We start from the raw sequence: 70,422 nt of genomic DNA on the forward strand, positions 1-70,422 counted from the left end.
ACAGATGAGTCTCAGTAAGCGGCAGCCAGAGCTCCCATCAGCACCAGTACCCACCATCATCGTCATCAATGAGAGATAATATTCCTTGGGTCCTGTCAATCCCTTGCCTGCCTGTGGCAGAGAGGACCCAAATGTTAACAGCACACACGCAGTGGGCCCTACTTAAGAAAACTCAGCTCTAAAAATTCCAACAGCCAAAACTTACAGGTAGAGGCCATGGGCTCACCCCCTGAGGAGGTCTCCCCTAATAGCTGAGTACTGAAGGAACATGGCACCCCTGCCTAGGGGTGGGCCAAACTCTAAAGGGAGGCCTGTCTGTCAGTCAGTCCCAAAATGCCCTGAGGTCACCACTGCAAGTTCACTTTCCACCTGGAGCGACTTCCATCTGGGCTGCCCCCAGCAAGGGTGCTTCAGGCAACACTAAGGTGGTGGGGGCTCCAAGGCCTCTCAAATGCACGGGCCTAGTCCTCAGACACTCGTCCATCTTGCCATTCTGAGGAGGAGGGGCAAGGCAGGGCCTCCCAGGGCTCAAAGCCTGTTAGCATCCTTAGCTGTTGGCAAGGACACGGAGTCCATGCCCAGCTAAAGAGAAAGATTCCTGGGTGATGAACTGGAGCACTTGGCTGGCAGGACAGTTGGTTCTTGTGCCCTTGCCAGGCCTGCAAGTGAAGCCCCAGGAGAGAGTGTGAAGGCCTGGATGAGGCCCAGGAGACCCAGCCCTGCAGCCAGACCTAAGGCATCATCCTGGGGAAAGAGAACATCCACGAGCAGTGAGGCACTGATTCAGCCTGCGAGCGCCTGACCTCTTCCTCCACTGGTGGCCAAGGGCAAGGGTCAACTGTGTGACCCTGACTGAGGGCAACTCAAGTCTTGGATGACACCTGCTGCTGGGGAGATGGGTGAGGAAGGCACAGGCCCCTGCAACCTGGCTGGGCAGCAGGCCCCTTCTAAGAACAGTAGTGGGGGATGGGAGGTGAGGGGTGCGGTGTGAAGCAGGGTGGAGCCAGGACCTGGCCTGACCCTTGACCCACGTCAGGCTGATGAGGTTGTCTCTGAAAGGAAACAAAACCGTAAGGAGTCAGAGATGGGGTCTCCCAAGGCGGTGCCTTCCCTTCCTGGACCCATGTCTTCCCTTCCTGTAGGTCCTGACTCCTGGGGCACATTCCTCTCTGCGCTTCAGCGGCTGTGGATGATCGCCGCTCCACCTCACATGCTGACCCAGGGCAAACGTTCTGCCCAGGGCTTTTACTTTGCTTCCAAGGGCACTGTCTGTTATCATTAGAGCATCTTGCAGAACAGGGCATGGGCCAGCCCTTTGGGATAAGTTGAGGGCAGCCAAGGCATGCCTCCCGCCATCTACTGTGGTAGGCAGATGTGGCCTTAAGAGAAGCCAAGGCCACCCCTTGGGGACCTCGGGGGGAGCAGGAGGCTTCCCGGCCACTCTCCCAGCTCAGCCATCTGTACGCAGCCACCAGGGCAATCTCCTGAAAGCAAACAGCAGACCTGCCACCCTGCTGAAGGCTCCTGTAGCTTCCAGTGCAATCCACCTGGCCCCACCCACTCTCTGGCTTCAGTCCAGCCAAGCTGCTCCAGAACACAGGGGTGCCTCCCCTCCTCACGGCCTCTGCACTTGCTGGTCCCCCCAGTGGAGTCTGAATGCCATCCCCGCCCCCTGGCCTCACTCACCCATCTCACCATTCGGGTGGGCTCATCCCTGTAATTGCTGCCCTTCTCCCACATGCTGTCTGTCCCAGTCCATGCCCCCCTCACAGCCCACACCAGAACCAACGCCACCTGCTTCTGGACCTCTCGGTCTCCCCTGCCAGGCTGCATGTTCCTTGGGAGCTGAGAACTTGAGCCTTTCACTCAGGCTGTCTCCAGTCCCTGGTGCAGCACAGGCAATCAGGGAGTCTGCGTGAATGAAGGCCCTCTAAAGGCTATTACTGGCCACCCGAGCCCTTGGCTCCTTCCAGGCCCTAACACCTCAGGGCTCAGGGAAGCCACAGTCCAGTGGCTGGGGCCACAAGGGAAGCAGACCCGAGGGTGGAAGCCTGGGGGCCGAGCCAGCCCCTGCTCAGCCTGGTGAGCAGGGCATGGCCTCACCTGCCCCAGTGGCCTGTGCCCCTCTGGCAGGCAGCTTTGAGAAGGCTGCTGGTGCCTGGAATCAGCTGCAGAAATCCTCTCCTGTCCAAAGGAACGCTGTCCTGGTGCTTCTACTCCCTGTTTACCAGGCAAGAGAGGTTCTCAGGGAGTGGGGCAGTGCCCAGGAGACTGGTGGCTGGGGCTGGGCACTCCCTGCCTGGGAACCAACTCTGGGTGAAGGGACAGAACTGCCTGGCCTGGCCTTCCAAGCTGACCCAGCTTTAGTAAGTTGCCCTGCACCCTGAATCTGCCCTGAGCCCTCTGTCCAGGCAGAACCGCCTGAACCAGTTTGTGAGGCTCAGGGAAGCACTTCTGACCCTTCCTACCTGGTCCCTCTGTCTTGCGGGTCAGACCATAGGCAGGCCCTGGGTGCCTCACACTTTGCCTTTCCCGCTCTCCCTCATGGTGGCGACTCCAGTCTAGAGCTGGCTGGAGTGTTGCCGCCCCTGGCAGCAGGCCTGGCCTGCTGAATCAGAGTTAGCACTCGAAGGAGATCCTCAGGGTTCTGTCTGCAAGCGAAGGACTAAGAACTGGGCCGGGAGGACAGCTGCTCACCCGGGGACTGGAGCCAATGGTGGGCTTCCAGGCACTGCACCGTGTGGTCTAGGGGAGCTTTCCTGGCCCCAAAGTCACCTAGCTGACAGTGAGCCCCTCTCTGCCACAGTGGCTAAGGTCAGCCAGGCTATGGGGGGAAGGACTGATACAGGAGACTGTCTTGAAGGACCACAACTCCATGGCTGGGTGTGGGCCAGGCATCAGGAGGCTGCCATTCAAGCCCTAGCCCCAGCACACATTTGCTGAGCAAGGCAGCTTGCTGCACTTGGAACTTCCCCACTCAATAGCACCATACCCAGGGGCAGGCCTGGGCCGGAGACCACACGGGAGAGCTTGAAACCTGGAAGGCTCATACAGAGCTGGCTCCTTTTCCTTACTTGCTGTCTGTCTGTTTAGATAACTCACACCAGCTGAACAGGCCTGCAGGTGCTAGGCCACAGTCACAGTGCCTGGATGGCCGGGGCTCCGTCCCTGGGAACCAGCCATGGTGAGGTGCTAACATCTGAGCCCACAGGAACTGCACGCGTTCTCAGGGATGCCCAGCGTGGTGGACAGTTGTTGACATTGGCCACTTAGCATGGTTTCAGTCCTTGATCACAGAGTTGCATCTGAAGTAAGAATACTCCTGGACTTTTCAACCACATGAGTGAATAAACCTTTTTATTATTAAGTCAGTCTGGACAGGGTTTCTGTCACTTGCAATAAGAGTCCTAACAGAAAACACTGCTTTCCCCAGCAGAGGGAGGGATGAAGACAGGACTGAGGGGCATCAGACACCTAGACGGAGCTCAGACTGGACCAGAGGGCTTGGCAGGCCGCCCTGGACCACGGGGAGCTCAGACTGCAGTCCCTGAGGCTGGCAGGCACCCACAGCATGGCAGTCTCCTGCCTTGCTCTGGGTGAGCTCACATGTCTGGCCTGAGGAGGCCCAGCCAGCCAGACAGGTAGGCATCAGCAAGGTGGGTGGGTCGGTGCTGCTTTCCTGGAAGCCTCTCTGGACCCACAGTCTTTTCTGCAAGGGGGCAGGGCCAGGTGTGGTGGCTGAAGGCCTCAGAAAAGAGGGGACCTCACTCCAGTCCTACCTTCTCTCTTGTCCCTAAAGGTGCCTGGGATTGTCTAATTCTGGAGCTACAGCTCAAAGGGCTGAGAAAGGACATTTGTTCCCAAGAGGCCTAGGTATCTGGGGCTTGCTAAATGGAAAGGTAATTACCTTAAGTGGAACTAGAAGGATGCCAATATCCAAGAAGAGGCACTGGGGGTTCGGAGAAAAGGAGCCACTTCCATTGTGCCCACTACCCATGGGGTAGGGTCCTGTGGGGTAGGGAGGGCCCTGCGGGGGGCTGGGCAGTTTGGGGAACTCTGCCCTCCCAGGGGTCCGGGCAGAGGCATCTGCTTGGACCGAAGTGACCAGGGAAGCCCTCCCTCACGTCTGCAGACCTGGGGTCAGCTGTGGAAGGATGACCAGGACACACCCGAGGCGTAGAACTCCACGCGGCTGGGCCAGTCTGCATCCCCACTGCCCTCCCTGTCCTCGTCTGAGTCATCGTCGTCTCCACTGGACGCCCCGCAGACGGCCCCCGCCAGGTAGGCCGACGGCCCGGGGGACCCGAGGCCCTGCTCCTCCACGTCCTCCTTCCGCTTCTGGGCGGCCAGCTCGCGGAAGCAGAGGCTGCAGACGCGCAGGGGCTTGGGCGAGAGGCGCGGCAGGAGGAAGCGCTCGCGGGAGCACTCAGCACAGACCACGAAGCCGCATTTGCGGCAGTGGTGCCGCCGAGTGAGCGCCGAGAAGCGCGTCTGCGTGCAGCGCATGCAGATGTCCGTGGCCTTGTCGGGGATCCAGGGCGCCGCGTGCTCCGTGCTGGGCTGCAGGCCCGTGGCCAGCAGCTGCCGCCGCACGCACTCCTCGATGTGGCTGATCCACTCCTGGCGCTCCGTGGCGGAGGCAGCGGACACCACGAAGGACTTCTTGGCCGTCTTGATCATCCAGCGGTTCTTGGCCTGCAGAGTCTCCGGCAGCGTCTCCAGGGTCACCTCCTCCAGAGGAATGATGTGCTGGCTACGGTACTTGCGCTTGTTCAGCACGATGCTGCCATACACCAGGATGTCGTTGAAGAGGAAGAAGATGCGCGGTTTGGCCTTCTTGCGGCACTCCTTGGTCAGCACGCCTTCACCCAGCAGTACTCGGCCCGGCAGGGCCAGTGGCTGCCCTGATGCCCCGAAGCAGCTCTCGACAGCCGCGATGCGCTGGCTGTTGATCTCCGTGTTTGCCAGGTAGTCCACCATCTTCGGCCACTCGGCTGTGGGAGGAGCGGCAGAGGAGGCCGTCAGCTTGCTCTGACACAGCTGGGGGTCAAGACCACCCCCAACCCCCAGTTGCCCAACCCATAGGTCAGACAACCCACTAATTACCCCGACTGCAACCCAGGAGGCCCAGATGTGCCACTCAACCAAGGAAACTGGCTGCTCCAGAAGCCACCCCTTAGACATGGAGTTACTGGGAGGTGAGGGGCTTGTGGAAGCCAGTCCGGGATGGGAAGGCAGTAGTAAAGATGTGTGACTGAGCGCGGGGCAGGGGGGCTCAACCCTCGGGGAGCTTTGGAAGACAGGGTAGAACAGGTCTCAACACCATCCACTGCCCAAGAGACAAGGACACTGAGCCCCAACTCCCATCAGGGGCTTCCAGGAGCACTAACTACCCCGTGCTTTGGGCCTGCCCCAGGCAGAAGGGTGCAAAAGCCTGTACCAGCTGGGGAAAGCCAGATAATGGAGTGCTGCAACCCCAAAGGTCACTGACTCCTCCATCTACCAAGCCAAAACATCACAGACCCTGCAACCCACTCACTCAGCCCGTGGGCCCATTCACTAGCCACTCAGGAAGCGCCTACTGTGTGCTCAGCACCATTCCATGCACGGGGGATACAGTGAATAAGAAAAGGCTCCTGTTCTGATGGAACGCCACCAGGCACCACTGCAGAGGGCTTCCTCCATGTCAATCATGACCATCTCAACTTGTCCTCACACCAACCCGAGCTGGTAGAATTACCACTGACAGAAGGAAACTGAGGCTCTGTTAGGAATCAGGCAGCCCAGGGCCTGCACCACTGGAGACCACACTGCTCAGAGCCGTTCCCCATGGAGGAGAGGCCTCTGTCCTCCTCTGCCGAGCACTCCACGTGGTAGCCCCAGATCTCACCTGGGCCTCCTCTGCTCTGCCCACATCCACTCCCTTTGACTCACCAGACTCACGGCATTGAAGACACCCAAACACTGCTGACCCAGGCCAAGCCAGCAGTCCCAGCTCTCCCCTGAGCTGCCCCCGTGACCTCCCACCAGATCCTCTTCTTTTCAGAAACAAACCACCATTCACCTAGTTGTGGAAGCCCAAAATCTAGGACTCATCCTTGAACCTCCTCTTTCCTGTACTCCCAACATTCAGCCAGTGAGCAAGCTCCATCATTTTTCTCTCTCACACTTGGCCCTGGTTTGCCCACTTCTCACCACACAACTCCAGCAAGGCTATCTCCCTTTCTGAAAGTCTCTCTGACAACCCCAGCTCAGGCAGCTTCTCCCGCAACCCAGGAAAGGGTTGGCAAATCATGGCCTGAGGGTCAAATCTGGCCCACAGCCTGATTTTGTGGCTGTGCCATTGGAACAGAGCCGTGCCATTCATTTACAGTGGCCTGTGCTGCTTTCCTGATGCAATAACAGAGCTGAGAGCTGTGACAGAGACCACATGGTCACAGAACCTAAAATTTATGGTCTTTACAGAGAAAGTTTGCCAACCCCTTCTGTAGGATGTTACCCTATTTTGCTTTTTCTTCACAGGATTTATCAGGGCCTGATATTTTCTTGCCTATCGATTGTTTGCTTGCGTGTTTTCTATTTCCCTCACCCACTTCAAAATTCCATCAGAACAGGGTTTTTTCTTATTCACTGTATCCCCAATACGTGGAACAGTGCTAAGCACACAGTAGGTGCTTCCTGAGTGACTAGTGAATGAATGAACCAAAGCTCTCTCAGGCCCACTGTGGGAGGAATGAGCCTCCACCTCCTGTCTCTAGAGGAAGCAGAAGAGAGCTGACCCACAGCTGCCGCCGCCGCCGCCACCACCACGTGCACACAAGCACAGAGCGCGCCCCTGACCAAACCGATCACACTCATAGAGTTTCTAGGTCACCACACTGCAGTTCCGTAAGTCTGGCCACCTGTGGGAGGCTGAAGTGGGGCCAGTGCGGGGGCTGGATGCATTACACAACAGGGGTGCTCAGCCCCGAGGCACGTATCACTTGCCCCTTTCAGACCACAAGCCGTCCTGAGAAGTGCTGTCCACACCACTTTATGTAAGAACCACTATTTTTAGGCTGCTGAACTGGGCTGCATGTTGCAAACCCAGCTGGTTATCAGTGATAGCCCTGGGCCATTCTGTTAGGACCAGTCACCACGTCCCTGTTGTGGACAGTTTGGCAACATGCCAGAGGCCACCCCCAGGACCCCTAGGATGGAGTGGATGAGGGTTCCGCTGGAGAAGCTCAGAGCATAGCAGCAGGAGAGGCACCAAGAGCAGTGACTTTGGGACCTGTGGCAGCAACAACAGAGATTCTTGGCAGAGGGGAAAGGGCAGAACAAAGGGTGAGCTGGGTGCATTCACACAAAGGGCTACTGTCAGCACCCAATCCACGTGGGTCAACATGGAGTGACAATAGACACCAAATGCTGAGTGGAAAAAGCACCCTGCAGAATGATCTGACCCTGTGTATGCAGAAATTATGCATTTAAGAAGTGTTCATGAACTATATCTGTAAATAAAAATGGACAGGATGGAGCCTTGCACCCATGAGGATGGCTGCTATTAAAAAAAAACAAAAACAGGAAATAAGTGTTGGCAGGGGGATGTGGAAAAGTTAGAACCTTTCATGCACTGTGGGTGGGAATGTAAATTGGTGCAGTCACTGGGGAAAAAAGTATGGAGGCCCCTCTAAAAATTAAAAATAGAACTACCATATGATTCAGCAATCCCCTTCTGATTATTTATCCAAAGAATTGAAAGCAGGATCTCCAAATGGTATTTGCACACCCATGATCATAGCAGCATTATTCACAACGGTCAAGCAGTGGAAGCAACCCAAGTGTCCACTGATGGATGCATGGATAAACAAAATGTGCTATGGACATACAATGGAATATTATTCAGCCTTAAAAAGATATCCCATCACTTGCTACAATATGGATGGATCTTGAAGACATTACGCCAACTAAAATAAGCCAGTCACAAAAAGACAAATACCACATGATACCACTAATATGATACATCTATAGTAGTTAAATTCATAGAAACAGAAAGTAGCAAGGTGGTTACTAGGGCTAGGGCTGGAGAAGGAGGAAGAGCAGGGGAGGAGGGGTGAAAGTTAGAGGAGAGTTGTTATTTAATGGGTTTAGCATTTCAGTTTTGCAAGGTGGAAAGAATTCTGGAGATATTTCACACCAATAGGAATATACTTAATACTACTGAACTGTAAGCTTAAAAATGGTTAAGATGGTTTACAAAAACAGATGGACACAAAGCAAGATCAGGAGACAAATGGCCTGGGGGAGGACACCTGAATGTCATTAGGCATGTTAGATCAAAGATTCCAGATTTATCTACAATATTTTATTTCTTTCACTTAAAAAAAAAAAAAAAAGGCAGCAGCATGTGTGATAAAGTCCCAGTACCAATCAATTCCGGGAAGGGGGAACATGAACTTTTCCTTCTTTCTAAATATAAGGTCCTCAAAAAGAAAAGAAGTATAGTATAAGGTCTGGGTCAACAGCTGTAGGCTCTACTAGCCTCACAGTGGGTGACCTGGCTGGGCCTCCCCTGAGTACACAGCAGCAGGGCCCAGGCTGCAGGACATGCTAGGATGAACATCTCAGGATGGAACACCAGTTGTTCCCTCCAAAACTCCTGGGTGTCACCACCTGGCAGAAGTGGGTGAAACCCCAATCTTACAGCCACACTCCGAGGCCAAGCATGTTCAGCACCGAGGCAGACGGAACTTAGGTGGAGTGAAGAGCAGGCGCCCCTCCTATTGCTCCCCCTCCCGCCACAACCCTGGCCTGGTGGGGCTGGGTGAGCTCTGGAGGCAGACTTGCTCAGAATCCACCTCTGACTAGATGCTACCCAGGTGGGCTGCATGGAGGAAGTGAGGGGCAGTGCCCATGGAGGGGAGAGCTTTGGGCAGGGGAGGGCCTGTAACACTGTCTCCCTGTGCCTTGTAGGAGGCCCCAGGATGCCCCACACTGCTGGGTCCCTCATCAGTGGTTTACAGACCCCGTCCAGGCCCTGGTAGACCCCATTCAGCTGTTGGCAGCAAAACATGGTCCAGGAAGAATGGGGAGTCCCTGGTGACCATGAAAGGGGTCTGGGCTCTGAGCTGAGCCCACACACAGACGGGATAGTGGGAAGGCTTTCGTGCCTCCTCCCCCGTGGGCCTGCAGTGAGTAGCTGGGGTGAGGGGCCAGCAGATAGCATCCTCCTGGGGAGCTCCCCGACATCCGCCCACCACAGCTGCTACCACAACCAGAAATTCACTTCACACCTGGTTTAACATAGCCTGGAGATTTTTTTTCTCGGCCATGTCAACAGCTTATTTCCCTGATGAGGGATCCAACCTGCACCCCCCCTGTAGTGGAAGTGTGGAGTCTTAGCCACTGGACCCCCAGGGAAAGCCCCAGGAGATTTTCCTGGTAAATGTGGCAGCAACCCCACCTCCCCATCCCCCACCCCTCCCAGCAGATGAGAAATCCTCTTTTTATTTTTCTCACTAAAGAAGTGAACTACCCTCCCTTAGGACAGGGCGGAGGGAGAGCTGAGCCTGTGCCCATTCTTTTTGTGGCTGCCTGCCTCAGGACAGCCTGTGCTGACCCCTGTGTGGTACCCCAAGTGCTGACAGAAGGTGGACACTCATGAAGGGCCAGTGTCTGGGAGCAAAGAAGGAAACAGGCCAGCTCTTTCTTGCATGTTTTGGAAGTGGGGCAGGCTCCAGGGCTGGCCTTCCTAAACACCAGTGATCCCACCATCTGAATTAGGCCAACGGCTCTCTCAGTGAGTAAGCCATGCTCCAGGTGGCACTGGGTGGCCAGGGTTCTATGCCTGACAGTTGAGGTGTCACATGTGATCTACACCAGGGGGAGCAAATCTACACCAGGCCCGAACCACTGCCAGCTTTTCAAATACAATTTATTGGAACATAGCCACATGTAATAGAGATGGGCCTGCAAAGCCTAGAATATTTACCATTTGGCCCTTCACGGAAAAAGTTGGCAGACCCCTAATCTATGCCACCACACACTTGCAAATGCATAATGTGCCTGCTCCAGGGACGCACCTGACATGGAGCCACGTCCTGATGGAGCCAGTCTCCTCCACTTGGACACAGCCTTTGGGATTCGAAGAGCTGTCTGGGGTCCCAACCTGGGAACCCTGTACAGTAGGACCTGGGAGGGGCACTCAGGTCCATCCTTCCATTAAGAGTTACAGTTGCGGAAGCTGCTTATCAGAGAGAGAGTTACCTGGCCAAGGTCACAGAGAGAGTCAGGGTGTTGGCCCTTTGGACTATCCCTTGGCTTCCCCAGATTAGGGCAGGGCTGATTTATCACCTGACCCTCATTCCCTCCAGTACCAACCCGGCCCACACTGTCTTCATGCCTACCTGACTTCACCTTCTAAATATTTACTAAAGCCCTACTATGTGCCTGGCACAGTTCTACTAGGCAGGACTGGGACCAGGTTACAGCCAGGAGCTGGGGACCAGACCCTTCAGTATCAGACAGCCTCGTGCGACAGCCAGACTAGAAAGTATCAATAAATCAACAAGGTGATTTCTGATTGTGAATGCCACAAAGAAAAGGGCTGATGTGCTGAGCAAGGCTAGGGTGAGGATGGCAGTCAGGAAAGGCCTGGTGAGGAAGTGACCTTGCACCAACCTGAATGTGAAGGATCTTAGCCATGCAAAGGCCTGAGGGAAAAAAGTTCTGGGCTGAGGGAACAGCTCAAAGACCTGACTATGGAGGCAGGAGGAGTAACAGGTAAGGTTAAAGGTGCTGTAGGAGCCAGTCTTGCAGGTCCACAGGCCAAAATGAGGATCTGAGTTTTTCTCCAAGTACAATCCAAGTGTCCTTTCCTTCCAGAGGGGCCACCCCTCAGGCTTGTCCAGTTCTATGCTTTCTGGAAAGCCCTCCTCCATGAAAAGAATAGTAATAAGGAAAATAAACCAGGGGTGCCATTAACTAAGAGCTTACAGCTCACCAGGCACAACAGTAAGCACATTGCAAGCATTATCATGCCAACTCTTCACAAAAGCCCCATTGGGGAAGGTGCCACCTCCATCATCAAAGCAACTGCCCAAGGTCCTAGCTCCAAGACAACCATGAGCTGCTGAAGACAGAATCAGAAATCTTCAAGTTCAGAGGGCAGGGCCCCTCTCCCAATGCCTGATCTCCAACCCCCAACCCTCTCCACCCAGGTCAAGGGGTGGCCTGGGCAGGTCCATTAGCTTGGCTGAGCTGCCCAGCCCTTTCCTTCCTTGTAGTGGGCTGGGTTGCACAAGTCCCTGAGCTCAGCTGGGCTGCCTCAATTGCCCATCCTGGCAGCCCTGGGGGTTGATGTGTGCAGGGACACAGGCTGAAGTCAGAGACAACCCCAGTGGAAATGGCATGCCCAGGAACATGCCAGCATGAAGTGGAAATTTGCCAGCAATCATCCTCCCCTCTTCCCTGGCTTCTGACCTACCTCGTGGTGAGGTAACAATGCCGTTCAAATTCCAAACGAATATATCCCTGATCAAGTTACAAAGTGACTCAGGGCATCCACTTTCCTATCTGGTAAGGGGGCTGGATGACAACTCTCCCGGACACAGCTCTTCAGGTGTTCAGGGAGAGAGAAAGGGAAGGAGATTCCGGGTGATTCCAGGCTGGGAAGGAACTGCCACCTCTCTCTGGGTCAGCCTCAGTACTTCCTCTGTAAAATTGGAGATTAAGCCTGGCCCTGTTTCTTTCGACAACTCCCACCCAAAGTCACAAACTCAGACGCTTCAGGGGCCAGCAAGCACCCAGGCCACTCGGAAAGCCCTACCACCCTGCCTCTCCTCCCCGCTTCCCTGGGCCAACACACCCTGCAGACTGGGACCAAGAGTGGCGGCCCCACGAGTCAGGAATCCCCGAACCCTCCCCAGACAGCAGGAGCGCTGAGATCCTTGCTGTCCCGGGCCTCAACGCCTGCAGGCGTCTCCAGATCGTTTCTGCTCTCACTTCGTGCGTTCCCCCCGGGCACCTTGCCTCGACATCGGAGACCCCCTTACCTGTTTTCAACCCGCTGTCCTTGGAGCTCCTGGTAGCCCCCGCCCCGCCTCCAGCCCCACCAGCCAGCAATAAGCGCCCTGGTCCGCGCCTTTGCTCTGGGCCCGAGTCCGAGATGGCACCGGCTGCGCGACCGCCCCGCCCGAGTCCAGGGGCCACCTAGACGAGGAACCCGGGGGAGCTGGGAGGCGGTCGGCCGCAAGACTGCTCCCGGCGCCGCGGCCTGGCTAGTGACCCTTACCTCCTCAGCCGGGGCCCCTCGAGTCTCGCGCCCCACCAGGCAGCCGGCCAGACAGACCGCACTGGGCTGCCGCGTTCCGCTTGCCGGAGGGGGCCAACCCCCGCCGCCCAAGCCGCTGAGTTCCAACTCTCCTCGACACGCCCCCTCCCGGCGGCTCCGCCAATCGGAGCCTGGGCGCGAGGCGGGGGCGGAGCCTGGACGCCAACTCTCGGAGTCCGAGTTCCAGAGAATGTGCGCGTGCAGAGCGGCCAGACTTCGAGTGCGTTTGGGTGTGTTGGCGCTTTAGGCGCTGCGGGCGTGGGGCTTCCTTGTCGCTCTCTCCCGGGACTGGGAACCCAGATTCAAGCCCCCCCAGTCTCCCTTTCCGCCACCGCGCTCTGCACTATTGCCCCGCTGGAGACTTCGAACTCACCCAACTGGGACCTTCGGGCCAGGGAAGGGGTTGGGGAGGGAGGCGGTGGCATTACTGTGCCTTCCGCTGCCGCTGGTGGGACTCCCTGCTGCTGGCTGGCATAGTCCTCTCTCAACAATCGAGAGATTGATAATCATAATATTAAAAGTCTTCAGCATTTTATGCTTTATATTTTAAACTTGTATGGTGGAAACTTTCAAACATACACTGAAGGAAAGAGACTAATGGACTCCATGTATCCATCACCTAGCTCCAACATTATCAACCGGTTTTGTCCTTTTTCTCCACCCTCCCCCACCCACCCCGCAACACTGAACTGAAATGAAAGTCCAAGCCTCAGCTTCATCACTCCTGGAGGGTTGTCTTAACCTCCTTCTGGCCTCCTCTCAACACTTCGTTTCACACTAGCTTCTTCTTCCTGTTCCTCAAAACCCCAAGGTTGTTCTCACCTCTGGGCCTTTGCACTTCCTTTTTGCCGCCAGATCTTCTCATGGCTGCATTTTTGGCATTGAGATCCAACTCAAACTGTCACCTCCTCAGAGGCTTCTCTGGCCTCTGAGGTCACCCTCATCTGCCTCACTGCCGTTTTGTTATTTTGTAAACCACATCTCTCAACCTGAAGTCATCCGATTAGGTCTCTTGTTTACATGTTCATGGCTGGTCTGCCCCACCTAGACTGTGAGCCCTGTGGGCTGGACTGTACCCATCTTGTTCAATTCTTTCCCCCATGCTGAGAGCTGAGTTCAGCCTTTAGTAAACATCTGTGGCACAGGTGAGTTTGCCTTGCCAAACAGGGCAAGGCTGGGTAACTGCAAAGAGGGGCTGGCTCAGGCCAGGGCAGTGCACGCTGGACCAGGACCAACGCAGGAGGAACCCAGGTGCCTGGGTCCAGACCTCGGACTCTGCCCAGGGCTGGGGCCTGGAGGGCTGGTGCTGGGAGGCATGAACTGAGCAGAGGGGTGACCTGCTCTCCTGGGTGGTGTGGGCAGAGGCTGTGAGGTGGGGCCTGGTGCTGGCGATCTGCCTTTCCCAGCCGGAGTGGAGTGAGGCCAGGACATGGGCACATTCCCATAGGGGAAGGGGTTGGGGTGAGGGAGGAGAGAGCAGGGAGAGGCTAAGAGAAAGAGGAGGAGTGGAGGCAATCAGTGGGCAAGTAAGAGGGCCACCACCTGTGACCTTGAAAAGTCCACGTATCCCACCAGAGCATCCCCAACTCCACCACCTTCCCAGCTATTACCCTCACCCAGTGAAGCCACAGCCTCACGAAAATACTTCAACACTTATAAAATGTATTGCCAGCACTTCATCTTGACAGATTACGCAGAAATATCAGGATTTTCAGCTCCTCTTAAATCAGGATTTGAAAGAGCTGGTACCCTATCTCCACTTTAAATGGGGCATGTGTTCTCCCACTCACCTCAGCCTCCACCATTCTCCATGGCTTCCCTCTCACCCCACTTTACCCGCTTATGTACCTGCAACTGAGTAGCATTTGAGTTTATGACTTCTGGTGGTAAAGTCCAGCCTCTGCATCAGACAGAGGAGGGAGAGACAAGGCCCCAAGATCCCAGAAACTGAGTTATAACCAGGAAGGTCAGTTGGGACATGAGACACTGGGAAATGCCATACTAAGTGTACACATGCTTGTCACCCCGGGCGGCAGGGATGGGGGGACCTGGAGGTTAGCTTTCAAGGCCGTGTTGGTGACTTCCTCAGTGCTAGATCCACCACCTCCCTAACTAGGGGGGCTTCTGCAGGAAGGTGGGCCCTGCCTGGGGTGGGGGGGCTGTAGGAATGGAGCCAGAAAGCCCTGTGAACAGCCAGCTCTCTGGCATCCGACTGTGAGCTTGGCACAGAGCAGGAGGTATCCAGGAAAGGGAGGCCTTTACATGATTCTGGAAAGCCGGAGAGAATACGTGGAGCTGTTGGTCCTGGAGTCAGGAGACCCCCAACTAGCTTTTCTCACTGCTGGTCCGGGGCCCACTGGGGCCTCAGTCTCCTCTTCTGTCCTTCTTTCCAGTGCTGACATTCTATAGAATGGGGAGGGGGAGCTCCGGGAAACCCTGGGAGGCAGCATGAACTCTGACCCTCTAGCTGTCTACTGCTTCTCACCAGGGACGGGCTGTGGGTGGAGAAGACCTGGGTGGAGGGCCGACTCCTCCAAATAAGAGGAAAAACTCGTGACTCAGGGAAAGGCAGAGGCTGAGTCAGCCAAGCCACAGGCTGTGGAAAAAATGAAGTCTCCCTGAAGCTTTTTCTGCACCTCGGGTAAGAAGCCCTTTCTCAGGGAAGGCTGGCTTCCAGACTTTAGGAACTAGGCTTTCAGGAGAGCCCCAGGCTCAGATTAGAGGTTCTAGTAATCACTTCTGTGGAAAATGCCAGGAATTTTTTTATTGGAGCAGTTCTTAAGTTCTATGTAAGTGTCAAGGAGTGTGTGTTAAACACTTCACATCCTATTTCTCCCCAGGCTGGACCTGTCATTCCCAGCTTTGGGCTAGAGAAAGTGAGACAGAGGCCAAAGCTAGGAAGGGTGAATTATTGAGAGGAAGGTGCAAATGTCTCAGCAAGAGGGAGAGAAAACAGAAGGGGCAAATAGTAACAACTGATGACCTTAGGTCAGAGGTCAGTGAAGGGTCAAAAGGTAAATGTTCTGAGCTTTGGGAGCCAGGATCCCTGTGGCAACTACTCACCTCTGCCTTTGTCCAAAGGACAGGACACAGTGCACAAGCCCTCGGTAGACTTCACTTGTCTGACTGTCATGTCATTTTCACACATCTTGAAAGTTTCTTCTGAGTTTTTTCCAACCACCTAAAGATATAAAACAAGCGACAGGCTAGAGTTTCCGGAGCCCTGACTTACAGCTGTTCATCATACTTTACCTGCAGCTCTTCCGTTGGTTTGAAACTATTCAAAACAGAAAGTGGGGGAAAACAAAGAAAAAAGGGAAACAGAGGCCATCCTACTTACAATGTGCAGATTTGGAATTAGTCAAGTTTTCATGATTCTCCTTGCTGCCTTAGTCAGTTACACAGCTGAGACTGAGTCTCAAGGCTACGGAAATGTGGGACTTTGGGGGGAAATATCTATTCAAATGGTTATGAAGATTGGTTCTAAAGAAGGACACCTGAGATATTAGGAAACTGATTTCAAAGGAAAATCTTTCAAAATGTTTGGAGTTTGGATTGCTGAATTATTGGATCTGAAACCACGACCACATCTATACTCTGCTAAACCAGGGAACTGGAACTGCTGTGGTTTCCTCTCCCCTCCCCCTCTCTCTGCCATGTCAATATTTATTCTGTTCTGTGCGTAAATTTGCCCTGTGTTTGTCATTCCCAACCTGCGCATCCTTTTCATGTTTGTGGGCATTTTTGTTCCTGTTTCTCATCACGGGTGTCTCCAAGAGGCTCTGACCGGGCCAAACGGGAAAACAAGAGAGACGAAAAGAAACAGTGCCCTTTGAAAAATGCTTCAGGTGATGGAAATAAACGCGTTCACCTAAATATATTCTTCACAGTGATGTAGACACACCTAGCTTCTCAAATGGAAGAAAGCTAAGAGGCCTCTGCCAGTACCGGTTTAACAAGGCTCTGTCTGCATCATCCATTCATTCAACAGTTATTGGACACTCTTTCTGTCACCCCAAGCAGCAGATGCCATGATGAATGAGGCACTGTTTCTGCCCTTGAGGCACTCACAGTGGAGCAGGGACAGACCTGTGAACACAGGCTTATCCTTGAGGAGTGAGAAGTGCTTGCCCCGAGCAGAGGGCAGAGGTCATCTCTGGTGAGAATGGTCTTGGTTGGATAACACATCTTGGAGCATTATTTTGGCATTAAAAAGTCAGCTTTAGGGGACTGGCTGGCAAAGAATTCTTCATCAGAAGCATTTGAGGCAAGAAGAGGAATTTTGGGGATAGGGAGCAAGAAAGCTAGAGAGAGAAAAAGGCCCAGCTTAAGGTGCAAGAGAGGGCCAGGGGAAGCCCTCTGAGAAGTGCGACCAGAGAAAGTTTCAAATGGCAAGGAAGGGTGATACTCCATCTTCTTTCCTTCACTTTGTTTTTTCTTTTTCTTTTTCAACTTTTTATTTTATATTGGAGTGCAGCCAATTAACAATGTTGTGATAGTTTCAGGTGAACAGTGAAGGGACTCAGTCATACATATACATGTATCCATTCTCCCCAAAAGTCCCCTCCCATCCAGGCTACCACATAACATTGAGCAGAGTTCCCTGTGCTATACAGTAGGTTCCTGTTGATTATCCATTTTAAATAAAGCAGTGTGTACATGTCCACCCCAAGTTCCCTAACCTTCCTTTCCCTGCATCCATCACCTCCCCACTCCCCAGCAACCAGAAGTTTATTCTCTAAGTCTGTGAGTCTCTTTCTGATTTGCAAGTAAGTTCATTTGTATCATTTCTTTTTAGATTCCACATGATATTGCATTTTAATTACTTTCTGAGCTGCCCAAGAGGTTCCACATTTTGGGCCATTACCCCTCAGTGCTTCATAAAATCCACATTTTTGCTGGTGGGAAGGTTAGTTGTTCTATCCAGCCTCCATGGACAGCAATGCAGCAGCAGCTACCACACTGAAAGACGTCAGGACCCTTCTGTCCAGCTAGTCCAGTCTAGACATGTATGTCTAATAAATTCTAGATATTTATTCTAGTGCAGAAGGACTTGTGCTCATTTATCCATTGCAGCTTTGATTTCAGTGGAGAAGCAGTGAGAACAACCCAGATGATAACCAACAGGAGAATGGTTAAATAAATTACGCATGCCATAGAATGGCTTATCACACTTAAAGGGAAAGAGGCAGGTCATTATGTCCGGATGTGGAAGGATTTCCAAGATACGTTGAGTGAAAAAAGTAAGGTGCAAGAAGAAGTGTGATTTCCTATGTGAGTATGTATGAAAAATATTGCTGGCAGAATTCACAAAAAACTGGTCTCAGTGGTTGACTGTGGAAGAGAAAATTAGTGACTCAAACCCATGAGAGGGAGACTCACATTTTATACCCTTGTGATGTTCACAGTCCACATTGGATGGCATGAACCTATGTAGCCTGTGTAACCAATAGGAAATGACAGTGTGTGACTTCTCCAAAATATGTCATAAAAGTCATGGCGTCTTCTGCCGTGCTGTCTCGGATCACTGGCTCCGGAGAAAGGCAGCTGCTTAGTCATGAGGATGGTGAGCAGCCCTGTGCAAGGGCCCTGTGGTGAGAAACAAGAGCCCTCCTGCTGACCACCAGCACCAGCCTGCAAGTGTGTGAGCAAGCCAGCCTGGAAGGAGAGCATCCAGCCCCAAGGAAGCCCTGAGGTGGCTGCACCCCAGGCTCTTATCTTAGCTGCAACCTCCTGAGAGACCTTGAGGCAGGACCTTTCAGCTGAGCCACTTCCTAATTCCTGACCCACAGAAATCATGTGGTATAATAAACGTTTACTGTTTCAAGCCAATGAATTTTGAGATAATTTGTTATGTAGTACTAGATAACTAATAGGTCTTTGGAAATCTGTACCTTTTACATTTGTGCATGTCCAAATAATGGTGGTGGTGATGATGATAATAATCATAATCATATTAATAACCTAATATACACCATGGACTTTGTGGGCAATAATTCAAGGATTATTGCTGTTGGGTAGATTTGGGGTGGAGAGGTGGGAACCACTGCATGGGCAATGATCCCTGGGCTATGAAGGGACTCCACCTGGATGCTCGGAGAACCTGGCTTCCAGGTGTGTGTAAGAGGTGGGGCACCTCTGCAGGCAATGGAGAGCTCTTTGGGGCAGAGGTTTCATACTAGCTGCCTGCAGGCTCACAGACCCTTTATGCTTGGCTAGCACATTGGATTTTGTCTTTTTAAATTAAAAAACAATTATTTATTTTTGGCTGCACTAGGTCTTCGTTGCTGTGTGTAGGCTTTCTCTAGTTGTGGTGAGTAGGGCCTACTCTCTACCATTAGAGAAATGGCAGAAAGTGAAGAGGAACTAGCGAACCTCTTGATGAGAGTGAAAGAAGAGAGTGAAAAAGCTGGCTTGAAACTCAACATTAAAAAAACTAAGATCATGGTATCTGGTCCCATCACTTCATGACAAGTAGGAAGGGAAAAAGTGGAAGCAATGACAGATTTTATTTTCTTGGGCTCCAAAGTTACTGCAGACAGTGACTGCAACCATGAAATTAAAAGACGCTTGCTCTTTGGAAGGAAAGCTATAACAAAACCTAGACAGCGTATTCAAAAGCAGAGACATCACTTTGCCAACAAAGGGACAAATGTCCATATAATCAAAGCTATGATTTTTCCAGTAGTCATGTATGGATATTAGAGTTGGACCATAAAGAAGGCCGAGTGCTGAAGAATTGATGCATTCGAATTGTGGTGCAGAAGACTTTTGAGAGTCCTTTGGATTGCAAAGAAATCAAACCTATCTATCCTAAAGGAAATTAACCCTGAATATTCCTTGAAAGGACTGTTGATGAACCTGAAGCTCCAATACTTTGGCCACCTGATGCAAAGAGCTGACTCACTGGAAAAGACCTAGATGCTGAGAAAGATTGAAGGCAAAAACAGAAGGGGGTGGCAGAGGATGAGATGGTTAGATAGCATCACTGACCCAATGGACCTGAATTTGAGCAAACTCTGGGAGATCGTGAAGGATAGAGGAGCCTGGTGTGCTATAGTGCATGGGGCCGCGAAGAGTCAGACACGACTTTGCAACTGACTGAACAACAGCAAGGGTTTATTCTCTAGTTTGCGGTGCTCTGGATTCTCATTGCAGTGACTTGTTGCAGAGCACAGGCTCAGTAGTTGTGGCTTGCAGGATCAGGGGAGTCTGCATGCCATGGAGCAAGTAATCCCTTGTGCCAAACCTTGTGCCCTAGAGCCCATGCTCCACAACAAGAGAAGCCACCACAATAATCCTCACACTGCAATGAAGAGTAGCCCCACTCACTACAGCTAGAGAAAACATGCATGCAGCAGTGAAGACCCAGCACAGCCCAAAATAAAGCAATAAATAATTGATTGATTAAAAGAAAGAATTGTCAACTTAAAAAAAAAGTGCACAATGTGAGAGTTGTGAATGACATTTTTATTTGGCCCAAAATGAGGACTGCATCCCAGGAGACAGCACCTCAGGTAGCTCTGAGAAACTCCTCCAAAGAGGCAAGGGGGAAAATTCAGTATATACGTGATTTTGGTGAAGGAGGAATGCATGCAACCAAGCACATATTTTTCCAAAAGCTTTCTACTAGTCTCGTGAAGCTTTTGCCAGTCAAGAGGAATAATCGTCACCATAAAGGAATTTAGTGCTTTTCTAGATATGGGAGATACAAGAATTGGGCTCATAAAATCTGCTCCTGAAAATATCTAACTATCTGAACACTTGTCTTGCCTTTTTTTTTTTTTTTCCCCCAAGCCTCATTTCTGCTCTCCACCTGGAAGGTGTTAAAGGTCAGCAGCTGCGGCAGCACATGATTTAATCCTTGGAGAGGTAGATGGCAAGTGCCAACTTGTGGTTGACAAAATGTTATAAGAACATTATTCATAATAGCTCCATAATGAATACAACTCATATCCACCAACAATAAATGGGTAATAGACAGTGGTGTATTCATATAATTGGATACTCCTCAACAGTAAGAAGAATGTGTGTGTGTGTGTGTGTTAGTTGTTCAGTCATGTCTGAATCTTTGAGACTCCATGGACTGTAGCCTGCCAGACTCCTCTATCCATGGAATTCTCCAGGTAAGAATACTGGAGTAGGTTGCCATGTCCTCCTCCAGGAAACAAAAATATTGCTATACAAAAGAAAATATGTATCTCATAGGGATGAATCTCCCAGACACTATCTGGATTTTGGTGATGATCCCACATGTGTACACACACATAAGGGGCTTCCCTGGTGGCTCAGATGATAAAGAATCTGCCTGCAAGGCAGAAGACCTGGGTTCAATCCCTGGGTCAGGAAGATCCCCTGAAGAAGGGAATGGCAACCCACTCCAATACTCTTGCCTGGAGAATTCCATGGAGAGAGGAACCTGGAGGGCTGTAGTCCATGAGGTTGCAAAGAGTCAGACATGACTGAGTGACTAACACACGCAAACACACATGCATATGTGAACATTTATAAAACAATTCACTCATTTGAACATAAATCTTAAGATTTTTCTCTGTATTGTATGTATGTTATACCTCAATAAAGTAAAATAGATGTAGCTTTAAAAAATCTGCTCTGAGTGCTATTTGAGGGCATGCATCCCACAGTCCAGCTCCTTCCCAGTGTTTGGACTCTGAAGACTGAGCGTGGTTCTCGCAGGACGTGCCGTCGGCTGGTGTTTCCTGGTGCCTCTCCCGGAGCAGCATGGAGCCTGTGTGGGGCAGCCAGCTAGGGACAGAAGAGAGCAAACAATCTATCTGGGATTTTCTCCCCTACACTGTGCCCAGACAGTGAAGGCTGAGTGAAAATGCATGTGACATGTGATATTGTGATTTATAAAAATTATATATTTGGTCAGTCCCCCGTTTCTGGTACAGAGCTCCTAAAACTCTTGGTGTTTCCTAAGTGTCCAGAGCTATAAAAATGTCTCTGGTTATGTTAATGAGGTGACCTTTGGGATGCACCTAGGTGTGGGGGCAGGTTGCTAAGAGAACCAACTGCTTTCACTTAACGCCTCTGGCAACCACTGTACTCTGTATTTATGAGATTTTTTTTTTATTCCACTTAAAAGTGAGATCATACAGTATTTGTCTTTCTTTGACTTATTTCACTTGGTTTAATGCCCTCTAGGTCCATCCATATTGTCACAAATAGCAAGATTTTTTTCCTTTTCTATGGGAGTATAATATATTCAACTTATATTTATACTACGTCTTTGGGCTTACCAGGTGGTGCTAGTAGAAAAGAACCTGCCTTCCAATGCAGGAGACATAAGAGACATGGGTTCGAACCCTGGGTGGGGAAGATCCCCTGGAGGAGGGCATGGCAACCCACTCCAGGATTCTTGCCTGGAGAATCTAATGGACAGAGGAGCCTGGTTGGCTGTATTTCATAGAGTCACATAGAGTCGGACATGACTGAGGTGACTTAGCACATACTACATGTTTATTATTCATTTATCCATAGACACTTAAGTTGCTTCCACATCTTATCTATTATAAATAATATTTCAGTGAACATAAGGTGCATATATCTTTTCAAGTTAGTGTTTTCATTTCTTTTCGATAAACATCCAGAAGTAGAATTGCTAAACCATGCAGTAATTCTATTTTTAATTTTTTGAGGAATCTTCATACTGTTTTCCAAAGTGGCCTCACCAATTTACATTCCCACCAACAGCTCAAAAGTGTTTCCTTTTCTTCACATCCTCACCAACACTTGTTATTTCTTATATTTTTGATAATAGCCATTTTAACAGTTATCAGGTGATAAATCATCGTGCCTTTGATGTGGACTTCCCTGATGATTAGTGATGTTGAACATCTTTTCATGTATCCATGGCCATCTGTATGTCTTCTTTGGAAACACATCTATTCAGATCCTCTGTCTATTTTAAAATCAGACTGTTTGATTGCTATTGAGTTGCATGAGTTCTTTATATTTTTTGGATATTAACTCCTTGGCAGAAACATGATCTGCAAATATTTTCTCCCATTCAACCTTTTCATTTTATTGATAGTTTCCTTTGCTGTGCAGATGCTTTTTAGTTAGATGTAGTCCCATTTGTTTATTGTTGCCTTTGTCACCTTTGCTTTCTTAATCTTAATTAAATTAATTAATTAATTAAATTAATCTTAAATTAAAAAGATCATCACCAAGGCCTATGCCAAGGAGCTTACTACCTATGTTTTCTTCTAGGAGTTTTATGGTTTCAGGCCTTACATTCAAGTCTTTAATCTATTTTGAGTTAATTTTTGTGTATTGTGTGAGAAAGTAGTCTAGTTTGATTCTTTTGTATGTCTGGTTTACCCAACACCATTTATTGCAGAGACTGTCCTTTCCCCATTGTATATTTTTTACTCCTTTGTCCTAAATTGATTATATATTCATCAGTTTATTTTTGCACTCTCAATCCTGATTCACTAATTTTTGTGTGTGTTTTTATGCAAATGCTACAGTGGGGTTTTTTTTGTGTGTTCGTTTTTTTCTCTTTTTTCATCCGTGACTTGTGGGATCTTGGTTCCCTGACCAGGGATTGAGCCCAGGCCTTGGCAGAGAAAACACAGAATCCTAATCAGTGGGCCTCCAGTGAATTCCCCATAGTGCTTTTAGTCTTTGTTCGAGTATTTTTCATGTGTGTATTTGCAATCCATATATATCTGTTGGTAAAGCATCTACTGGAATATTTTGACCATATTTAATTGGGCTATTTCCTATTTTGTTGAGTTTTGAGAGTTCTTTATATATTTTGGATCTATATCCCTTTGTCAAGTATGTGATTTGCACGTATTTACCCTCTGTCTGTGGCTTTTCTTTTTCTTTTAAAAGTGTCTTTTATAGAGAAAAAGTTTAATTTTGAAGAAGTGTAATTTATCATTTTTTCCTATGTGGATCATGATTTCGGTGTCTACCCTTTGCTTAACCCAAACTCACAAAGATTTTCTGTTTTCTTCTCAAAGTTTTATAATTTGACATTTTACATTAAGGTCAGCAGTCTACTATGAGTTAGTATTTGTATAAGACATAGGTCAAGGTTCATTTCTTTGCTAGCTATTCCAGCATCATTTGTTGAAAACATTGTCCTTCTTCCTCCTTTTCTTTAAGGAGTCTAAGCAGGGAGGTTTCATGGGGCATTTATGAAGATGCTGCTGTAGTCTTTCTTAAGAAACAGCAACACAACGCTCAACATCATTATACGTAAGAGACACAGAAGTTATGACCATCTTCCACACCCCTACCATATACGCAAATTAAAACCACAGTTGGATATCACAGCACACATATCTTAATGGCTCTAAAAAGAAAGAAATGGTAATACTGGGTGATGGTGAGAGTGAAGATCAATTGGACTGTCATACACTGCTACTAAGAATGCAAAATAGTCCAAAAGCTTGAGAAATAGTTTGACAATGTCTTAAGAAGCTAAACATACTCTCACCTGTGACCCAGAAACCTAATTCATAAATGTTTACTCAAGAGAAGCAAAGAGCCTTTGAGTCTGGGATTTTTTTTTTTTTTAGCATGATGCATTTGAGATTTATCCTTGTTTCTGGGTCTACAATAGTTTATTCCCTATTTTGGCTGAATTCCTTTTTATTTAATTGTATTGATATACCATCCACCACATAAAGGATTCTTAGGCCATTTCCAGTTTCTTGTTTCTATTAATAAACCTGTTACAAGCATTTGTTAACAAATTTTTCCGTAAACAAAAGACTTCTCCTAAGAATTCTTCAGCTGTTTCCTGACTAGGATCCCAGGAGTTAGAACTTCCGTTCCCTTTTCCAAAGTCACAGAAGGGAACTTCCCAGGTAAGAAGTCAGAATTTCCCTCCCCTGAATCTTAGCAAGCAGAACAGTGAATAAGTAAAGATAAATCAGCAAAATCAAAGACATACAGCAATAGCAAAATGCAAAAACCTCCCATATCAAATGAAATAAAGCACCACTAGACAAAACAGAAAGCAACCTAAGACTAGAAATGGTCTTGCAAAGGCCAGGGCAAAATATCCTGCCAAAAATGTTTCTACAGGAGCAACCAGGGACTTCCCTGGTGATCCTATGATCAGGAATCCACCTGCCAATGTAGGGGACATGGGCTTGATCCCTGGCTTGGGAACTGAGATCTCATATGCCATGGGGCAGTTAAGCCCGTGTGCCACAACTACGGAGCCTGCCCAGGCGCTCTGGAGCCCACACTGGGCAACAAGAGAGACCAATGCAATGAGAAGCCAGTGCACTGCAACCAGAGAGGAGCCCCCGCTCGTTACAACTAGAGAAAACCTGAGCACAACTGCCAAGAATCAGTGTAGTCAAAAATCAATCAATCAATCTTAGAAAAAAGGAGCAAGCAACCAGAGTTAAGAGAAACAAAATTTCAGAAATGAACCTAGTTTGTAACTCTTCCCTAACTCCTCACCTCCAAACCCCAGAGCTGTAAGGGAGAAGAGAGAGTGAGAGGACAAAATCCTCGGGGGACCACTGAATAATGCCTTCCAGGAGAGAAAACAAGACTGAGATCATCAGCAGGCATGACTCTGGGAAGAGACACAGAAGTTATGACCATCTTCCACACCCCTACCATCCCCTGCGCCTCACTGCAGGTAGGATGAACCACCCGGTTGCCCTCCCTGTTTTGATTTTTCCTAATGGGCAGCGCAGTTAGAGATGGAACACAGAACAATCATGTAGCCATTGCTCTAATTTTCTCCGGCTACAGATTCCATAGGGATTCAGAAAATAGATGACTGCTATCTGAAAAAAAAATGTAGAAATATCTCCCCACCTAGAACTGCACTGTACTTTGATTTCTTTTAATTGCAATGGAAAAAAAAAAAAAGTCTAGATCCCAGAGCAAAACTGCTCCTATTTCCTGTTTAAGTCATTACTAAGCTTTGCACAAGACCCATGAGCTGTTCCAGCCTGGGAGGGGCAATGAAGGGAGGGTTGGGTTAGTGTCTGTCCATTAGGTAAAGACACTGCCCACCTGTGCTAGCAGGTCTCTCATCTCAACTGCTTTGCCATCCAGAGTGAGTATTGTTTATTTGGAAACTAGGAAGCAGGCCTCAAAGCTTTGCCTGTAAGAATTATGGGCAACAGGTTGACTTAACCACCTAACAGAGAGACACTGCCTGACCCAACTCTCCCTTTATTCTCCCTCCCAGGAACAGCTCACAGAGCTGTCCTGAAAGCCTGGCATGAATAGAAGAAATTACACAGAGAGTTTGACATGGCTAGTGTCAGGATTAGCCTTTGCATTGCCTAGTGAAAGTAGAGTGAAAGTGTTAGTCCCTCAGTTGTGTTGGACTCTTTGCAACCCCAAGAACTGTAGCCTACCAGCCTCCTCTGTCCATGGAATTCTCTAGACAAGAATACTGGAGTGGGTAGCCATTCCCTTCTCCAGGGGATCTTCCCAACCCACGGACTGAACCCGGGTCTCCTGCCTTGCAGGCTGATTCTTTACCACCTGAGTCACCAGGGAAGCCCTTGTGTTGTGTAAAGATCCTTGAAAGTGTGTGTGTGTGTGTGTGTCTTTCTGAAATGAAAATACTGTAAAACAAACAACAATAACAATGACAAAACAGTAATGCAAAATCTAAATGTTTTGCCAAATTGAATTGCAAAGTTTACAAATGTAAACAACACTGTACCCAAGGGTTTATCTTGGTGTACCTCCCTCACGTACTCTCCCCCGAGTACTCTCCCCCAAGTCAGCCACTTTGATCTCGTTTAGGTATTTTCTCTCAGCCATCTAGGCTTTTAAAAAAGCTTTCATAATCAGTCTCGTGCTTCCTAGGTGGGACAGTGGTAAAGAATCTGCCTGCCAGTGCAGGAGACACAAGAGACACGGGTTTGATCTCTGAGTTGGGAAGACCCCCTGGAGAAGGAAACAGCAACTCACTCCAGTATTCTTGCCTGGAGAATCCCATGGACGGAGGAGCCTGACTGGCTCCAGCTCCAGGTCACAAAGGAGATACCACCGAGCACACACTACCTGATAGTCAATCTCAGACTGCATTGAGGGCTTCCAAGTACCTGTTTCAAAATTGGGAAAGGAGTACGTCAAGGCTGTATATTGTCACCCTGCTTATTTAACTTCTATGCAGAGTACATCATGTGAAATGCTGGGCTGGATGAAGCTCAAATGGGAATCAAGATTGCCAGGAGAAATATCAATAACCTCAGATGTGCAGATGACCCCACTCTAATGGCAGAGAGTGAAGAGGAACTAAGGAGCCTCTTGATGAAGGTGAAAGAGGACAGTGAACAAAGCTGGCTTAAAACTCAGCATTCAAAAAACTGAGATCATGGCATCCTGTCCCATCACTTCATGCCAAATAGATGAGGAAACAATGGAGACAGTGACAGACTTTATTTTGGGGGGCTTCAAAATCACTGCAGATGGTGACTGCAGCCATGAAATTAAAAGACGCTTACTCCTTGGAAGAGCTACGACCAACCTAGACAGCATATTAAAAAGCAGAGACAGTACTTTGCCAACAAAAGTCCATCTAGTCAAAGCTACGGTTTCTCTAGTAGTCATGCATGGATGTGAGAGTTGGACTATAAAGAAAGCTGAGCACTGAAGAATTGATGCTTTTGAACTGTGGTGTTGGAGAAGACTCTTTCGAGTCCCTTGGACTGCAAGGAGATCCAACCAGTCCATCCTAAAGGAGATCAGTCCTGAACATTCACTGGAAGGACTGATGCTGAAGCTGAAACTCCAATACTTTGGCCACCTGATGGAAGAGACAATTCATTAGAAAGGACCCTAATGCTGGGAAAGATTGAGGGACAGAGGAGAAGGGAGCGACAGAGGATGAGATGGTGGGATGGCATCACCGATTCAATGGACATGAGTTTGAGCAAACTCTGGGAGATTGTTATGGACAGAGAAGCCTGGCATGTTGCAGCCCCTGGGGTTGCAAATAGTCGGACACAACTGAGCGACTGAACAACAAGCACTTCGAGGCAGGGGACTGAGTGTGAAGTTAACGACTGAATTTTCTGCTTCTTCAAGGTAGAGGTCAGAGTGGGTGAATTGACACACAGGAAGTCTCTACAGCAGGGCAGGCATATAACAGACCTTGTGTAAGGATGAGCTGTTTTTATGACTGCTTTCTACATTGTGATCTGGGAGTGATTTGGGAATATCTATTTCCTGTTTAAGAAAGTAGGTCCCTTCTGCTTTTCATTCTCTGGTATGATGACTGCCCTGAACCTCCTGTTCCCTTCCTCCCGGCCAACATGAGCATCAGAGTCACATGGGCCTCTGGCTACAGTCCATGTCAAGATAGGGTTTCACCTATCCAAAGCCTGTTTGAATTTCTGGAGTCCAAACCTCCTTTTTCAATTTACAGTTTTCCTGAATTAATCATGTAAAGCAAAAAAACAGAATTTCCCAATTGGCAGTATGGCATTTAACAAAAATCCAGAATGTATTTATTTTCCATTTTCCTTTCGGTTTGAACATTCCCCAGTTCTGAACCCAGATAGGGTTTAATGCTTGTTGCATACAGTTGGGCAGGTTGTTCACTGCACAAAGATGCCCAGCAGAGATGAGAAGGCTAAAATCCAACCTTTACTTTCCACGCTGTATCCTTTAGGCTATGTGAGTCCAGAGAGGCCACTTTTCTTAGGTTGTCAGTCTAGAAGGGGAGTTTGGAGGTTATTTTTTAAAATCTACTGCCCACAACACAATCCCCTTTGAATTCTATAGAACATCTCATTGAGCAAAACCACCCTTCAGGCTTATATGAGCAGGTCAGGCACCTGGGTCTCTTGAATGACCTAAAGATGTTCCTTACAAGATTTATGTTTAAAACCAGTGGTATTCAAGTGTGGATGGTTTTCCTCCCCAGAGGACACTGGGTAAGGTCTGTGAGCATTTCTGGTTGCCACAACTGGAGGTTAGTAGTTCTGGCTTCTAGATAGAGGCCAGGGATGCTGCTAAACGCCCTCCTATGCACAGGGCAGCCCCACAACAAAGAATTATCCAGCCCCAATATCTGCAGTGCCGCTGGAGGGAAACCTTATCCCAAGTGAATGGAACAAAGCTACCAAATAAAGTGGGTTAGATTTTCCCTTCTTGACGCTGCTCCTTTTTACAGAGGGGCGGCAGGAGGTATTGAGGACCCTTGGGGAGGGGGGCCTGTGGACAGGAGCTGCAAGGCCCAGCCGCCTCTACTGGGCTTCTCCCCAGGTATCCCCTTGGATATCCAGGTCTGACCACAGAAAGCTGTGGTTCCCACACATACTGGCAGCCCTCTGAGGCTGCTTCTTCCTCAGCACTCAGAGGCTTGGATGACCAAAGATCTGACACTAGATATGGCGTGGTTCTTCTTCATGAGAGTTAATATCCAAGGCTTGGTTCTTCCCCAGTGTACAGGCTGTCAGCGGCCGGCTAGATGTGCTCAGTCGTCCTCTCACAACTCTGAATCTCCGCTGCTTCCTCTTCTGAAACACCCTGCACTCTGAGTTTCGCCGGGGAGATCCAGCCTTCAGGCCTCAGGTGAACCGTCCCTCCCACTGCAGAGGCTTCCCTGACTCCCGCTCTAATTCCTCTCTCCACAGCATCCTCGCTAATCCCTCTCACTGCTCTGCTGCTCAACAGCGTGATCTTCTGTGATTCTGCTTCTTTGGAGACTAAGACCCAGAGGACAAGTGACTTGGGTTCATTCCCCATGTGCACACCCAGAACATGCAATGCTGTTCCTGTTGTGGTTGGTTTGAGTCTCCCTTAGGAGCATGGCAACCCACTCTAATATTCTTGCCTGAAAAATTCCATGGACAGAGGAGCCTGGTGGGCCACGGTCTGAGGGTCGTAAAGAGTCAGACCCAACTGAAGTGACTTAGCATGCACGCAGGCATGTAGGAGCACAGGCTAGAGTTAGGGAATGTACTAGAAATGTTCTGGTGCCAACATGTTGAGCTCTGCCTGAAGTTTCAGCCACATTCATTACATTCATAACTTGTTTTCTTTAAGAGGGATCCCTCTTGACTGTTGGCATCACAATTGCTTTTGAAAGTGCTTGCATATGTCTACTATTTATGAGTGCTCTTTCCCTTAGAAATTTTCTGATGGAGCATGAAATTTAACCTTAGAATACATCTGTACCTCTCTTCATTACACATGTCCTCATTATCTAAGGAGAACCACTGTCAGAGAAAAGCCCCTTAAAGTGAGTCAGCTCAAATGGGGACACAATAAGAAAGAAAAATTAAAAAGAAAAAAGTGCCTTTCTGTTAAAAAAAAAGGAAATAAAATTATGAAAATGTTTAGCTTCCATTTAACAAAATGTGGCTTATGCTTGCAACTACCCAAACATGCTTAGGATGAACAAAGGTTGAGTCATGTTGGTTTGGAGGAGGCATATATCTTCAGACAAAATGTGATCACTTGATATGACATTCCCCTCTTCTGACTCTTCCTTGTGGGTTATAAGGGAGAGTTTTGAAAAAAAAAAAATATATATATATATATAATTATTTTATCAATTTTCTTAACCCATTGACATTCAAATCATTCTCTTTTGAAACAACTGTTCTGTCACTAATCTAGTGATTTTCTCCAACTGTTAACTGGTTTTTTATATATATATATTTATTATATATATTTTTGATGAATTTTTTATCTTGTCAAAATGAAATATATTTTAAAAAACACTTAGAGAGAGATGAGAAATGAGAGACAGAGAGAGATGAGGATAGATGTTCGAAAATTCACAGACATTAACACTTTTAGTCTCTGTAGCACTGGTGAGACACGCTGAGCTGCCCTGGGAGAGAGGACAGCTTGCTGCTCTTGGCAGGAGAGGAGAAAGTATCTTAAAGTGAGATTTCCTTGTATCTCCCCGCCACCCCCCGGCCCACTTCCCTGATGACACCTCCTATTTCCCATGTATAGGGACCCATTTATTTTGAAAGATGTTCGCATCCATCGGGCTCGGTGGGTTCCACCATTTGAGCAGGTGTGGTGAAGGAGGGGAGGCAGGGGCAGGCAGGCCCTGATGTCACCCTGACAGCCAGAATCGGCATTTTCATCTTCTCCAAGCAGCAGAGGCACTCCTCTCCCCTACTGCCTGCAGACTTTTTATAATAGCAATAAGACAACTCTGGGGAAGATCATCTCGTATTAACTCCGGGGAGTAATCATCTAATCACATTCCAGGCTGATTTGAGGCACTCATCTGGACCGAATGCCTCCCCACACCCCGGGAGCAGCTTTATGAGGCAGCAGCCAGGCCCCATCGAGCCTTATTGCTTAATTAAAAACAAATTCCCGAGTAATTTATTTTTTGGGGTTTTTATTATTTTTTTATTTTTTGTCTTCCCATAAAACCTCCAGCCGCACAAAGGGTGAGGGAGAGCCCAGGAGCTGGAAGAGGAAGTGGAGATTTATAGCTCTGGCTGCCGGGCTGGCCGCTGGCATTCAGGGTCGAGGCTAAACAGGAACATCCTGCGAGGCCAGTCTGCGGGCTGTGGAGGGTGACAGGCTGGGAGGCACGTGGGCGGGACACGTGGGTTATAAAACAAGAGCAACCCTCAGGCTTGACCTGGTGTTGGGATGACAGCCCTGTGCTGTGACAGACCCTCCAAAATGCCACCACCGCAGCTGGGGCCTTAACTTGCCTGCCCAGGGCTGCTGGAGGCGCCCTCAGAGCTGCCAGCCCTGCTCAGGCCCTGCTCTGTGCCCAGGGAACCCCAGTGGTTGCAGCCTGGCATCTGGAGCTCCCAGGATGCCTCTGGGCCATTTGCTTTTTTCCTCTGGGCCTCAGTTTCCCCAAGTGAACAGTTTCCCACCTGCCTTACAAGGTGATGAGGGGATCAGAGTGGATGGTGGTGCTGGAGAGGCTGGGGCCGCCCTCTCACATGTAGGGAGTGAAGACAGTGTGAGTGGGGGCTGGGCTTTAAACAAGGAGATGAGGGTCCCAGCACCCAGATGAGGCTGTGAGTGCAGAGCCTTCCCTCAATCATCTGTGCTGGGACTCAGCAGGGTGTGGGACAGAGGCTGCAGAAGGGATCGTGTGTGTGCTCAGGTGCACCAAAGTGCTGGAGGTATGTGTGCATGTGTGTGGTGGGCGAGAGTGTGTCTACAGAGGCCCAAGTGCCTTCCTATGATCTGTCTGTGAATGGAGAATACCATTAAAGGGCCCATACTCCGAGGCCAAGCTGTCATAATTCAAATCCCAGCTCTACTTTGGGCTAGTGACTTAACCTCTCTAAACCTCAGTTTTCCTATCTGCAAAATAGGAATAATGATGGCATTGACCTCTTTGGGTTGTTGTGAAGCTTAAATTTGTTAATCCAAGCAACACTGCCTGGAAAGTGTTTCACAAGCATTCTGACATCTATGAGTGTGTGGATGTGACTTGTAAAAATTACATGTAATACAAATTTCTCTAACTTAAGTCACATTTCCCATAGACTTTAATTTTAAAAATTAGGGATGAGACTTCTAGGAATAATTTTGTTCACATGTTAAAATAAAATCACCAAAAATGTGGCAAATCTTTACAAGTCACGATTTTTACAGGAATGAGGATGCTTACATCGGAGTACAAACCAGGGAGAAATTGAGCCCCAAACTGAAAATAGAGTTATTGTCTCTATCTCACAATTCTGATTGACTGAAAAGCTGCATCCTGAAATTGCAGTTCTGTAGGAGAGTTGAGCCCCAAATACTTGTCTTCTCCTCACTCTCCTCTCCTCCCACCCCCATCATCACTTCAGAAATGAGCCAAGTGGCCAAAATCAGCTCTGGGAAGATTGCAATCAAGAGCGGAGATCTTCAACCACTTCAAAAAGAGGCAGCCTTTCCTGGGAAATTTAAGGGTCATTCATTAGCATCTGCAGAAAAACATTCCTGAAAAGAGACTCTGGGTAGAGCGGCTATCACAGAAGGGGAGGCTTTGACTGTGATCACAGTGGGTGCAAAGAAAGCCCAGAATCAACCTAGAAAGTGACTATTGGTAAAGGCAGGCCCTTGAGGGTCTCTGAAGTGGCTGCTCAGTTTTCCTTCTCTGAGAAGTTGGCAGAGCCTGGTGGTGGCTTAAAATAACCCTGATGAATCTGTGGGGTCTATGGGGACAGCTTCCCTGGTGACTCAGATGGTAAAGAATCTGCAATGTGGGAGACCTGGGTTCGATCCCTAGGTCGGGAAGATCTCCTGGAGAAGGGCAAGGAAACCCACTCCAGTATTCTTGCCTGGAGAATTCCATAGACAGAGGAGCCTGGTGGGCTCCAATCCACGGGATCACAAACAGTCAGACATGACTGGGTGACTACACTTTCTTCTTTCTTCTTCATGGGGACAGCATTGATCTCAGAGCCACATGTCCAGGATTCAAATATGTACCCTTTCATCTCACCAGCTGAGGGCCACTTCCTGAGGCTTTTCAGAGCACTTGGATGTTGAAAGTTGCCTCTCTGAGTTGTTGGTAGGATTTGAAGTGGTTACTTGGACAGCAGACAGTGCTGGCCTAATCAATGTTAGTTCTGTAGCAGATACTTGCTGCCCACTATACCCTGTATTAAATTGAAGGCCAACAACCAGTCTCTGGATCTATTTACCAGAGTTCACTGGTAAATTCCAGGACAAAAAATTCATAGACATTCCCGGAATCAACCTGCTGCGACAGCCCTCACCACTAGCTTTGGTGGATTAATACCCCAGCTCCCTCACACTTCAGGTAGGATGCCTGAGGTGGGGTCTCCTGCAGTTGCTCACAGCTCCAGCGTACCTGAAAACCCTTTGTTGGCAGCCTTCTCTTACCCATCTCATTTCCTCTCCCCCCTGCCAGTGTTTGTCTTTACCTCCCAAATAAACTACTTGCATGAAAAGCCTTATCTCTGGCTTTTTCCTGGTGAACACCAACTAACATCCTTAGCCTAGCCCAGCCATTAAAACCATTAACTCGTTAAAACCACAAAACTCATTAAAACCAAGTACACCGGGCCTACAGAGGCATCTTTATTCACTGTTTTCTCCTGTGTGGCATCCTCTCTCCCTTCTGGCAGAAATACCTGTTTTCTCTGGGGAAACTGAGACTTTCTCTCCCATCATCCCTTTCATTCAGGGAGGATTGACCCCAGTCTTGGCCCTGGAGGTAGGTATGAGATGTGAGTCTGCTGGACTAGAGAGCTGTGTCTTCCACCTGCAGCTGGTTCAGGGATGTGCACACGATCTGAGCCAGGCCAGGATCCGACTCAGTCCCATTGCTATGCTCCTGGGAAAGAACTGTCCTGACACTGGGAAGTTTGGGCCAATCAGATATGACCAACATTCTCCAAGATCAGTCGACCTGAGTGAGAGTAAAGCTGACATGGAGGAAAATATGGTTGAGAGGTGGAGAAAAGCATATTCCTAACAGAATCTTTGAGCCTTGAATCCAGCCATGTCTGAAGCTACAATGCCCCCATCCTTTTCAGTCACATAAACCAATTTTTTCTGCCCTCCACACTTTTTGTTTACAGGGGCCAATTCTGAGTTTGATTTTGGCACTTCCAACGGACTAATACACACTTTCATCCTTCTCAGCTTTCAGTTCGGGAGGAGACGGTATGTGGCTTTGAGATTTTTCTCCTTTCTGGGTGTAGATTCTTCACAGGTAAAGTTGGTTTGAAACTAATCCCTTCAAAAGTTGCCTGAGGAATAAGTGTGTCCACACCATTTATCAGCTGGGGTGTTTTTGTTTATTTATTTTTTAACTTTCTACTCTTGTATTTGGGTATAGCCTATTAACAATGTTGTGAGTTTCAGGTGAACAGTGAAGGGACTCAGTAATACATATATATGGATCCATTCTCCCCCAGACTCCCTTCCCATCCAGCCTGCCACATACCATTGAGAGAGCTCCATGTTTCTATACAGTAGTTCAGTTGCTCAGTCATGTCTGACTCTTTGCAACCCCATGGACTGCAGCATGCCAGGCTTTCCTGTCCTTCACCATCTCCTAGAGCTCAGACTCAGGCCCGTGGAGTTGGTGATGCCATCCAACCATCTCATCCTCTGTCATCTTCTCCTCCTGCCTTCAATTGTTGCCAACATTAGGGTCTTTTCTAATGAGTTGGTTAGTCACATCATGTGGCCAAAGTATTGGAACCTCAGCTTCAGCATCAGTCCTTCCAGTGAATATTCGGGACGGATTTTCTTTAGGATTGACTGTTTTGATCTCCTTGCTGTCCAAGGGACTCTAAAGAGTCTTCTCCAATACTACAGTTCAAAAGCATCACTTCTTTGGCACTCAGCTTTCTTTATGGTCCAACTCTCACATCCATACATGACTACTGGAATAACCATAGCTTTGACTAGATAGAACCTTGGTTGGCAAAGTAATGTTTCTGCTTTTTTTAATATGCTGTCTAGGTTAGTCATAGCTTTTCTTTCAAGGAGTAAGCGTCTTTTAATTTCATGGCTGCAGTCACCATCTGCAGTGATATTTGAGCCCAAGAAAATAAAGTCTGTCACTGTTTCCTTTGTTTCCTCATCTATTTGGCATGAAGTGATGGGACCGGATGCCATGATCTTAGTTTTTTGAATGTTTTGTTTTAAGCCAGCCTTTTCACGCTCCTCTTGCACCTTCATCAAGAGGCTCTTTAGTTCCTCTTTGCTTTCTGCCATAAGGGTGGTGTCATCTGCATATCTGAGGTTATTGATATTTTTCCCAGCAATCTTGATTCTGGCTTATGCTTCATCCAGCCTGACATTTTGCATGGTGTACTCTGCATATACAGTAGAGGGCTATACAGTAAATCCTTGTTAATTATCCATTTAAAATATAGCAGTGTGTACATGTCCATCCCAAACACCCTAACTGTGCCTTCCAACTGGGCTGTTGTTGGATGCAAGTAGCAGAAACTCCAACTCAAACTGGCTTAAACAAGAAGGAATTTTATTACCTCTCATAACAGGAAGCTGAATGGCAGGAGAGTTTGCAGGGTTGTTTGACTCAGTGATTTGGCCACATCCTTCAGGATCCTGTTTCTCTCAGTTCCTCGGCCCTGCGGTCTTCAGGGTGGTGGTTCCCTGTCAGGATGGAGGCTGAATTCCAGACTTCTCATCCCTACATAGCACCATCTAGAGGAACAAGAAGGGAGTATTGGCTTTCTTTCTATATGTACCTCATTCTTAGAAAGAGACACTGTCCCTGAGCCCCTAGTAGAATTTTGTAACAGCCAAGATAAATGAAATTACACAGCAATAACAAAAAATCTCAAAGTGCTAGTGACTTAAAACTACAAAATTTTATTTTCACTTACGTTGAGCGACAGAGCAGATCTGCAGAGGGCTGTCTCGCTGAAGTCTCTCAGATACCCGGCTGAGGGAGCAGCCGCCATCTTGGATGTTGTTGGTTGCTGCGCAAAGCGCTCTCACCAGCAGTTAAATGCTGCGCCTCAGAAGAGACACACAGAGCTTTGTCTCATGACTCATTGGCTAAGGTTAGTTTTATCAACCCACTTGACCACAAGGAGACCAGGAAACAAATATTCCCCTGCCAGAAGTGGGAAGAACTGGAAACAGTGCTAACGATTGTCCCAATTGCTCTCATTGGCCAGAATGGGGATGTTTATAAACCAGTCCCTGTCAAGGAGGGTTGGATGTTATGATTGACTTAGAGCCTTGCTTGGATGGGGTATGGGTTCTGGCTAGTTAACTGCAAAGACTTCTACCTCTATAAATGTATCTGCGACCACATTTATAGATAGTGAGATATACATAGTGAGGGCATTTTCATTGGCATAAGCCAGGGGAGGGAGGCGGCAGTGGCTGTGGGGAAGATATTCTTCACCCAGATGATCCTATGTCCTGATTGGGTGACTCTAGTCCAGGTTTTCTACCAGGGCCAAAGCTTCTTCCAAGGACTTGCATGTCTAACTGAAGTGGGGTGACCCAGGAATCCTTGTAGGCAGTGGGGAGAAGGCTGCTCCTGGCATTGGTCCTATGTATCATTCATGAGCTCATCAGGATAATTTCAGAGCCAGAAGCTCAGACACTGTTATGTCAGGGGTCTGTCAGAGGAGCAGAACCTCTGTGAGACTATGTATCATAAAGGATTTATTATAGAGACTTGACCTTATCCTCCTGTGGGAGCTGGTTTAACAGATGGCATGAGACCATCACTTCTGTGTCTGATCCTGGAACCAGGAACCTGCAGGGCAGGTGACTGGGAAGGGATGATGCACATAGTGTGTGTGTGTGTGTGTGTGTGTGTGTGTGTGTGTGTGTGTGTGTGTGTGTGTGTGTGTGTGTGTGTGTGTGTGTGTGTGTGTGTGTGTGTGTGTGTGTTGGGGCAGGTGATATAAGGATGAAATGGCCCAGGGAGGTTGGCACTGTATCAAGTCCTCACTGTGTCCCCACCTCCAGTTTTACCCTTGAGGGTGTTCTGCAAGAGGTGCTGGCATCCTTCTTAAAGGCCCAGAACCAGAGAAGCTAGAGGAGGACCCAGCAGGAGCTGGATGCTCCATAGGCCTGGTTGCAAGCTGCACCAGCCCCATGAGCCAGCAGATCCTGCCAACGTCAGCGACAGTGGCGCCTCATGAGGAGCACCAACCTCAGAGCTCTGAAGAGATGCTGCTGCTGCGCTTCCACCTCCAACTCTCAGGCAGAAGGCCTCTTGTGGCCTCTCACACTGAGACCCTGCATGAAAAGGAATACTGGGAAATAGAATTCCAGCTCAGCTGCATTGTCGCTACCAGTCCATCCCAGAGCCCCTCATTTTGCTGCAACTGGTTCCTCCTTTAAGAACTCAGTGGAGTGGCATCTATAACTATTTTCACTGACTCCAGCATCCATCCTCCTTTCTTTTTAAAATAACTCCTTGATGCCTTTCAAGGAACATCCTCTTTCCCATAATCTATTCAGGTGTTTCCAGGATAGAAGCGTGTGACCCAGCCACAGAGTAGGGAGACAGAGACCTGATCTAAATGGTCAAATCAGGGTGAAGGAATCCTGGGACTGGAGGAAGGGCTACCAGAAAGAAACATTCCTTTTGTTTCTAGCTAGACCTCAGCTTGACTGAGAGAACGTGTGGATTGCTGCTGCTATGAAGGGAGAATCTGTCTGAGCAGGCAGACAGCACAGAGCAAAGATATGACAAGAGAGAAAGGGATCTGAAGACATTGTTTCATTTGGATCAAACCATTCTTGAAGGCAGTTCTACTCTGACCTTTCAATTATGGGGTACAATAAATTCCCTTTTTGTTTCACCAGTTTGAGTTGGGTTTTCTGTTACTTTCAACCAAAATAGCCCCAGCTGATGCACTCAGTGGTCACAGGCCAAGTCAGTGATTCCTGGAACTGCAGCTCAGAGACCTTGTATGCATGGGACCAAAGTGGAGAAGACTCACCCACCTCAGTGCTCCTGAGCCAGAGCAGACCATTGGGTTCCACAGAGGTGTGGATGAATTAGGAGAATGAAAACGGCGTAAGAAACTGGAGCTGAAGTCCAGCTCCAATCCTGATAATCTCTAATACCCTTTGCTTCTCCCTCACTCCTCTGAACACCATTTTCTTGTTTACATGCCTTCACTGTCCCTTGTACCAGGTGTTGGTGCAGAGCTCCCTAACATGGACCCAATTCAGTGTTCCTTGTGCCTGGAGACCTCTGTTTTCACATAGAACTAAGCAAAATGTGAGGAAATAAAGTTTCCTGACTTCATTATAATAAAAGGTGCAATTTGCTTTGGTATTTTATTCCATAATTTATTCTTTTTTCAAAAAAGAAAAGAATGATCATCACCACCTGCTAACATTGATTCTTTGAAGTTTTTGGAATAGACTTTTTAAAAACATTTGCCCAAATTGTCCTCTGCAAGGCATGCTTGGATATGTGCTGGCCTGCAGGTGGGTCACTGGGTAAAGTGTTCAAGAGATGCTTTTCAGAAGCACAGTCCTGCCACAGAGATGGCCTTGAGATGATCCATGGTTTAGCACCTGGCTAAACCAGCTGTCGGTGCACTAGCTGGCACCCACCCTCATTCACTCCCCGGGCACCTGCACGGAGCCTGCTTTGTGCTGAGCCCTGGGACTCAGAGTGGGTTTCTCAGAGCTCACGGTCAAGGAGGCAGGTGTGTGTTTATAACACCTGTAGAGGGTCGTGACAAATCCCAGACCCTAGTATCTGGACTAAGGGGCACCTAGCCCAGTCTATCGGACCTGGGTGGAGCTGTGATCACCCTGGAGACCTGGGCCACATGTCTGCAATGGCGAGGTGCAGCTTATTCCAAAGTCCCAGCTCTAAGACTGATTCTTTTTTTTTTTTTTCGGATTGGTTCTTGATGCTCATGAACTATCCATTCAGCAGTAGAAAGAGCCAGGATAGAGCAAATCTTAATGAGACTTACTGCGCCTGGCCCTCTTCACTTCTTACAACACAGGGGAGACAGTCCTACTGTACAGAGAGGAAGTCCTGACTCTCAGAGGCCAGGTGACTTGCCCAAGGCCACGCTGCTGGGGAGTGTCTCAGTTGGGATCTGAACCCAGATTTTTCTACCACTGATTAAAAACTTGCAGATGCCAGGGCCCTACCCCTAAGGCATTCTGGCTTAATTTTGGGAAGGTGAGGTCTTGCCTTTGGAACTATTCTGGAAGCTCCCTAGATGGTTGAAATGTGCAGCCAGGATCGAGCAGCCACTGATCTGGACACAGGTTCTTCTGAAGAGAGGCCAGCCCCAACCCATCCTGTGTGCCACCCATGACTGGGGCAGGGAAGTGTGGGCAGCCACTGCAAGGCCCAGCCATCACTACAGGGTGGGGACAGACCTGTGGGCTTTGTTCTCTAGCACTGGTGGAAGGGGATCAACTAAGGCAAGGTGGTCTGGGAAGGCCTTCCTGATATGGTGGCATCTAGTGTGCTCCCTACCCTCAGGAGCTAAAAGGAGCCAGACAGCGAACAGGAAAGTCCATCCTGGTAGATTTGCTTGGGATTGCACAGTCTGGGCAAAACCTGGACAGGTTGGTCCCCTAGTCTGGAGGTGGGGGTGAGGTGAAGCTGGAGGGAGGCAGGAATTTTAGGATTTCATTCTCTGTTTAGTGTTTCTGGGAGAAACATTCCTTGGTCTCCCTGCAGGAAGGCCTAGGAAGTGTTGCCACTGGGTTTCAGGGAACAGTTGAGCCTCTGGGTCTGAGAAAAAAGAACCTAGGTGGGAGTGTCTCTCTCATCTGATTTGGGGCCTTGAGACTGAGCTTCCTCAGTTCTTGGGGCCAATTAGCCCTCTGTCTTCATTATTTAAGGCCATGACTTACCTGTTACTCCACAAAGTCAGAATGGGGCTGCCACCATAAATGCCCCTGGAATGGGGCCCGGGTGGCTGGCAGAGCCTCCTCCGAGAAACATCAGCCTCAGTGAGCGGACGGTAACTATCATTTACATTAATTAGGCAGCCGGATAATAGGATGTTCAATAGTTATTACAGCCTGTAAATTCTGCAGCAAACACCGCCAGGAGCCAGGAGCTGGCAGGGGCTCCTACTTTGCAAAAATCAGTCCTGTTCTTACCCTGGCAAGCAACACCAGGGCTTTAAATTCAGGGGGAAAGGGAGTCTTTATCAAATTCCAGAAGAATAGCTGATGTCAGGAGAGAGGCCTACCCATGTGATCCAGCCAGCACTGTGCGATCCTGGGTGGATTAATCTCAAGTGTCCTTGGCCAGCAAACAGGTGACCAGTGCCAAGGCTCCACCAAGAGTGTTGGCTCGGGGTGGGGGGGCAGCTTGGACAAGTGACAGCTCCTGTGTGTTTGAAAGAAGAGACCACATATTGTGGGAACTCTCCACATTTGGGGGTGATATGCACAGTAAGTGGAGTAGGAAATGGCAACCCACTTCAGTATCCTAGCCTGGAAAATGCCATGGACAGAGGAGTCTGTCGGGCTACAGTCCACGGGGTCGCAAATTTAGTCGGACACAACTAAGCGACTCAGCATACTGAGCACACACACACACACACACATAAATCTTTCCTAAATTATTTATTTGACTGTGTTGGGTCTTCGCTGCGGCACATGGTCTCTTTGATGCAAAGCATGGGCTTCTCTCCAGTTGTGGCGTGGAGGCCTAATTTCCCTGCGGCACGTGCAGCTTAGTTCTCCAACCAGAGGTCAAAGCCACATCCCCTGCATTGGAAGGCAGATTCTCAACCACTGGACCTCCAGGGAAGTCCCACAGAGTAAATCTTACTCACTGTGCCTTATTTGTGACGCTTATTTTACAGATGGGGACACAGACACTGCAAAGGTGGTGGCTTGCCTACGCGACAGAGCCAAAGCAGGGAAGGACATCTCAGAAGAGTGCCCACACCACTCCCTGTTCTTGGTCCAGCTTTCCCATCTTCCTCTTCATTTCCTGCTGCCCAGGGGTTCCTGCTTCATTCCCCACCTGCCCACTGGCGCTTTCTTGCCCGAGACAGCCCACCTGCAGCCTCCTCCTGCCTCCTTGGTCCTGCTGGCCGTGCTCCAGCCCTCCACTTACAGCCTGGCTGGCTGAGGCCACCCTCTGCTTATTGACCTGTAAGGTTCCACCTTACAGGTCATGAGGCTGTGAATGGAGACTCAGGTGGCGGCTCGTGTGGGAGGCTTGTGAACACAAGGCCTTGTCTGTGGGGAGTTGTGTGCACCCTTCAAACCTGCTTTTGTGTATCCCTGAGGCTGGCACTCTGGTCCCTCACAGGCACAGCCTCCATGCTGGTCTTCCAGGCCTGGCCCCGGCCAGCTCCAGCTCACCCCTGTCTCCTTTCCTCCCTCGACCCTGGCTTCCCGCTGCCCTGCCCAGTGTCCAAAGCCTCCGGCTGCGGTCAGTACTCTTCCCCTGCCCACGCCCCTCTGCCTGCCCCCAGTTCCTCTGTAGGAGGTTCCTCTGCCTGCCTGGTTCCAGCTCAGCCCTCTGGCCTCATCATAAGGTCAGGTCCCCAGGGAAGCCTGCTCCACCTCCAGACCTACCAGCTTCCCCTGGTAGGTCCTGTTTTCCACCCCTGCCACCCCACTCTGCAGCCCCCATGATAACCGTTCCCACCACTCGCTGTCTGTCACACCCGCTAGAGCTTCTCATGGGTGGGGATGAGGACATCTGTGGTGATCACACCCTAGTAACAGCACTGCTGACTTCTTGGTCATGGAAGTCCAGGGCAGAGAGACAGAGCACATATTTTGAGAGGGAGGTATTAAAACTGTAAAGTTGGTGACACGCCCCATTTCTCAGGACTTTGAGTTTCCTCGCTTTCAATCCATGATCCTTGAGCAAGAGCTGTTAGGGCAACCCAGCTACCATCAAGAAAACAGGACTTCCAGGGAGATGCTTAACTTGCAGAAACATATGTAGCACCCACATGATAGACTCACACACAGAAAGGACACAGATCCAAAATCCATAGCCCTGCGAGTTATCAGACAGCAAATGCAAATCATGTTTCCAGTCCCCAGGCCACGGTGTCCCATCTTCTGTGGGCTAGGCGTCAACCACCACCTCAGGCTCAAATCATGTTGTCACATCTCCTGCAGGGGCCCTGCAGGGACAGGCCCTCCTCCCTCAGAAGGTCCTGTTCACAGGGCTGGAACTTATCATGGCTTCTCTTGCACATAGAGGAGCTGAGTGGTGTTTCAGGTGGCAAGCTGGAAAATGAACAAGCCCTGATTGGTAGTGTGGTCTAAATATTCCCACCATGGCTGGTCTCGAGTTGCCGACGTGAATGGTATAGTGAAGCTGGAAAGAGGCACATGTCAACCCTCCCAGGCTCGGGACCCCTCCAGCACACCTCAGGCCTAGGGTCTGTGCTGTTGTGAGCAGCATCACAGTCACACACTTTCTGGGGAGACAGAGGGCAACTGAGGATGCTTTCCATCTCACACCACTGCAGGGCAAGCTTCCACTGAACGGGAGGGCAGGGCCATAGGCAGCTCCATCTGCAACATCATTTCTCTCCCCTTTCTTCTGGCAGAGGATGCACGTTAATTTGTGTAGATTAAATAAAGCTACCTTGAACACACTGTTTTTTTCACGTCCTTTGTGGCTGAACCTGCAAGTCAAGAGTAAGCTGGACCTTGAGTTTGAGTTTCCTGATTGATTACTGAGCTTCTTGAGCTCAGCACCCTCTCAGGCCGGGTCACCTGCACCAGCCGCACCTGCTCCCACTCACACCCTGGGCTCCAGCGTGTGACGCTGGAAAGCGCAGAGGCACGCTGGCCACACACCCTGCACATCACAGCTGCTCCTGAAGTGTAAGTGCATCTGGCTGAGTAGACGGAAGGGCAGGCCCGATGACGCAGGGCATCACTGCTGCCTGGGATGCCTGCCAGCGTGGAAGGTGTGGAGCCTGCGGGTCCCAGGACACAGTTCTGCTCTGCCGTGGACAGGCTGTGGCAGTGGTTGGTGGGGTATTGTCTGAGCTGGAGAGGGGCATGGCCAGTATCACAGCTGCTGTGTGCCAACCCTTATCCATCATCAGGCCACACTCTTGGCTGCTTGCCTTTTTTTTTTTTTTTGGTCAGACAGCAACTACTTAACTCAACACTTACGTGCAACTTAGTGTTCTAGATTGCATTGAGGAAACAATGGTTATGATGGCAAACGAGACAGGCAAAGTCCTGGTGTTCATGGGGCTCATATTCTAGTAGAAGGAGATGACAGTAAATAACAGGCAAGACTGTTAGATACTAAGAAATGCTACAGAAAATGTAAGATGGACTCATACGAGAGAGGGGCTGGTGTGGGGCTGCTCAGAGGAGGCCACTCTGAGGGAGGCCAGTTGTGGGGAGCTGAATACATAGGAGGGGCTGCCTTGTGGTTGCAAGTCCAAGGGAAGAGCGTCCCAGGCTGCGTGACAGGTGCCCACCCTGAGTAGGGCAGAGCTCTGCAGAGAAGGCGTGGGGCTGGGACACTGGGGAGGTGGGCTAGGCCAGGGCTGGAGGGGGCCCCGATGACCCTGGTCGGAAGCTGGCTTTAATTCAAAGAGCACTGGGAAGTTTCCCTGTGGGTGTTGAGCAGAAGGGCGGTGAGATCTGAGTCATGCTTCACAAAGGTCAGGTCGGCTGTGGTGGGGCCCCACGTGGAGGCGGGGGCGGGGGGCGGGGGGTAGGGAGGGGCTGTGGCTGTTGGTTGAGATGAGAGCAGGTGGGAGCTGGGAGATGGCAAGGAGGCTGGAAGGAGGGCCACCAAGCACTTTATGGGAGATTGGTTGGGGGGCATGAATGCAAGAGAGGATGATGCCTGGGTTTCTGGCTTAAGTCATGGGACAGCCAGGAGGCCATTCGCTGAGGTGGGAGCAGAGGAAAGTCAGTAGTTCTGTGTCCTGCCATATCAGGCTGGGGTGGGGGGCACTGGAGCTTTCAATGGGCACTTGTGTTCATTCCCTCACGGAACACCTGTTAGGGTTCACTGTTTCTACATCACTGGGGAGACAGCAGAGATCAGGACAAAGATGTCCTTCAAAAGTTCACACTGGAAGGGGTGGGGAGGCAGACAATGATACAGTTACAGATTTCGGTCTGGGGTTAGGAGGAAGCTAGGCTGCCAATATGATTTTGAGGGTCAAGTGTATTTGAAGTTGTGGATGAGACCAGCTACAGAGCAAATGCAGAAGAGTCCAAAGCTGGAGTTCAGGGCTTAACCAACATTTGGAAGTTTGGAACAGGATGAGAATCCATGAAAGAACACTTGAGAAGGTGTGGCCAGGGAGGCAGGAGGAAAGTCAGGGAGTGTGGGGCTACAGAGGTGTTTCAAGAGGCAGGGAATGGTTAGTCATGACAAAAGTTGATGAGAGATGAAGTAAGAGAGAACTGACTACTGATTTTGGGAAGCTATAGCTCGTTTAAGTGAGAGCTGTTCGGTGACGCGGAGGGGCCAAAAGTAATAGAATGTTTTCCTCTCATCCCATTTCATCCTATTCCGCCCCCCCATTCCTGCCAATCCTGCCCTGTGCTAGAGGGTGCCACCTCTCCCGATCCACACAGCTATGGTATCTAGTGAGAATCTCTGGGTGAGTCCCTCCTTCCTCCATTTTCTTCCCACATCCAGGAGCTGTCTGAAGGACCCGGTCAGCAAATGTTTTCTGTGAAAGGTATATGAAGCGGGCAGAGCAGGACAGTGCTCCTGAGAACTGCCTCCGATGGCTTCCCTCTTTGGGCAGAGCTGACCAGGACACAGAATGGTTGAGCTGTGCCTGGGGCCTTGTCCATTGTGGACCCTGCTGGGGACGCCAGCATCAACACTCCATCTCTGTGTCTGTCTACTTAGCAATGCTTGTCCTTCACAGCTCAGGAAAAATTACCAAGAATGTTATTGACTCTAATTTTAATTTGTCTAGCACTCTTGTTAATGATGTCTATTTAAGACATCCATTAAAGGCCCATGAGGTTAATTAAATGGACAATTCCAATACAGTTCTATTAGAACCCCCTCTATTAAATTAATATTATAGACATTTAACAGATGTCTTAATTAGACATTATAGTTAAGAAATGCAAACTAAATTAGAACTAAAGCCATTGTCCAGAAAGAAAGCTTTTTACCGTAATTTATGGCTTTTGGGGGGAATGCTCATGTTTACTCTTCAGAACCTGAGAGATCAGTCATTTGACAACCTTTTCCAGCACTCAGAAAGCGCCATCCCGAGAGGCCCAAATCTTAAATCACAGTCCAGATGTCAGAGCTGGGAAAGACTTCAGATACCATCTGGAGTCCAGCATCCTCAAACATCAATGATTGGAGGAACCAGCTGGGGTCTTAGAGAAACAGAAAGCTGTCTGGGCTCCACCCATGGAGTCTGATCGCAGCCCAAGATCTGGCTGCTTTTGACACATATCCTGCAGATTCTCGCACAGGCAGTGCCAGAATCCCACTTCAGGAAGCCCTGATCTAGTCTCAAGGCCACACTTGACAGATAGTGACACTGAGGCCTTGGAAGACTTCGGAACTGGGTGACTGGATCAGCACAATTCCACAGCCTGCCCGGATGCAGCAGAACTTTTCTAGCAGCTCTCACCATCTCTCCCCTCCTGCTGCCCTCTGGGCAGGGGATTTCCTGGGTCCTTCATGTAGGCCCTGCAGGCCCCACTGAGCCTGTGTGACCACGCTCTTAACATCCCACAAATGCCTGGATCCAGAGCCACCTCCAGGGTGCCTCCCTTGCCCACCCCGCCCACCTGTGTGTTCATTTCCTTTCCCAACCAGACTCTGCCTGGCCCCAAGAGGGCTTGGGAAGAGGAGCTGTTTGCAGAAATGTAAGAGAAGCTGGAACCCTCTGAGCTCCTGGTATTGGAGGGAGCAGCTGAACTGAAGTTCCATGAGCAAATCCTGGAATCCTGTGGTGATGGGAGCTCAGGGTCCAGCAGCTGGGTTGGATGAACTGGCTAATGGTCCAAGCACCCCATGGAGTGGTGTGGGAAGGCCGGGCCAGGCCAGTATCTGAGGATGTGGGTCAGGATACAGGATACAACTAGTCTGTCCCAGCTGGGACACCTCCATAGCTGTTATGGACTGAATCATGTTCTCTCCAGATTCCTCTGTTGAACCTCTGAGCCTTTAAGGAGGTAATTAAAGTTAAACAAGCTTAGGAAGGTGGAGCTTTAATTCCATAAGACTGGTGTCTTTATAGAGGAAGAGATATCAGCGATCTCCCCTCACCTCTCCCTGAGTGCACACAGGTCATCTGAGGACACAGTGATGTGGCCAAGGAGAAAGCTCTTACCAGACAGCAACCCCGACAGCACCTTAACCTTGGACGTCCAGCCTCCAGAACAATGAGAAAAGAAATGTCTGTTGATTAAGCTGCCTCCCTGCAGCACTGTTATGGCAGGCTGGGCTAATAAGGCACGGCCCACACTGTCCCTTACCCTCCAGGTGCTGCATCCTTTTCCTGCCCTAGAGGCACTGGCCTGTCCTCTGCAGGCCCCGCACTGTGGCTGTGTCCTGCTCAGAACTGGCCTAGGGGATGTAAAGGGCCTGGGGCCCACTCGCTCTTAGGGGGACAATGGGTCACTGTACCCGTCTCCTGTCTCGTCCCGTGGTGTTAACTGTTCTGTTGCTTCACAGGCCTCTTGGGGCACAGGGTTCTCCCCTGCATGAAGGCTTATACACAAGGCAGATTTTGCTGTGTCTCACAGGTAGCCTCCATGTCCAAGGCCCCAGCTCTGCTGGAGCTCTGCTCCCTGGGCAGTGGAGATGGGAGAGACTGGACTGCAAAGTACTACACCGCCCTCCAAGACAAGCCCTGTGCTGCAGCCATGGGGACGGCGGGCCCCGCGCCCCTGCCTGTGGCAGCATTTAGTACGGGTTCATCGGGATCGCTCACTCACAGTCAGCACCCAGCCCGGCCTGGGCCCCCCTCACCCCGTCCCCTGCCTTTGAGGATGGCATGGTCCATGGGGCACAGGGCCTAATGGTCCCTAGGGACAGAAGGGTCTCCCAGAAACAGGCAGCACAGCAGCAGCAGCTTCGTGGCAGGTGAGCGTTCTCACCGAGTCTCCTTGGGGAGGGGGAGAGGTCTACAAACAAAACAGCCACTCACATGGAAACTTGAGTCTGCGCCAAGTGAAAAACAGATTTCACATGGCAATTGGTTCCAACAACTTTTCTGGAAAGCAACTGTATATTTACACAACATTGGCCGCCTTTTACACTGCAGAGGGGTGGGTAAGAGCAGTGGGATTTAGGAAGTGATAGCACCTACGCTGTTACCAGTGTGGCACTTTCCGACAGCCGGAAGAACAGAAGCCGTACTATGGGAAAGACAAGAGATTCCCTCAGGAAGCGGGAACCCAAGTAATAAAGGATGCACTCTTGAAGTATCTTCCCATCCTAAAGAACGTGGCTCTGGACTAGACTATAGGGTTCAAATCCCAGCTCGAGCGCTCTCAGGTGGTGAGAACCCAGGCAAGCCAGTGCTCTGACCCTGAGTGTCCCTGTGGCCACACCCAACGGCTGTCACTGGGTCAGGATGCCCTGTCTGAGGTGGTGCCGGGACTTGGGCTCCAAACCACAGGCAATGGCGGCTGGGCTGCGGAGAACACCCCAGGGGACTCAGACCCTCCTGGTAAGTGGGGGACACCACACACAGATGGAAGCAGGGTCGAGCTGCCAGGCATGTATGTCCGTGGGAGACTCTCGGCGGGCTCAGCCCTCAGGAGGCACAGCTAGGCCTTCTCGCTGTTCTCCAGTTGATGTGAAATCAGTGTTTACACTCCCCTTATCGTGTTTCTTGTCCCGTGTGGAGTCTGAGTGGGAAATGCTAAGAAAGCAAAGCTCTGGCATTGCTGCTTCTCTTGGTGTGGAAGAAAAAAGCATGTGAATTTGCCACCAGCTTGTCATCAGGAATGCTTCTGCCTTCACCTTGTTGACTGGCAAACACCTGCTTCTCAAAGGAAAGGGGTGATAGGGTCTCCTAAGCCACATGGCTTTTTCAATAGCACACCTGGAAGGCTGGTCCCCACCCTGTTCTCATTCGGCTGGTTTGTACTCAGGCCTGTGTAGAAGGGCCCCACCTACTGGCCCACGGGCACACTGCCCACAGGGCCAGGGTCAGACTGGAGAGCCATGCTTTTTGGCAGCAAAAATGGAACGAAGAGTCAACTAAGGCAGCACTGTTGGGGACTCAGGCTTTCCTAGCAGGTTAGACCTTGGGAAAGGCTGTAGTCTTGTTTTCCCTTCAGTCCACCTTCCTCTGGAGCCTGACAGACTCAGGAATTGAGAACACTCCATAGGCTTAAGCTTCCTGTACTGGAACTTTCTTCTGCTTTCTAGAAACAGCAAAGTGAACCTTGGTTAGGTCAAAGAGCTTGACAGAAGGCCTGATTTAAAGTGACCCATCAAAGATGCAGGTCACCACTAGCTAGTGAGACTCAGCGCCTCACCACACCGAGCGCAGAAGTAAAGGCAGGAGCCAGGGACGGCCTCAGGCCTCTCTCCCTCGTCCTGGCTGCGCTGCAGGAATCGCTCCTGTGGCCTGTTCACGCCCACACGCATGCTTTATTACACAGACTACTGACATAGCAAACAACATTCTGAAAACAGAAAAGTGTGAAAAAGAAAAACCAAACAAACTATTTGGGTCAACTTGTGTTACTCCTGGTGCTTTCTGCCAATCTTTTCTCTCCATGGGAGTAACAGAAAAACGAGAGCATCTGTAAAGACACATCCCTCTGGTCCCTGAATTCTGTGCTCAGTACAGTGTGCTTCTCCCCAGATGACTAAATGTCCTTAATGCTGATTTAAACTGGCTGGAAGTGGTCTATAACCAGAACTGGCCTGACCATCTCTTCCCTGAAAGGCGGATGTTTCCAGTCTTTGGCTGGCATAAATAATCCCCTTAGGCAGTAACAGCTCACAGGTCAATTGTTCCCTTGGCTTTGAACTTTTTTGCAGACCGCTCACTTGACCGCAGCTGGAATTTGCTACCATAAATGTAGGAAATAAAGCCATCGATCTCCACGGTGAACACACAGTTTTGCTTGGGGATAACTGAAAAAAAGTAAGAGAAAAAGGATAAGGAAAAAAATTCTAGCAGTAAGTTCACTTTTACGGAAACTATTATTCCCAAGATGTTTGTATTAGAAAATAAACAAAGCTATTAGGAAAGACATTAGGAAATGGAGGAACCCACAAAGGTAACAATACCAGGATGAAGGTGATGATTCTACCAGAAGGTCAATTTACTCACATTTTAAATGTAACTCAACACCTAGTTTTCAGGGTGAAAGGCCATGAACCAAACTCCCAGAATCAGAAACTCCCAGAAAAAGTGCCAGAAACAGGTCTTGCCACATAACTTGCAGACAGACTCATGGTTTTATGCTTCCTGGGGAAACTTGTACACCACTTTCTTAGGTTTAAAATGAGAGCAGAATATATAGGGAAATAGAAGCAAGCAGCAAGAAATCCAAGGGTCAAAAACAAAAGGAACAACCCCCACTGTGGTTTTGAAATCTCTGGATTTGTGGGCAAGGTGGGGGTGTGGGAATCCTGACAGACCAGGTGCTCCTCTGCCAGAGCGGTGAGCACAACGGGCAGATAAGCGAGATGCTTCCCTGCATCCCAGGGCGTGGGCTCTGGGAACTCCAGGGGCAGGCGCTGCCTTGGCTTCCTCCCTGCTACCTCTCTGGCTACAATCCTCTGGGAGGCAGCAGCCTTTGGGCAGGTGGAGGGTCCCAGTCCTGGAAACAGACCCAGGTGTCTGGAGGCACAGCCAAGCAACCCTTCCTTCCCTTGATCATTATCTGGCCACAGCAGTTGGGCTGACGAGTGTCTCAGGGAGAGCCTTGGGTGCCAGGATGGTCTCTGCAGGCTTGAGATGTAAAGTAGGCAGGGATCTGCTGACTCGAAAGGCCAAACTACCTTTAGAACCCTGAGGAAAGGGCCGGCGAGTTGGCTGGGGCGGCCACAGCCATGGCCATCCAGTCACGTACCTTTCAGGCGGTCTTCTTTAGTGATAATTTTGAAAACGTGCTTTGTTTCTTGTAAAAGGATCCCTGTAACACCCACATAGGAGGGGCACTTGGATTTTGTAACTGCAAAGGAAAAAGGCAGTTGAGGGCTCAGGCCTCTGTGCTATTAATGGAGCCACAGGCAGCCAGGCCTGTGGGGGATGAGGGCTCTGTTTCCAACCTTGAGCCAGCAGAGGAAGAAAGAGCAGCAGGCGGGGCGTGGTGAGGGGCAGCACTCCTATCCTAAGTGCTGGCTACTCAGCTGGGCATGGACAAGCCCAGGCTTCCCAGTCCCTTACTGGGGGCGTTAGGGCCTGTGCTGCTCTGATAGGGTGTCCTTCAGAGGGCGTGCTGCCACAGGGGTCCTAGGCAGGATTCTGGAGCCAAGGGGTCACATGTGTATCTAATACCACCAAGACCCACAGTTGGGTTGCTCTGGCAAGGCCAAGTCTCACTTATAGGACCTGAATGAATACCTGTTCACCATGGTCCTTCTGTAACCTCCCACGCTCTGGCCAGAACGGGAGGCCACTACACGTCACCCAGTAATGAGCTGCCCCCACGGCAGCAGGCCCTCGCCCCCTCCAGCCCACCCCCATGCAGTGAGCACATGGTCACTGGACGCCTGCCGTGTGTCTGGCACTGTCCTAGGTCAGTGCTGGGCACAGCAGTGAGAAGGGCAGTCCGGGTCCTGCTCTCAGGGGGCTGCTGTTCTATCGGGGGAGGGGTAATACACACAGACAACTGTAGTTTCTGATAGTGAGGAGTGCTACGAAAAAAACACAAGGGCAGGGTAATGGGGGAGAGGGGTCACCTTTAGTAATGGTAGACCCCTGGGAAGCAACATCTGAGTAGAGACCCAAATGATGAGAAAGAATCAGTCTGTGAGCACAAAGAACTCTCTGGACAGAGGGAAGAAGCAAATGCTAAGACCCTGAGCAGGGCCAGGCCTGGTGAGAAGCAGAAAGCTGGCCAGTGTGGTTAGACCTGCTGCCCAAGGAGAATGGACAGGCCGTTTGGACCACAGTAAAGAGGCAGAAGGGACACAACTTTTTCAGTTAAAAAAAAATCTCTCGTCTGGCTGCCTGGTCAGGGGAGGGCAGTGTGTTGGCAGGAAGAGGGTTAGGCAGCTTTGCAATAATCCAGGGGAGGAGGTAGTGGCTTAGATTTGGATGTTAGGGTGCGCTCATGCCTTGGAGGTGGGGATGATGAAAGAAGAAATGTGGATACTTCTTGGGTTTTCGGCCTGAACGACCAGCGTGAACAGTGCACCACTATCTATGGCCTCAGGAGTACTAAGTGGTATCACTGACAACGATCTCAGTGGCAACTGAGATGACAAAGACCAGGGGAAGGGCTGATCTGAGGAGAGGCCCAGAGTTCTATTTTGGATGTGTAAAGTTTACAATGTCCACTGCACATCTGGGTGGCTATATACAGTAGACAGTTGAATTCAAAGAGTTCAAGGGTAAGGTCTGTGCTGGAGATGACAACTTGGTGACTGTTGGTCCACAGCTGACATTTAAAACCACAGGACTGTTCAAGTGAGCAGGCTGTGTGTGAGCGCCAGCAGCTGCTGTGTCCTTTGGGGTACCAGCAGGGGTCTTTGTGTGGAGAAGGTACACAGAGATCATTTAAGAGTATCCAACAAGTGGTCAGAATTGACTAAGACATCTATGGTCATCTCCTAACCTAAGTGCTGGTGATGTGGGGATATCAGCAGTGAAAGGAACTGTCACTGAAGGATGGCTTGGGCATCCGGATGATGTGCTCTTTAAGCAAATTACCTGAAACAATAGCGCCGTGAAGATCTGCCTTTAGAAGCTTGGCCTGAATCATCTGTGGCTGCCTAAGAGGTAAATAGAAGCCTTCAATGTACACCATGATGGTAAATTCTGAAAGAAGTAAACAGGTCTACAGACTTCTGCAGCCAGGCAATGCTGATAGCAGGGTTCCTTGGGTTCTTCCCCAAAGGGCAAGGCCTCAGAATTGCGACTCACGTGTCTGGTTTGAGGCCGTTGCATAGATCCCGGATGTACTGTTTCCAGAGTTCATGTAGAGGGAGAAAAAGACTGTATCTGTGGCAAATTCAGAGAGAGGTAAAAAGTCAGGCAATGTGGCATATACAATATATGACAATGTAACATCCAAAGAGCACAGAGCATGGCTTGATGCCAAGGACCATGACCTGGATCACTGGGACCTGGGTGCAAATCCTAGTTCTACTTCCTATAACCGCACTGAAATCCAGTACTTTCACGTCTCAACTCTTAGTTTCCTCTCTGGTAGAATACTCTCAAGGCTAAGTTTTTGCTTATGAGAAGAGAAAGATGTTGCCTTCCTTTGCCCCTTCGTCTTTCCTGCTGGTTAGATGCAGCCGTGACAGCTGGAGCTCAGGCAGACGCCTTAGATAAAGATGGTGCAGCGGCAAGGACGCACCCAAGGCTGCACTCCGGGGTGTCTTGATGGCTGTGGAACTGCCTGCTTCACCAGCGCAGGATGGTATTCAACTGGACTTTTCACAGAGAAAAGAAGCCACTGCTACTGGCTTATTGTTTAAGTCACTGCTGTTTTGAGGTTTTCTGTCATAGGAAGCTGACCCAATAAGCCCTCAGTAAACAGGAGTTGCTGGTTGTCATAAGCCCACGTGCAAGGTGACAGGGCCTGTCTGGAGGGTGAGAAGTGGTGGGGTGCAGGGGAGGAAGCAGGTGAGAGGACCCCGAATGGGCCTTCCTGGTGCTTCATGAGGAATCCACTTAATGAAGCTACTGGCTAGAGAAAATGAGAACCTCAGGCTGAAACCCAAAGTGGACTCTATTGGTGGGGACACGGACGAGGCACACCAGGGGCAGGCAGCAGTCCCTTCCTCCTCCCAAAACCCAGCTGATTTTGTGAGGGGGCCATGAACAAAGTGACAGTCTCTGTCTTGGGGGATGTGGGAGGCTATCTGGCTACAGATCTTGGAGCCAAAGCATATGAACAGTCCTAAGACATGCAAATACAGAACTGTAGCCAAGGGATGGGGTGTCAGCTGGAGGGAGGAACATGTCCTCCCACAGAGAGTGATGTCTCTCTCAGAAACTTCTGAAACACATGGGCAGCACGTTCTTTGGCAAATAAAACCTCAATGGGTGAGTCTGTCTAGTGCTATTAAAAGCTACAGAGAGATATATGTTAAGAAGTATCAGTTCCTTTTGTTCTAAGAAAACTGTCGCCCTGTTGCCATGGGCGGCAGACTCACTTTTGGCACTGGCCTTATTAGTTAAGGATAGGACAGAAGCCAAATTCAAAAAGGTCTGAATTGGTAAAGGAAGGCTGCCCCCTTGTGGCAGAAATGGGAGAGGCTCTCTTAGCTTAAGTGGAGCAGGGGCTGCCTCGTTTCCCAAAGTGAAGTTGCTCAGTTGTGCCAGACTCTTTGCAACCTTACGGACTGTGGCCCACCAGGCTCCTCCGTCCATGGGCTTTTCCAGGCAAGAATACTGGAGTGGGTTGCCATTTCCTTCTCCAGGGGATCTTCCTGACCCAGGGATCGAACCTGGGTCTCCCACGTTGCAGGCAGACTCTTTACGGTCTGAGCCACCAGGGAATCCCCTAGCTTTCCAAATTCGTACTCAGTACCAGGTAGATCACGCTGCTGGGATGGAAAGGCAGGAGAAGGTCGCCATACCTCTGCTGCTCTGGTTTAATGTCAAAGAGCCGCAGCTCCCTCCTCTGCTTGGCAGAAAGGCCTTTAGATTTCTTTCTCTTTTCCTTTTGCTTCCGGTGAGTGAAGTACTCCAGGACAACGGCTTTGCGTTGCAGGTGGTCCTCTAGGGCTTGCTGGCTCATGCGGGGCATGCTCCGCCTCAGGAAGGCCTTCACGAAGGCCTCGGCCCGCTGGGCTCCCATGTGCTGCTTGGGGACAAGATGGTGAGATGCTGCTCTGGCTGGGACCACCCAGGCCCCCAGGCACTCCCACACACCACCACAACAGCAGGGGGGCCACCTTCACTGACCCACCTATCTACCCACCGAGGCCCACACAGCCTCTTGTTGGCCGAGTGTCCGCCAGCCCAGCTGGCCAGAAGTGAAAGCCACATTTAAATGTCAATTTGTGACTGCCACACAGATCAATCACCTCAGACTCCAACTTCCTACTCTACTTCTTTGAAGTTAGTTAAAAATAAAAACAAAAACCCACAGCAAAAAACCCAATGGATGAAAACATTGTATTTGGAAGAAAAGCCTTCTCTCATCCTTGGAAGGGAGGAAAGCCTGAGAAACGATAAGACAATAGTATTTAATCAATCATGATCAAATGAAGGCAAGCGATGGCCTCGAAGGAAATGATCCTAACACTAGGGAAAAACAGCATAATCAAGAACTCCAGGTTGGGCCCAGCTGCAGCACTTCTGACACTGGCCATATCATCAATACTCTTTATTGAGTCTTCAGCCTTGCGGACGTGGCATGACTACTCTCCTAACTGGTTCCGGCACTGCATGAAGAAAGACACTGTGAGCATACCTTAGCCCTGCGCGGTCACTCTTCCCACACACAGCAGAGCAGCGTGTGACTGTGACAGCACCTGCACTTAGAGAGGACTTCTGGGCAACCTAACTGTCAGGACTGCGTGTAATTCTTGAAAGAACATGCACTGCTGTCCCTCAAGTTGAAGTTCCACCAGTCTCTTCCTCATTCCAATGCCTCTGCCCACATGTTCGCCACACCCCTAGGGAGCACTGTACTGAGGTTCTCCCTCTTGGCAGGGCCATTTCCTGGACTTCTGTTGCACTAACTGGGCTGCAAACACCTTGGAGCTCATGTGTCAATAGTAATCAAGCTCTCATTTCATGGAGCAGTCATGGGCTTGGGGACAGGTGGGAGATGGGGATAAATGTGATATACACAATCTTCAAGGCTCCCCATAGTAAGGAGGGCCGTCAGCTTCAGTTCTGTGCTTTTAAATGCTAAGTAAAAATTCACTGTCATCACTATTACTATTGTAAGAGGACACTTGATTCTTTTTTTGTTTCTGACATTTGATTCTTTAAACACCTAAGTGGCCCGCCTCTCATGCAGAAGCCAAATAAAGGTATATCAGTCTTTCAAAATCTTGATTTCCTAAGTAACTCGCTCATATGAGTCACCAGTGAAGCTTCTGCCAAACTATGTTTGTAGCACCCAGATATGATCCCTAAATTACACTCATGAAATATGGTCTTCCCTCTTCAGGAGTGAAGGGGGCAGAGTAACAAGGTCAAATGACAGTGCTCACCATGACAGGTTTCAGGTGAGCACAGCCTGGTGTCCCCTACATGGTGAGGGGACACAGATCAAGAAGTCCCAGTTTACCAAACTTGACTCCGGGAAAGGAGGCCAGCAGAACAGACCTTGATTAAACCTAATATGTCTGCTGGAAACGTGAGAAGTCAACTGTGGGAAAGGACATCTAAAACAGCACTAAAGGTTAAGAAGCCACTGAGCCATCTTGGTCATCACCTCTGGTGCTCCCAGACCCCCTGCCCAAGCACTGTACCTGAACGTCGAACTCTTTTGCCTCCTTCTGAGAAAAGGCATGGTAGACGGCACCTAGGGGATTAAAACCAAAACAAAACACAAACACGGAAAGATCGATCCTGTTGGCTATGGCTAGAAAACCTAAGACTCTTCTAACTAGGAAAAGCACTTTGCTTATTGAGGGACAGAAGACGGGTGGTACAGAGAGCACAGCGCCAAAGCTTTCTCGGATGTCTACGGTCCTACCCTCCGGCCACATCCATCCTAGCAGTCCCAGCAGCGTGCTTTAAAACAGTGCTCCTCAAACATGAATGTGTGTCAGAATCTCTGGAATCTGTTGCTCTAGAACTTTAATAATGTATCTCATTTAAAAGTTATGTGACAGGGTTTTTCAGAATGAGGATAGTTGAAACTATTATGTTTTGTTTACTGTTTGATGTTTAAAAAAAGACTTTTCACATTTAGTATCAATGAAGCTGAGATGCATCATACAACCGATGGTGTCCTAAATTGATAAAATACCATAGAGCTTTCTTCAAGCTCAAAACACATACTGCTCAACATGGTTTCAACCTTCAAAAATTTTCACACTCTTGTTTCTTAATTTCTTCTGAAGAAGAAAACCACAGCATTGGGGACAGAATATGGGTGTGAATAGAATGAGACAAAGGCCTGGTTTAAGGGCCAAAGGACTAGAAAATATGGTTCACACTACACTCTAAATTCCATCCTGGCTCTGTTGTGCTTCCCTGAATACATTTGAACAAACAAACCAAGGTGGTTACAAGCTTCATATACAGAGTATGATTCTCCCTCAACTGGAAGACAGGGATTGAAATCTGTTTGTAGAAAGCAACTTGCAGGGTATGGAACCCCAGGAATGACTGCAACTGAAACAGGTGCCTAGCATTAAACCCAGAAGCCTTTTTTTTCCCTCCTATAACACACATCTAACAGTTATTGAGCCCTCAATACTTAACCATGCCCAATTAAAAGCTACGTACACTTTATCTCATACTTTCTGAATGAATATTTTAAAGGCATTATTATTCCTATTATATAGTCCCAGATGGCGCCAGTGGTAAAGAATTCGCCTGCCAATGCAGGAGACACAAAAGAAATGGGTTCAATCCCTGGGTTGGGAAGATCTCTTGGAGGAGGCAACCCACTCCAGTATTCTTGCTTGGAAAATCCCATGGACAGAGGAACCTGGTGGGCTACAGTCCATGGGGTTGCAAAGAGTCAGACATGACTACCCCGGCACACACACATTCCTATTAAGCACTGAGAAAATTGGAAGTTCAAATATGCTGAGACACTTAACTCGATCACGCAGATCGACAGGCAGAAGTGGAACTTAAAATCCAGTTTTAACGGTGTCACTCCCCTGCCTATATAAATTGCCTAGGGTGCTTGCTCACCTCCTCTCTGCTCAAACTCTCAAAGCCTTGGGTTAGTGGTATTGTTCCCCAGCGCGCTGTCTGCGCTTTACACCAGAAAAGGGCCGTTCACAGAACAGCTGGCTGGGCAGGCACCATTATCAGTACCTTCAGTTCAGTTCAGTCGCTCAGTCCTGTCCGACTCTTTGCGACCCCAATGACTGCAGTAGGCCAGGCTTCCCTGTCCATCACCAACTCCCAGAGCTTGCTCAAACTCATGTCCATTGAGTCGGTGATGCCATCCAACCGTTACAAAAGGGGAAAGCGGGTTGAAGAGAGGAAAAGGGCCTTGACCACGCCACCACGGGATATAGCAGCCAAGTCAGACCAAGGCCTTGGGCCCTCCTCTAGCACCACTCACCAGGGATCAGGGCAGCCCCCCTCCTCCGGCCCAGAGAACCCGACATCAGTTTCTAGTTCAGAGACTGCGCCAGGCCAATCGGGTCTCCTGGCCACAGTTACACTTCTAGAAGGCGGGACAATTCCCATGGCAGTTCCGTCCAGACTCCCCTGCAACCCTGTCACCCACCAATACCTAGACCTAGTCTCCGGCTAACACCCCACCCCTATCCAATTTCGTGGCCCTCAACCCGGCTTACTCGTCATTCTCTGACCGCTTCCGGTGCGCTCTGCTTACGTCTCCTTCAGGCGTCGCTCACTCTTTATCCGCCTCTACTTTCTTCAGCAGCCCTCGACCACTACAGCCTCTCTCGTCCAAGTTTGTGGCGCAGACGTTCCTTGTGCCCGAAGTCGCGCGGTAAGCAGGCTGACAGACCGACGACCTGCTTCCGGGAGCTGGAGTCCCGGGCTCCTGGCTCATGGGGTGGCGCGCCCGTGACGTCACCGACGTGCGCCGATTTAGGATGACGCCTGCGCCTTGGGGCTGACCCCGGCGCGCGGAGTTCTGCGGGCTGACAGAGTCCCTGTTTGATGGCGCTCTCTGCGTTTGTGTGTTTTGTAGGCGAGGGACTGCCAGAAGCAGTAGGGTTGGAGTTGGGGAGTGTGGAATGTTTGTGAAGTCCTGGAATAGAGGGAGATGAGTCGACTTGGAGAGAACGGAGGGAGGTTGGGGACGCGAGGAGGGTGGAAATGGGTTTGGGGGGGGTGGTGGTGGTGGAGGAAATGAGGTCCGTGCGATCCCTGCTCGCTACAGGGTCAGCGGAGGCACGGAAGTTGGGATAGGAGGTTCTTGTTTTGTCTCTGCTGGTAGCTAGCTGTGTGATCTCGCTTAAGGCACTTTCCATCTCGGGGCCTCACTTTTCCCGTGTACTGTGAGTGGGGTTGGGCTTGATGGTCTCTGGAATATTAGGTTCTGTCAATAAGGTAAAAGGCAAGGAATGGATTCTTATTGCCCTGGGGATGGGTTCAAGAAATGTGGCTGGAAGGCCTGGTGGAGATCTCTTACAAGAGACCCGATGGTGCACAGAATCGTGCAGCCTGAACTTTGACCAGCGCTGAGCCTGGGCTGGGTGCTGCCCAGGAAGAAAAGCAGTATGACTCTTGACTTCTAAGCAGGTGGTTCTCAACTTTCAGTACGGTATAAACTCCCTTTAAAGGAAAAACTTTTCTCAAGGAACCCTGGGAGTATGTCCACACATCCTAGTTTTAAAAACATTGGCTCAGGTTTCTTTGGGTGGTGATGACCTTGTGTTATTTTGATACTAAACATAAGACCTCAGGCCCTGAAATTGAGTGAATTGTCTAGCATTTACCTTATATGTATATTACCATCAAAATGGAAACAGCATTGAAACCAAACTGTATTGCACTTGCAGACCCCTGAAAATACCTAGAAATCTCTGGGACTAAGTTTAAGAAACTGCTCTTTGGGTTAGTTATGTGAACTACCATTCCTTGTTCAGTTGCTAAGTCGTGTCTGATTCTTTGCAACTCATGGACTGCAGCACATCAGGATCCTCTGTCCTTAACTATCTCTTGGAGTTTGGTCAACTCAAGTGCGCTGAGTTGGTGATGCTATCTAACCATTTTATCCTCTGCCACCTCCTTATCCTTTTGCCTTCAGTCTTTCCCAGCATCAGGGTCTTTTCCAGTGAGTCGGCTCTTCCCATCAGGTGGCCAAAGTATTGGAGCTTCAGCTTTAGCATCAGTTCTTCCAGTGAATATTCAGGGTTGATTTTCTTTAGATTGACTGGTTTGATCTTCTTGCAGTCCAAGGAACTTTCAAGAGTCTTCTCCAGCACCACAGTTTGAAAGCATCAATTCTTCAGTGCTCAGCCTTTTTTATGATCCAACTCTCACATCCATCCATGACTACTGGAAAAACCATAGCTTTGACTATACAGACCTTTGTTGACAAAGTGATGTCTGCTTTTGAATACACTGTCTAGGTTTGTCATAACTTTCCTTCCAAGGAGCAAGCGTCTTTTAATTTCATAGTTGCAGTCACTGTCTGCACTGGTTTTGGAGCCCAAGAAAATAAAATCTGTCACTGCTTTCACTTTTTCCCCATCTGTTTGCCATGAAGTGAAAGGACCGAATACTGTGATCTTGGTTTTTTGAATGTTGAGTTTTAAGCCAGCTTTTTACTTCCTCTTTCACCCTCATCAAGAGGCTCTTTAGTTCCTTTTCACTTTCTGCCATCATAGTGGTGTCATCTGCATATCTGAGGTTGTTGATACTTCTCTCAGCAACCTTGATTCCAGCTTGTGATTCATCCAGCCCAGCATTTCACATGATATATTCTGCCTGTAAGTTAAATAAGCAGTGTGACGGTATGCAGCCTTGACATACCCCTTTCCCAATTTGGAACCAGGCCATTGTTCCATGTCCAGTTCTAACTGTTGCTTCTTGATTTGCATACAGGTTTCTCAGGAGACAAATATGGTGGTCTGTTATTCCCATCTCTTTATGAATTTTCTACAGTTTGTTGTGATCCACACAAAGTGAACTAACATATCTGTATTTTAAAATAGCACACAACAACAGAAGATAGCCAATTTCAGTGCTATACTCAAGGGAGGCCCTTTTGAGCAGGGTTGTGATTATGGAGATAAAGGAAAAGGTAGACCTCAGTCTTTTAAGAGTTTTTCTAGGGTTGTTAAGAGTCTTAACTCCCAACTGGCCCTGGATGAGTCTTCTGTAGAATTCTCTGATTGTGTTGGGGTGAGCACTCCCAGAACTGCAGTTATTCCATAGTTCCTGATTACTAAATTCTTTTTAAAAAGCAAACAAACTACTTAATTGTCCTCAGGAAATAAATGTATATATATGCAGAGAGATGCCTGTCCTTACAGGTATGTTATTGTGATTGTCATTTAGCAGAAATTTGAAAACTATTTGATGTTTGAAAATAAGGGATTAAACAAACGAAGTATGTGATAATTAATTAGGTAGGTTAATTAAATGCATTATAATCACAGGGTAAGCTTCAAAAATTCATATTCCTTGCCATCCTGGAGATTCTTATTTAGTTGGTGGGTCCCAAAGAATTTTCCCAGGCGATTTTGGAAACTATAATATGGTATGTTTATATAACTTATATAATGGAATACCACGCAGCCATTAATCAAATGACATTCTGTTTTTTTAAAAGTGTGCAAAATATTAATGTGTGTAACCAAATAGTACAAATAGAATATACACAAAAAGGACTGGAAAGAACTATAATAACATACTGAAAGTTTCTGTACCTGTGTAGGTGAACTTATGAGAGATTCTTTTTTTGTCCATTTTCTAAATTTTTCTCAGTGAAAATAAAACATCCTTAAGTTTATTTTTTTTAATAGTTGTCAGTGGTAAACTTTCAAACATGGATACACGTTTTCCCACTAGCGACCTTGTGAACGTTCCATGGGAAATCAAGGTTTGTTAGTATCATGCAGATGACTTCCCCCTACCCCTGACAACTTATTGTAAAGAACTTCAAATATACAGAAAAATGGAAAGAAGTCTGTAGTGAACACTCTTATGCTCTTAGATTATACAATTAACATTTTGTTTTATTTGTGCAAGTTTCTTTTGATTGCTGCTTTAAGACATTCAGGCTATTAGATTGAGTACTCAAGGAAAATTCCATATGTAAAGTCAGAAAGATTAAGCTATTAAATAAGTGCATATCTATGAAAATTAGAACCCTCATTATAAATAAACACAACTAAATCCATAGAAATCATTTATCTAACAGCCTCTGACAATACAGTGGAAAAATATTTTTTTCTGCATTCCTTTTCCTCCACTTTTGAGGAGGACACTTTTAAAGACACCGTTACTAGTAGATTTTCTGCCATTCCTTTAAATGTACGGAAAGGTAATGATCCTGAGGAAATACCAGCACACCTGCAGTGAGAGCATGGAAAGCTTTAATTTCAATGAAAGTTGTAATCCTCCAAGTTCAAACAAGTCAGCATGTTATTTTATATATTGTGCATATTTACATATGTGTATATACATAGATACACATATGTATATACACATTTATATATATGTTTGTAAATTTTTCTTCTGTTTCCTTTAAATGATTAAAGAGGGATAAGTCCTGTCCATGCTGCTTTGCTACAACAGGAAGGCCTTGTCTGCAATGGGTTGACAGCAGTACCTGCTTCCTAGGGTTCCTTTGGGCCCGCAGTGAGATGATGCCCGTGTTCAAATGGCCTGGCGTAGATAGCACGGTTTGAGAAATGAGAGCTATCATCATCTTCATCCCTGCAAAGCTGAAACAGTCCCTCCGGCTCAGGGTTGTGAACTTCCATGGCCCTGCTTCGCCTTTGGTCTGTAAACTGGTCCAGATGCGGTATATGGACAAGAGGAGCTGGGGATGATGGTGGTGTTGGGGGTGACCTGGACACAGCGGCAGCAGCAGTCATTCTTTAGGCTTACTGGTGCCACTCTGCCCACTCTGACAGAGTGAAGAGACTAGGCAGCAAGGTACTAGCGCTGGCACTGGATGTTTCTTTCAGGCAAACCCTCTCCTGCTGGGTAATTGGGTGTTTTCGCTACAAGAAGCAAAGAACTGACATGTGAAGGAGGATGCCAGGTCAGTCCCTCTGGTCAAGAGGAAGTACTGTGCTCTAAATCAATTTCAGATCAACCATTTAGGTTTTTGAATAGCAAGGACTATAACACATGTCGTATGTGGTCAAATTGCAGTGTCTGAAAGCCAGGTCACTCAGTCAACATCCAGATGTCACGCTTCAAGGCTACCTACCTTGATCCCACAGGTCTAAAATGCAACTCTAATAGATTTGCCCAGTTCCCTGAAGAAATTTCACTCTGCGCTGAACCCACTGGGAAATGCTTGGTTTTGGTTTTCATGATGCAGTATCTACACGGGATTCCCTGGTGCTCAGTAGTAAAGATTTCCGCCGACAATGCTGGAGACCCAGGTTTGGTCTCTGGGTCAAGAAGATTCCATGGAGAAGGAAATGGCAACCCACTCCAATATTCTTGCCTGGGAAACCCCATGGACAGAGGAACCTGGTGGGCTACAGTCCATGGGATCACAATAGAGACACAATTGAGCAACTAAACAACAACAACATCTGAACACGCAGGAGGCTCTTTGGGGTCCTAAGAGGTCTCCTTCAGTGGATGTGTGAGGTAATTCTTGAGGCCCTTGAAGGATTTATGGGGAAACCACTGCCGGCTTCATGGGGCATATGTGCATAAAGCTCCTATTTCTCCTCTCCTGTGCTTAACTTTGGGGAAGTTGTCGTTGGCTTCTGGCTGAAGAGCTGTGGGTTTATATATGTGTGTGTCCAGTCTAGTTCAAAATATGGGGAACTGGGAGGTAGAAGGAGCTGATATAAAATCACCCCAAACGAATTGGGATGGACTAGAAAGTGAAGAGACCTGGTTTTGTATTGAGTCTCAAAGCCCTGTGGGAAGTAGGGGACAAGATGGTCTTCTGTCTTCTCTTCTGTTCTTTAATATAAACTATACAGCTTAAAATGTAAAACAACAACAACACAGTATATAGGACATGCAGGAACTCTGACCATAATCAAGAGAAAAGAATGGCCACTACCAGAACCATAGATGGCCCAGATGTTTGAATTGAAAGATGCAGCCTTTAAAATACTATTATAGGACTTGCCTGGTGGGACAGTGGATAAGAATCCACTTGCCAGAGCAGGAGACACAGGTTCTATCCCTGATCTGGGGAAGATTCCACATGCTGCGGAGCAGCTAAGTCCATGAGCTTCAACCACTGAAGCCTGTGCTCTCTAGGGCCCACGAGCCACACTTACCGAGCCCGCGCGCTGCAGCTGCTGAAGCCCGTGCACCTGGAGCCGAGCCTGTGCTCAGCAACGAGAGAAGCCACCACAGGAGAAGCCCACGCGCCGCATGAAGAGTAGCCCCTGTCTCTGAAACTTTGCTTTTGGAGCATCAATGACTGTGAAGGAGGCCTCCACACTTTGCCCATAGAAGCCAGGAGGGCTTCAGTCCATCTGACACTGGGTTGGGCAGTATGACCCGGTGCCAAAGACAGGACATAAATATATATAATATTTGTACATTGAATTTTTAGTCTGTGTTCTATATTTCTTCTGCCCTGTGCTCTTTGACTTAGGTATCAAAGAAACCTATGAAGTCCTCCTCAAGAAAAAAATCCTCCCCCAGTGGGAAAAATGCCTTTTCAAAAAAGTTCATAATAAGTTCTACCAAGAAATGATAGTCAACAGTCTCAACATACTTAATGCTGTGTATAATCCTAGGAACGATATTAATGTAAAGGACCGGAATGTGTTCCTGGTGGGAAAGAAGGCTGCTGGCAAGATGATGATTGTAAAGTGATGCTGTTACAGTGGACACATGGGGACATCTGGGAAGGCATCTACCCCACCTCAGGCGTTCCCCCGGGAATAATAGTTACCCCCCTTCCACTTCTGGGTTTTCCAGGTGACTCAGAGGTAAAGAATCCTGTCAAGGCAGGAAGATGTGGGTTCCACCTCTGGGTTGGGAAGATCCCCTGGAGAAGGAAATGGCAATCCACTCCAGAATTCTTGCCTGGGAAATCCTATGGACAGAGGAGCCTTGTGGGCTCTCGTCCATGGGGTCACAAAGAGTCGGACATGAGTAAGTGACTGAGCATGCCTGCATCTATCTGCACCAAGTCTTAGTTGTGGCATGTGAGCTCTTACTTACGGCATGTGGTTTCTAGTTCCCTGACTGGGGATTGAACCTGGGCCCTGTGCACTGGGAGTGCAGAGTCTTAGCCACCGGGCCACCAGGGACGTCCCCATCTCCCCATATTTGAAAGGCTTCCTCCAGAACCTGGTATAGATCGAATAGAATGTTCTTCATACATAGCTTATGTTACAGATGGTTATCTGAAGTTGAGATGATCAGCAGAGAAGTTCTTTTCCTCTGTGGTTGCTCAGTCACTCAGTCGTGTCTGGCTCTTTGCAACCCCATGGACTACAGCACACCAGGCTTTGCTGTCCCTCACCATCTCCCCGAGTTTGCCCAAGTTCATGTCCATTGAATCAGTGATGCTATCCAACCATCTCATCCTCTGTCGTCCTCTTCTCCTCCTGCCCTTAATCTTTCCCAGCATCAGGGTCTTTTCCAATGAGTCAGCTCTTTCCATCAGGTGACCAAAGTATTGCAGCTTCAGGTTTCAGCAACCGTCCTTCCAATGAATATTCAGGGTTGATTTCCTTTAGGATTAACTGATTTGATCTCCTTGCTGTCCAAGAGATACGTATCTATTCCTTTTCAAATTCTTTTTCCCAGTTAGGATGTTGCATAATACTGAACAGAGTTCCCTGTGTTCTACCGTAGGTCCTTGGACAACCTGACTTTGAAATTAACAGACATCCCCCGACCTGGCTGGGAGTCTGAGATGGAGAGCAGCATGTGATCAACACTGAGAATCTGTTTTGGCCTGAAGAGGGAAGGCAGGAAGAATGACATGGAGAAGAGGCACATACTCTGTGTGGGACCGAGGCTGTAACCCTCCCGCGGTTTTATCTTTCTGCAGGTCGACCTGTGTCTCGGTGCATACCCGGTTTGAAGACGTGTTCAAGTCTATTGTTCATAACCAGAATCTGATGTCCCTGAGCCTGGACTGTGTGCCCCATTCCCTAGAGATGGTCTCACTTTTGGGTGAGGCCTTGGAGAATCCGGTTCACAGCATATGCAGCATCTGAGGTGAGTTATTCCCTGTTGGATGCTCACTGTATGCAGGAGGGGGATGGCTGGATGTTGCCGGGCACAGGTACCCTTTAGATCATTCTTGTTTGTTGTTTAGTCGCTCAGTTGTATCCAGCTCTTTGCAACCCCATGGACTGTACCCGCCAGGCTCCTCTGTCCATGGGATTCTCCAGGCAAGAATACTGGAGTGGGTTGCCATTCCCTTCTCCAGGGGATCTTCCCAACCCAGAGATCAAATCCAGGTCTCCTGCATTGGCAGGTGGATTCTTTACCATCTGAGCCACCAGGAAAGCCCCCACTTTAGACAATACCACCTGATATTTCTCCTGGATGCCTCTCATTCCTTAAATATTTTAAGCACATGGCTTGTTTCTCTCCCACCAACGTTTATTCCTGTCATTTTGGATGGGTTTGGTTTCTACATGGATGATTTTTCTTTTTTCTTTTTAACTGGAGGATAATCGCTTTACAGTGTTGCATTGGTTCCTACCGTAAGGCATCGTGAATCAGCTGCAAGCATGCATGTGTCCCCGCCCTCCTGAGCCTCCCTCGCACCCGTCCCTTCTGGGTCATCACAGGGCACCAGGCTGGGCTTCTTCTGTTACACAGCAGCTTCCCGCTAGTTGTACACGGATGATCTTTTCTATAACTTGGCTTCTCATTTCTTTGACCTGTATGTCTCTAATCATCTTGTCCCTCTGCCCGTTCTCAGGCATAGAACACCCCGGTCAAACCTGAGAGCCTGGGGCTTCCCCGGAGGTTCAGTTGCTGGGACTCCACACTTCCACTGTAGCAGGTGTGAGTCTGATCCCTGGTTGGGGAACTGAGGTCCTACTTTTCTATTTTGTGGCCAAAAATAGAAAAATAAGTAAATAAATAATAAATAAAAAAAACCCTTATAGCCTGCCTATATATAAAGTAGATAATCAATAAGAACCTACTCTATAGCACAAGGAACTCTGCTCAATATTCTGTAATAACCTATATGGGAAAAGAACAGTTATATTTATATGTATAACTGAATCATTTTGCTATATACCTGAAACAGAGCATTATAAATCAACTATATACTCCAATATAAAATAAAAATTTAAAAACTTAAAAAACATCCTTAGAGTCTGCCCGATGGAAATTTTTAAAATATTTATTTATTTAAATTGGAGGCTAATTACTTTACAATATTGTGGTAGTTTTTGCCATACCTTCACATGAATCAGTGTACATGTGATCCCCATCCTGAACCTCTCTCCCACCTTCCTCCCCATCCCATCCCTCAGGGTCATCCCAGTGCACCAGCCCTGAGCACCCTGTCTGATGGAAATATTAAGCAAGCCAGAAAGATAACTTAACATCTTTGAGTAGCCACATTTGGAAAAAAAAAAAAGGAAACAGGTAAAATTAATTTTAATATCTTAACATGTCAAATTCAGTTCAGTTCAGTCACTCAGTCGTGTCTGACTCTTTGAGACCCCATGAACTCCAGCACACCAGGCCTCCCTGTCCATCACCATCTCCTGGAGCCTGCTCAAACTCATATCCATTTAGTTAGTGATGCCTTCCAACTATCTCATTCTCTGTCATCCCTTTCTCCTCCTGCCTTCAATCTTTCCCAGCATCAGGGTCTTTTCCAGTGAATCAGCTTTTAGCATAGGTGGCCGAAGTATTGGAGCTTCAAAGCCATGGATACCTGGAAAAGAATATATTACTTCTGAGTTTCCCACAAATAGATAGCTTAGTAAGTTAACGTGAATATTTTTCAAGAACGACAGCAGTAGAAAAAAGAATCTTTTCACAACCCCCAGAAGTCCTACCTTGTGCCCTGGGGAAAGATTTCCAAACCATAGATCTGTCTGAGATTAGCCTGCCATCTCTGCCAATGAAAGTCTTTCTAGGGACGTTTATATTGCGTGTGGACTGACTGCAGGTTTGAACTGGGCATCAGGGCCAGTGAAAGTTCCAAGTCTGCATCCAGGGTGAGGGCTGAGGTTCTACCCTGACTCGTGCCGAGAAAGCCAAACCCTGACCCTGTTGTTCAGTTGCTGAGTCACGTCCGAATCTTTGAGACCCCATGGACTGCAGCACGCCGGGCTTCCCTGACCTTCACTATCTCCCTGAGTTTGCTCAAATTCATGTCCATTGAGTTGGTTATGCCATCCAACCATTTCATCCTCTGTTGCCCTCTTCTCCTGCCGTCAGTCTTTCCCAGCATCAGAGTCTTCTTCAGTGAATCAGCTCTTAGCATCAGGTGGCCAAAGTATTGGTGCTTCAGCTTCATCATCAGTCCTTCCAATGAATATTCAGGGTTGATTTCGTTTAGGATTGACTGCTTTGATCTGGCTTCCCTGTTGAGAAATCTCCATCAGGCACTGTTCTTAGGGCTTTAGAGTCCTAGCCAACAGAGGCAGTCTTTCTGCAAAGCCCCTTGCTTAATTTCTAGACATTCAGACCATAGCATTCTCACTGGCAAAAAAAATAAAAAAAATAAAAAACCTTTGGTACTGCGTATTCCTGCTCTGGGAAGAGGATTGGAGGACAGGTTCAGAAACTTGTTATGAACAGGTGTTCAGTTGTTAACTGTGGGACCTAAGTCAGTGTTTCTCGGTGTCGGCACTGCTGACATTTGAGACTAGATAGATGTTTGTGGTCAGGTATGTACTATAAGGTGTTGATTATCATTCCTGCCTTCCACCCCCTAAATTACAGTAGCAATGCCCTCTTTGTCTGGTTATTGAATTAATTGTTGTTTTAGTCGCCAAATCGTGTCTGACTCTCTGTGACCCCATGGACTTGTAGCCCGCCAGGCTCTTCTATCTGTGGAATTTCCCAGGCAAGAATACTGGAGTGGGTTGCCATGCTCTCCTCCAGGGGATCTTCCTGACCCAGGGATCTAATCCGAGTCTCCTGCGTTGGCAGGCAGATTCTTTACCAGTGGGCCATCAGAGAATCCCAGTATTGAATTAATAATCAACTCAGTAAAAAGTAGATATGGCACCTATGGAAGGTGTATGGAGAAAGAATGAAATAATTATTTCTCCTGCTGTGAAAATCAGACCTTCAAAGACAGGACCTGTGCCATATTAATTTTTTTCTAATGTTCAGAATAGAAGTGAAGGGATAGATTAAACAGGAAAAGATGATTGATTTGAGACATGTATGGGGTTGTAATCTATAAGCCTTGGAAAGTAATTGGTTGTGTTTGGTGGTAGGAGCTAAGGGGAGTTATAGATAATTTCCACATTAACCTGATAAAAGCAATGTTTACCTATTGAAATGAAGATGACAGAAGAATCAAAGCTGATTTGAGTTTTAGGTGGAGTGAATTAGGCTTGGGGGACTCCTTAATGAAAAAATTCTGAGAGTCTAAGAAGGTGAAAGTGTTAGTCTGTCAGTCACGTCCGAGTATTTTCGACCTCATGGACTGTATGTAGCCTGCCAGGCTCCTCTGTCCATGGAATTCTCCAGGCAAGAATACTGGAATGGGCTGTCATTTCCTTCTCCAGGGGATCTCCCCAATCAAGGGATCAAACCCAGGTCTCCTGTACTGCAGGCAGATTCTTTACCGTCTGAATCAGCAGAGAGGCCTAAGGAACCAGTTACATTTGAAAAACCAAACCACGTGGAGTGCTTGGTCTGGAGATAGAGATTTTTGATTCTTCAACTTTTAGGTGTCATTTTCAGCTAAAATAGGTTGATACTCTGATTGGATGTTTTCAGTAGTGCTGCCCTGAAAATAGGGGTGCAAGTATCATTTTAAATTATGATTTTCTTGGGATCTAAGGCAAGAGTGGGCTGGCTGAATCAGGTGGTAACTCTATATTATAGAGTTTGAAGCAATCTCCGTAGTGTTTCCCTTTGTGGCTGTACCCACCCACTTGCATCCGCACCCACAGTGTAGGAGGGTTCCTTGTTCCCCTTGCCCTGGGCAGCAGTTTAATCTTTGTAGACCTTTGGGAGGATGGTCATTCTGAGTGAGTAAGCTGATGACCTGTTGCGGTCTCGATCGGTGTTTCTCTAAGAGTGATGCTGAGCATCTTCTCATGTGCTTTGTGGCCACGTGGATGCCTTCTTTGAACAAATAATGTCCGTTTAGATCTCTAGCCTGTTTTCTGTTGGGTTGATTGGCTTTTGATATTGAGTTGCATGAACTGTTTGCATGTTTTGGAGATGGAGTCCTTGTTTTTAAATTCGGTGGCAAATATTTTTTCTTCATCGTGAGGGTTCTCTCTTTCCTCGGCTGAGTGTTTTCCATGCTGTGCAAAAGTTTTTGAGATGAACAAGGTCCCTTTTGAGTTTTCTTTTATTTTTCCTTATTGTAACAATTGATCCAAAAAGAATTTCCTGCAACTTATGTCATCGCTTTGATTAAGATGGACCTTTGCTGGCCAAGTAATGTCTCTGGTTTTTAATACACTGTCTAGTTGGTCATAGCTTTTCTTCCAAGGAGCAAGTTTCTTTTAATTTCATGGCTGCAGTCACCATCTGCAGTGATTTTGGAGCCCAAGAAAGTAAAGTCTGTGACTGTTTCCATTGTTTCCACATCTATTTGCTATGAAGTGATGGAACTGGATGCCATGATCTTAGTTTTTTGAATGTTGAGTTTTAAGCCAGCTTTTTCACTCTCCTCTTGCACTTCCATCAAGAGGATCTTCAATTCCTCTTTGCTTTCTGCCATAAGGGTGGTGGCATCTGCATATCTGAGGTTATTGATATTTCTTCCAGCAATCTTGATTCCAGCTTGTGCTTCATCCAGCCTGGCATTTCGCATGAGGCACTCTGCATATAAGTTAAATAAGCAGAGTGACAATACACAGCCTTGATGTACTCCTTTCCCAGTTTATAACCAGTCCATTGTTCCATGTCCAGTTCTAACTATTGCTTCTTGACCTGCATACAGGTTTCTCAGGTGGCAGGTAAGGTGGTCTGGTAGTCCCATCTCTCGAAGAATTTCCCACAGTTTGTTTTGATCCACACAGTCAAAGGCTTTGGTGTAGTCAGTGAATAAGAAGTAGATGTTTTTGGAATTCTCTTGCTTTTTCTATGATCCAAAGGATATTGGCAATTTGATCTCTGGTTCCTCTGTCTGTTCTAAATGCAGCTTGAACATCTGGAAGTTCTCAGTTCATGTACTATTGAAGTCTAGCTTGGAGGATTTTGAGCATTACTTTGCTAGCATGTGAGATGAGTGCAATTTTGCGGTAATTTGAACATTCTTTGGCATTGCCTTTCTTTTCCCCTTACCTGGGGAACATTATTAATCAATGCCCACCAGCACAGGTTTTTCCGTTGTAATTAGCAAAAGCGGCCACAAGGTGGCAGCATTGTCTTCATGCGCCATTGGTTTTCTTTTTTTTTGACAAATTTAATTTTTGTTTTCTATTGGCCTACAGTTGATTTCCGTTCTTGTGTTTGTTTTAGGTTTACTTTAGCAACTTGATTCAGTTATACATAGATGTGTGTCTATTCTATAGAAATAACAGCAGATGTATTTCTGGGTCTTTTCCCATATAGCTTATTTCAGTGTGTTTAGTAGACTTCCCCGTGGTATCCTGTAGGTCCTTTGGGACTTCTTGTGTGCATATGTTAATCCCAAACTCTTAATGTCTCCCTTCCCCT

General features: G+C 48.4%; 2 protein-coding genes and 1 long non-coding RNA gene across 7 annotated transcripts; all 3 read right to left on the minus strand.

Moving 5' to 3' along the window:
- Positions 1-3,340: 3,340 nt before the first annotated feature.
- On the minus strand, positions 3,341-12,413 carry PLEKHF1 (pleckstrin homology and FYVE domain containing 1). 3 transcript variants are annotated; one of them, XM_043436643.1, is made up of 2 exons: positions 12,275-12,413; positions 3,341-4,994 (listed from the first exon to the last, which is right to left on the minus strand). In XM_043436643.1, the coding sequence occupies exon 2, from the start codon at positions 4,978-4,980 to the stop codon at positions 4,141-4,143; it is 840 nt and encodes a 279-aa protein (XP_043292578.1). In that variant the 5' UTR covers positions 4,981-4,994; positions 12,275-12,413; the 3' UTR covers positions 3,341-4,140. The 3 variants fall into 3 exon arrangements, with proteins under 3 accessions (XP_043292578.1, XP_043292579.1, XP_043292577.1); XM_043436644.1 differs by lacking the exon at positions 12,275-12,413 and adding an exon at positions 12,036-12,268; XM_043436642.1 differs by lacking the exon at positions 12,275-12,413 and adding an exon at positions 10,065-11,658.
- A 2,978-nt stretch (positions 12,414-15,391) lies between these two features.
- LOC122421370 lies at positions 15,392-35,866 on the minus strand. Its single transcript, XR_006263481.1, has 3 exons — positions 35,611-35,866; positions 35,251-35,428; positions 15,392-15,494 (listed from the first exon to the last, which is right to left on the minus strand). It is a non-coding gene; the product is annotated as an uncharacterized LOC122421370 (long non-coding RNA).
- A 4,437-nt stretch (positions 35,867-40,303) lies between these two features.
- POP4 (POP4 homolog, ribonuclease P/MRP subunit) lies at positions 40,304-57,539 on the minus strand. Of its 3 annotated transcripts, XR_006263321.1 has the most exons (8): positions 57,294-57,539; positions 55,275-55,327; positions 53,424-53,647; positions 51,757-51,834; positions 51,544-51,605; positions 49,739-49,840; positions 41,684-41,953; positions 40,304-40,462 (listed from the first exon to the last, which is right to left on the minus strand). XR_006263321.1 is itself a non-coding variant. In XM_043435787.1 (7 exons), the coding sequence occupies exons 1-7, from the start codon at positions 57,298-57,300 to the stop codon at positions 41,871-41,873; spliced, it is 609 nt and encodes a 202-aa protein (XP_043291722.1). In that variant the 5' UTR covers positions 57,301-57,539; the 3' UTR covers positions 40,304-41,870. The 3 variants fall into 3 exon arrangements, 2 of the variants coding, with proteins under 2 accessions (XP_043291722.1, XP_043291721.1); XM_043435787.1 differs by having other exon boundaries at positions 40,304-41,953; XM_043435786.1 differs by lacking the exons at positions 40,304-40,462; positions 41,684-41,953 and adding an exon at positions 48,287-48,794 and having other exon boundaries at positions 57,294-57,536.
- Between the last annotated feature and the right edge of the window lie 12,883 nt (positions 57,540-70,422).

The sequence above is a fragment of the Cervus canadensis genome, chromosome 18 (assembly GCF_019320065.1).
Source record: "Cervus canadensis isolate Bull #8, Minnesota chromosome 18, ASM1932006v1, whole genome shotgun sequence".
Taxonomy (NCBI): Eukaryota; Metazoa; Chordata; class Mammalia; order Artiodactyla; family Cervidae; genus Cervus; species Cervus canadensis.

Bases quoted from the DNA above. Each gene is read 5' to 3' on its own strand.
- POP4 (XM_043435786.1), bottom strand. The intron at 51,835-53,423 runs GTATGGCGACCT...AATTTGCCACAG, and splicing joins ATTAAACCAGAGCAGCAGAG to ATACAGTCTTTTTCTCCCTC. The intron at 51,606-51,756 runs GTGAGTCGCAAT...TTTACCTCTTAG, and splicing joins AACGGCCTCAAACCAGACAC to GCAGCCACAGATGATTCAGG.